We start from the raw sequence: 71,511 nt of genomic DNA, 5'->3' as shown, positions 1-71,511 counted from the left end.
TGGCCACAGGGATGGAATGGAAGGATCGTACCCTAAAGGGACTCAGCCAGACAGCGGAGACCATAGGACCACACGATGTCCCTTCTGGGCAGAAGAAAACCCAGAAACATAGGATCGAATTTACACCCAAAGAGAGACCCTGAGAATTCTAACTCATAGCAAGGGTTACAGAAAAAACAAAAGTGAAGGGATGGGGACAAATTAAGGGGTTGAGGCTAGCATAAACAGAGAACTCTGTATCTGTCACAGATAATCCACCAGGACTATCAGCTTTCTTACTTTAATCTTTCATTCATTTTTCAGCACACACATAGAGACCTCTGTCTCTGACTCATCCACAGAAATGTCAATCTCTAAAGATAATCCACAGAGATAATCTCTTTCCTTCCTCATAGACACTGAAAACTGGGTCTGAGATAGGTAATCCCCAAGGACCTTGAGCTCAGCAGGTTGCTCAACCTTCTGAAATAAGCTGTAACACATAAATATACAAATAAAAAATATTAGATACAGCCTATGGTTACCTCATACCTGAGTCAGGCGTCTGCACACTGGCAAGGACAGAATGGCCAGTCGAGTATACTGCAACACAGCAGGGGCATGACGGTAAAGGAAAAGAAGGAAAAGCAAAGCCTATTTTATTCCCTGGGACCTATCTTATTGGGCATTTATCCTATAACAGGAGTGCGGGCTGGCTTGTGTCCTACGTCTGGACAGGGTGGAGTCGAGACACCCTGGCAGGGTGCCCTTCACTGAGACCCTTTTTAAACCTCCTGTGTCTGTCTGGCTCTGGCTGAGACCAGAATCTGGAGTGGGATCAAGGCCTGAAGAATCTTGGAGGCAATACTCAACCAACCTCCACCTCTCCTGCTGCTAAGTTTCCCAGCCTCCTTCCCAGCGTGCAGCCTGCTAATCACCTTAGTATCTAGAACTGGGTGCACTGGCCCCACTGGGATTAGTTAAAATTCGGGGATGCAAAGCTTTCACTCGAATGCGCAGCCCAGGAGCCTGTGAATCCCTAAGGCTCTGGCTGCAGAAGGAAACTTAAGTGGACATGGGAAAGTGCTGTCGCCTTGTGGACATGTTCTGTAACTACACCTGGACCATCCGTGCTTATGGGCACTGGGCGCACATAAGGCCTGGGGGGCTGTTTATGATAACGGCTGCCCCTAGGATATGTCCTGGGAGCAGCTATTGCAGAAATGCACGTTGACCAAAATGTAATTTCAGGAAGCCAAGTGCCACAGAAATTATCCTCACACCACTTAAGAAAAAAGGAAAACTTCAGCAACAAACCAAGATGACCTGCATTCCTAATGACTGCAGCCCTGTCCATCAGAAGTACAACGGGAAATCAGATCCCATAGTCCAGTGGGCCTCCTCACAGGACTACAAACAATAGCTGTGGGAGAGAGCCTGGAGGAAAGGAAATCCCCTACCCTGTCCGTGGGAATATACACTGTCGACGCTATAAGGACAGCCTCTGAACACCTGCCAAAAAAACCATCAGCAGAAGCTGTGCCGAGGATCTGACATTCCTACACCTGGTTCGAGATTCCGAGAAATCCATCAATCAAAAAAACACCAACATCCCAACATGCACTGCAGCTCTAATTACGAAAGCCAAGGTAGGGATAAAGCAGAATCCTCAACAACAGATGAAAGCTTAAGCTAGATGTGGTACATCTATACGATGGATTGCTATGCAGTCGTAAGAAACCGGCACTGAAGTTAGGAAATGATGCCACTGGTGCCACAGGGATGGACCGAGAAGGATCGTGCGCTAAGGGCACTCAGCCAGACCCAGGAAGACTATGGTATATGATGTCCTTTCTAGACAAAAGAAATACAGAGGAACAAAGGAACAGATTCACAGCCCAAAGAGAGACCCTGAGAATTCAAACTGAAAGTTAGGGTCCCCCAAAAAAGAAAAAAGTTAAGGACGGACCAAAGATTAATTACAAGGTCGGGACTAACCCTGACCCCTAGCCCCAACCCTAACCCTATGTGTTTGTAACACATAAACCTCAAACATTATCAGCTTCCTTCCCACAGAGCTTTCTGCCTTCACCTATACACAGAAATGTGTATCTCTAAGGGATCACGCACAAGGATTCTCTCTCTCGTTCTTTCACATATACACCAAAAATTGCATGTGAGATAAAAAATTCACAAGGACGTGACACTCAGCACATTGTTTTTTTTACCTTCTTCCATAAATTCTCTGGCAAAAGAATCCAAAAGAGAGGAGATACACTCCACGGTTAGGTCAGTCCCGAATCAGGGGTCTGTACATGGCCAACAAGCACAGCGTGGTTCATGGACTATAACATGGCTTTGGCTTGTTCTTAAAGGAAGGGACAGGGAAGGAAAGCAATACCTTGTGTATTCCCTTGGATGTCCCTGGATTGATTGCAACCACATGCCAGGAACCTGAGCAGGCTTGGGTTCCAGGGCTGGACTTGGGTGGGGTGGAGACAGCCCATTAATCCCATTTTAAAATCTGTGCTGCCTGCTTGTCTGTGGCTGGGACAAGACTCCCTAGAGGGACAGAGGCCTTGGGACCTTGGTGGCAACACTCAGCGAGTCTGCAAGTGTGCTGGTGCTGGAGCTCCCAGAGCAAGCCTCCCTCCTAATGGTGCACCCTCCTGGGCAAAGTGTAGCCTCGTGGGGTGCTGTGGCGGGGCTGAGCTTGCTCCTGCAGTCCAGCATATGAAGCACTGGGGGATTAATACTGAGACACACGCCTGTAAATGTTTTACTCAGGCAGACTCCACTCAAATTCACAACACAGGAAGCTGAATTTGTAAGCAACTGTTTTGACTCAGGGACCAGAGGTGGACAGAAATAGTGCTGCCACCTTGTGGACGCTGCCTGTAACTAAATGACACCACACGTGTGTGTGTGTGTGTGTGTGTGCGCGCGCGTGTGTGTGTGCACATGCGCGCTTAGTCGTTCAGTCCTTCCGACTCTTTGTGGCACCATGGACTACATAGCCCAACAGACAAGAATACTGGAGTGGGTTGCCATGCTTTCCTCCGGGGGATCTTCCCAATCTAGGGATCAAATCTAGGTCTCCCGCATTGCATGTGGATTCTTTACCATCTCAACCACCAGGGTACTTATATACCAGCACCTCTAATTCACAAGGCATAGGGGGCTATAAATGATAACAGCTGCCCTCAGGACCCATCCTGCGGTGGGTATTGCAAAGATCAATTCCAAGCACAATGGACTTTCAGGTGACCAACTGGACAGGTAAATTTTCCAAGACAAATTTTAAGGAAAAACAGAAAAAACACATAATAGGAAGCTTGGGACAAAATGTTTAGTCTCCCTAATGACTGAAGGAATGCCAATCAAATGGACACGGAGAAATCAAATCCCACCATTCAGGTTAGCCATCCTCATGAGGCTACAAGCGATAAATGCCGGAGAAGGACCAGGATAAAAGGGAACCCCCTACAGTATGGCTGTGAATGTACATGGGCAACTCCCAGTTATTAAATGGACAATCTCCAAACGCCTGCAAAAAAGCTATCAAGAAACGCTAAGCTGCTAGGACCTGACATTCCCACACCTGGGCCTGCATCCCCAGAAATCCATCATCCAAAAAGAGGCATGCAGTTCACCATGCACCCCAGTAATATTCACAGGAGCCAGGACACAGAAACAGCACAACCCTCACCCACGCACTAAAGCTTCAACAAGATGTGCTACATATACAGGAGGGACTATTACTCAGCCACAGAAAACCGCCACTGAAAGATGGATACTACGCCCCTGGTGGCCACAGGGATAGAAACAGAAGGATCCTGCACCAAAGGGACTCAGCCAGACAGCAGAGACCATAGGACAACACGATGTCCCTTCTGGGCAAGAGAAAACTCAGAAACACAGGATCGAACTTACACCCAAAGAGAGACCCTGAGAATTCTAACTCATACCAAGGGTTCAGAAAAAAAAAATAACACAAGTGAAAGGATGGGGAAGAAATAGGCAGTCGAGGCTAGAGGAATCTGTATCTGGCATAGATGACCCACCAGGACGATCAGCTTTCTTGTCTTCTTCTCTCATTTGCTTTTCTATGTACACACAGAAACCTCTGTCTCTGACCCATCCACGGAAATGTTGATCTCTAAAGATAAGCCACAGAGATTCTCCTTGCTTGCTCATATACACTGAAAACTGGGTCTGAGATAGATAATCACCAAAGACCTTGTGCTCAGCAGGTTGCCCGACCCTCTGCAATAAGCCCTATGACAAAAACAACAACAACAACAAAAAACAACGAACAAACAGAAATATAGATACACTCCATGGTTACGTCATACCTGAATCAGACATCTGTACACTGACAAGAAGAACAGAATGGCCGATTGACTCTCCTGCGACATAACAAGAGCCTGATGTTAAAGGAAAAGAAAGAAGAGCAATGTCTATTTTATTCCCTTGAATGCCTTATTTAGCATTCGCCCTATACCTGGAATCTGCACAGGCTTGTTCTTACCTTTGGATGGAGTACGGTTGAGACAGCCTGGCAGGTTGCCCTTTACTGAGACACTTTTGAAACCTCTAGTGTCTGCTTGGCTCTGGCTGGGACCAGAGTCGGGAGTGGGATCAGGCTGGGAGGATCTTGGAGGCAATAGTCAACTAATCTCTGCCTCTCCTGGTGCTAAGGTTCCCAGCACAAGCCTCCTTCCTGAGAGTACAGCCTCCTAGGCACCTTAGCATCTAGAGCTGGTTGCTTGGCCCTGTTGGGATTTATTAAAATCCGGGGATGTAAAACTTTAGGGGGAGTAAATAGTGGGACACAAGACCTTTGGTGTTTGCTCACACACATTCCACTCCAGTGCACAGCCGAGGAACCTGACATTCGCTAAGGCTCTGGTTGCAGGAGAAACCAAAGGAGGGTATGGGAAAGTGCTGCCGCCTTCTGGACATATCCTGTAACTACGACTGGATCACCAGGGCTTATGGCCCCCTGGAGCACACAAGGCATTGCTAAGTCGCTTCAGTCATGTCTGACTCTGTGCGACCCCATAGACGGCAGCCCACCAGGCTCCGCCGCCCCTGGGATTCTCCAGGCAAGAACACTGGAGTGGGTTGCCATTGCCTTCTCCAATGCATGAAAGTGAAAAGTGAAAGTGAGGTTGCTCAGTCGTGTCCGACTCTTCGCGACCCCATAGACTGCAGCCCACCAGGCTCCTCCGTCCATGGGACTTTCCAGGCAAGAGTACTGGAGTGGGGTGCCATTGCCTTCTCCAACACAAGGCATAGGGGGCTGTCAATGATAACAGCTGCGCTTAGGCTATGTGCTGGGGTGATTATTGCAGGAATAAATTTTAACCAGAATGGAATTTCAGGAAGCCAAGTGCCATGGTAAATTATCCTCTTACCTTTGAAGAAGAACAAAAAAAAAAAAAAAAGAAAGAAAGAAACACTAAATCTAACCCTCAACTACAAACCAAGATGCTCCTCATTCCTAGTGAATGCAGGCATGTCCATCAGAAGAACAACGAGAAACAAATCCCATTAGTCGAGCTGTCATCCTCATAGAAATATAGACAATAACTGCACTATACTGTTGGAGGTAATAGACACTCTTGACACTCAATATTAAGGATAGCTTCAAAAAAAATATCTGCAAAATAAACTATCAAGAGAGACTAGGCCAAGGATCTGACATTCCTATACCTGGCTTTAGATTCCAGGAAATTCATCGTTCATTGTGTCCTATATCCTTCTACTTCCCTGTATATTTATTCTATTAATTTTTGAGAGTTTGACAGCCAACTAAAAATCAATTTGTCTTCTTAAAAATAATTGTAATATATATATAGTGGAACTTTGTTCTGTATTTTCCAAGTCTCCTGTAAATGTATTAACATATTTTCATAATTTCAAAGAGAAAAAAATTGTCTACCCAGACAACACCACAGTGCTACAATAACAAAGCAGTGTGGTACTGCACACACAGTCCTACAGATCAATGGGCAGAATAGTGTGCCAAGGAACAGACGCACACACCCACAGTCAATTACTCTTTTTCTCTAGTTTTTCTTTTCATTTTTAGTCAATTAATCTTTGACAAAGGATGCAAGAATATACAATAGAGAAGACAGTCCACAAATAACAAATGCTGGAGAGGGTGTTAAAAAAGAAGACACACAGCACGCTGTTGGTGGGAGTGTAGATCGATACGGCCACTGTGGGGAACGGTGCGAAAGTTCCCTAAAAACTAAAAGCAGAGCTACTGTTTGATCTAGCCATCCCATTATTGGGCATATATCCAGAAAAGACAAAAATTTGAATTATAAAATACATATGCACCCCAATGTTCTTAGCAGCACCATTTACAATAGCCAGGGCATGGAATACGCTATCATATATAAAATAGACAAGCAACAAGAATTTACTATATAGCACAGGGAACTACAACCAATATCTTATAATAACCTATAGTGGAAAACAATTTTTAAAAAGAGACTATATTTTTCTGGAATTGAGCTGCACAAATTGCTTGTATATTTTTGAGATTAATTCTTTGTCAGTTGCTTCATTTGCTATTATTTTCTCCCATTCTGAAGGCTGTCTTTTCACCTTGCTTATAGTTTCCTTTGTTGTGCAGAAGGTTTTAATTTTAATTAGGTCCCATTTGTTTAATTTTGCTTTTATTTCCAATATTCTGGGAGTTGGGTCATAGAGGATCCTACTGTGATTTATGTCGGAGAGTGTTTTGCCTATGTTCGCCTCTAAGAGTTTTATAATTTCTGGTCTTACGTTTAGATCTTTAATCCATTTTGAGTTTATTTTTGTGTATGGTTTTAGAAAGTGTTCTAGTTTCATTCTTTTATAGGCGGTTGACCAGTTTTCCCAGCACCACTTGTTAAAGAGATTGTCTTTTCTCCATTGTATATTCTTGCCTCCTTTGTCGAAGATAAGGTGTCCATAGGTACATGGATTTATCTCTGGGCTATTTTGTTCCATTGATCTATATTTCTGTCTTTGTGCCAGTACCATACTGTCTTGATGACTGTTGCTTTGTAATAGAGCCTGAAGTCAGGCAGGTTGATTCCTCCAGTTCCATTCTTCTTTCTCAAGATTGCTTTGGCTATTTGAGGTTTTTTGTATTTCCATACAAATTATGAAATTATTTGTTCTAGCTCTGTGAAAAATACCATTGGTAGCTTGATAGGGATTGCATTGAATCTATAGATTGCTTTGGGTAGTATACTCATTTTCACTATATTGATTCTTCCAATCCATGAACACGGTATATTTCTCCATCTATTAGTGTCATCTTTGATTTCTTTTACCAGTGTTATATAGTTTTCTGTATATAGGTCTGTTTCTTTAGGTAGATAAAATAAGTATTTTATTCTTTTTGTTGCAATGGTGAATGGAATTGTTTCCTTAATTTCTCTGTTTTCTCATTATTAGTGTATAGGAATGCAAGGGATTTCTGTGTGTTGATTTTCTATCCTGCAACTTTACAATATTCATTGATTAGCTCTAGTAATTTTCTGGTGGAGTTTTTAGGGTTTTCTATGTAGAGGATCATGTCATCTGCAAACAGTGAGAGTTTTACTTCTTCTTTTCCAATTTAGATTCCTTTTATTTCTTTTTCTGCTCTGATTGCTGTGGCCAAAACTTCCCAAACTATGTTGAATAGTAGTGGTGAAAGTGGGCACCCTTGTCTTGTTCCTGACTTTAGGGGAAATGCTTTCAATTTTTCACTGTTGAGGATAATGTTTGCTGTGGGTTTGTCATATACAGCTTTTATTATGTTGAGGTATGTTCCTTCTATTCCTGCTTTCTGGAAAGTTTTTATCATAAATGTATGTTGAATTTTGTCAAAGACTTTCTCTGCATCTATTGAGATAATCATATAGCTTTTATTTTTCAATTTGTTAATGTGGTGTATGATATTGATTGATTTGTGGATATTGAAGAATCCTTGCATCCCTGGGATAAAGCCCACTTGGTAGAAAAATAAACAACCCATCAAAAAATGGGCCAAAGAACTAAACAGACATTTCTCCAAAGAAGACATATAGATGGCTAACAAACACATGAAAAGATGCTCCACATCACTCATTATTAGAGAAATGCAAATCAAAACCACAATGAGGTACCATTTCACACCAGTCAGAATGGCTGCGATCCAAAAGTCTACAAGCAATAAATGCTGGAGAGGGTGTGGAGAAAAGGGAACCCTCTTACACTGTTGGTGGGAATGCAAACTAGTACAGCCACTATGGAGAACAGTGTGGAGATTCCTTAAAAAACTGGAACTAGAACTGCCATACAACCCAGCAATCCCACTGCTGGGCATACACACTGAGGAAACCAGAATTGAAAGAGACACGTGTAACCCAATGTTCATTGCAGCACTGTTTATAATAGCCAGGACATGGAAGCAACCTAGATGTCCATCAGCAGAGGAATGGATAAGAAAGCTGTGGTACATATACACAATGGAGTATTACTCAGCCATTAAAAAGAATGCATTTGAATCAGTTCTAATGAAGTGGATGAAACTGGAGCCAAAAAATCTGCTTTGTTGACTTCGCTAAAGCCTTTGACTGTGTGGATCACAACAAACTGTGAAAAATTTTTAGAGATGGGAATAATGTACCACTTTAGCTGCTTCCTGAGAAATCTGTGCTCAAGTCAAGAAGCAGCAGTTAGAACTGGACATGGAACAATAGACTGGTTCCAAATTGGGAAAGGAGTATCTCAAGGCTGTATATTGTCACTCTGCTTATTTAATTTATATGCAGAGTACATCATGTGAAATGCTGATCTGGATGAAGCACAAGCTGGAATCAAGATTGCCGGGAGAAATATCAATAACCTCAGATATGCAGATGACACCAACCTTATGGCAGAAAGCAAAGAGGAACTGAAGGGCCTCTTGATGAAAGTGGAAAAGGAGAGTGGAAAAGTTGGCTTAAAGCTCAGCATTCAAAAACCTAAGATGAGGGCACCTGGGTCCATAACTTCATGGCAAATAGATGGGGAAACAATGGAAACCGTGACAGACTTTATTTTCTTGTGTTCCAAAACCACTATGGATGGTGACTGCACCCATGAAATTAAAAGATCCTGGAAAGCAAGCTATAACAAACCTAGACAACAAAGACATCACTTTGCCAACAAAGGTCTGTACAGTCAAAGCTACAGTTTTTCCAGTAGTCATATACAGACATGAGAGGTGGACCACAAAGAAGGCTGAGCACTGAAGAGTTGATGCTTTCAAATCGTGGTGTTGGAGAAGACTCTTGAGAGTCCCTTAGACAGCCAGAAGACAAAACCAGACAATCCTAAAGGAAATCAACCCTGAATATTCACCGGAAAGGCTGATGCTGAAGCTCCAATACTCTGGCCCCCTGATGTGAAGAGCCGACTCACTGCAAAATACCCTCCTGGGAAAGACTGAAGGCAGGAGGAGATGACGGAGAATAATATGGTTGGATGGCATCAACCATATGGGTTGGGCATGAGTATGAGCAAACTCTGGGAGATAGTGAAGGACAGGAAGCCTGGCAGGCTGCAGTCCATGGGGTCGCAAAGAGATGGACATGACTGAACAACAACCAACGCACACACACACACACACACACACACACACCTATAACTGAATCGCTTTGCCATATGTCTGAAACTAACACAATACTATGAATCAACCACACTTCACATTTTAAAAAAATCAATTGGCCACAGATGAATGGGCTTATTTCTGAACTCTCTTTGAGTGATGGAGAGCTCATTTCCTCTAAAATCAACTCCTTTCAGATCAGGTAAACTCTCATCATTTTCCCAAAATGGAGCTGAAGTCTGGCTTCCCTGGACCCTCCCCTGATCGTCTCTATTCTGTCTTTGGAGAACCTCTCCTCCCTTGTACTCTCAAAACCCTGGGGGATTTAATAGATCAGCTGCCCCAGTCCAGAGCTTTCCTCCATGGGAGGTAGACGTATTTATTAGGCAGCTACTGTGTTCCAAACTCATGCATTTTCACCATTTCACACTCATCACCACCCAGAGAGATAAGTGTGATTATTATCCCCATGTTACAGATGAGAAAACTGAGGCTCCAAGAAGTTAAGTGACCTACTTGAGGTCAGACTCCAGACCTCACACCTTTTCCGATATACCAGGTTAAACCTTGTCAGTTTTTATTTCACTTCTGCCAAGGACACAGTTTTGAGTTTGTTCTGCATGCTGAAGGGGAGAGGTCAGTCTCCAGCTCACAGAGCAAAAAAAAAAAGTGTCTACAGAACACACTGCCAGCAATGAATCAGAGCTGAGGTGAGCACTGAGGCCACCAGATGCAGAGGAGTGGAGAGGATTAACACAATTATAATCCTCCTTTCCAGCCCTGTGTGCTTGAGCAAGTCACGCTAGCTCCCTGGGCTTCCATTTCCTCACCTGTGAATCATCTACAGACGATGCAATTGAACTTTCATTCAAACTAGCCAACCAAGTACACACTGAAGACTACCTGTTCCACTCCAAACACTCAGGAATGACAGGAAGCACTGAGATGAACAAAGACCATAGCAGAGGTGCCCAATGGCAAGGGCTGAGGCCCCCACCCACCCACGGGAGGCTGGGACCAGTGCAGGAGCACCTCATACATGAGGCCAAGGACACATGCTCCCAAACCACTGTGCCCTGGTGCACATGAGAGGCTGCCCAGAAGCGATGCATTCACAGCCAGCTCATGGAGTTTCCCCCAACTCCTCAACTGGAAGAATTTGACATCTGAGGAAGCAGAGAAAAAGAACAGTCCGCAAGGGGCTCAACACTGCTGGGCACACACCAGAGAACCACAGCCCCAAAGACACGCACGCCCCAATGCTCACTGCAGCACCGCTGGCAATATTCAGGACAAGGGAGCAGCCCAGATGCCCGTCTACGGAAGAACGGGCAAAAGACGTCCACGTGCATACAGCGGAATAGCACTCAGCCAGAAAAGGGACAAAACTGGGCCATTTGCAGAGACACGGATGGACCCAGAGACAGTCATACAGAGCGAAGTCAGTCAGAAAGAGAAACGCAAATATCACATAGTAACACATAGGTGTGGGATCTAGAAAAATGGTAGAGATGACCTTATTTGCAAAGCAGAAATAGAGACACAGATGTAGAGAACAGACGTATGGACCCCAAGGAGGGGATGGATGGTGGGGTGAAATTGGGAAATTGGGATTGACATATATACACATGTGATACTATACATAGAGTAGATTAAAAAAGTGTTAGTCACTCAGCTGTGTCTGACTCTTTGTGACCCCATGGACTGTAGCCCGCCAGGCTCCTCTGTCCGTGGGATTCTCCAGGCAAGAACACTGGAGCGGGCTGCCGTGCCCTCCTCCAGGGGATCTTCCCGACCCAGGGATCAAACCCAGGGATCCTGTGTCTTCTGTGATTCCTACACTGGCAGACAGATTCTTTACCACTGAGTCACCTGGGAACCCCTTTAAAGCAACCATACTCCAATAAATTAAATAAATAAAAAGGGCTTAACATCAAATATATTTAAATCACTCAACGAGATAAAGATGGAATAAGTGTCGTGAGAGAATAGGAGACTATGAAATATAAACAGGCAGATATAAAAGACTCAGAGTTAGATATTAAAAGTATAATTGATAGAAAAAAAAAAACTCAGTAGATGGGGAATGGATGCGGAGCTGGGGAGGAGCTTAGCGAGGTCTCATCAGGGTTTGGTGGCAGATATGGAACTAGAACCAAAACTGGATTCTGGGCGTGAGTGTCTCTGAGGAGGGCGGATGTTGTTTTCCTCTCTCTCCTTTCTCATTTCTCTTTTCTCTCCTTGAATTGTAAGGCTGATGTAAGGGCTGAACTCCATAGCCCTTTTCCAGTTGAGAGACAGGGCTTCTGTTCCCAGACTGGGCCGGGGAGACAATAGGTTTCTCTTCGGGGTGGAGAGTTAGCAGCCCCCTCCCCTGGAACTTGAGTTAAATCAAACAGAACTCTTAATTTCGGAAGAGAAGTTGGTTAAAAGCCTAGAAAAGCCACTAACAGAATTGCCTCTTTGAAAGGCAAATACTGTACGGTATCACTTACATGTGAAATCTGAAATACAGCACAAAGGAACCCAGCTATGAAGCAGAAACAGGCTCACAGACGTAGAAAGCAGACTCATGGTTGCCGAGGGGTGGAGGAGAGACAGACTGGGACTAGCAGGTGCAAATGACGCGCGTAGGATGAAAGGACAGGGTCCTACTGTACAGCACAGGGAACTATTTCAGTGTCCTGGGATAAACCATAACGGAAAATATTAAAAAAGAATGTATATAAATATAAAACTGAGTCACTTTGCTATACAGCAGAAATTAACACATCATAAATCAAAAAAAAATAAAAATTAAAAAAAAAATTGTCTCCTGTATTGGCCATCAGATGCTGGGTTTGTATCTTAACCTCCCTGAGCCTCGGTGTCCTCATCTGTAAAATGGGTATGAGGGTCACCACTATCATGTAAATTAAATGGGGATGTATCAGACATTCCCCACATCGAGCTTTCTCACACGGAACATCTCCTGGGGCTTCACAGCTCTGTCCTTTGAGCTCAAAGACCGCGCCCCCCCTCCAGACCCTAAGAACAAAGACAGGCACCGAGAGACCCCAGCCTCCAACATAGAAGAGAGGTATTTAAAACTGCAAAGGGACATAAAAGGAGAGGAAAAAATAGGAATCGAAAGAGGGCAGGGAGACTGCCGCACCACTTCCCCACCCACAGGGCCAGAGCACGGAGCTCTGCTTTTGCTCCTGAGATGACGCACATTTTCTGCTCGGTTTGAGGCCTCATAATACAGGCATCTCTGAAATCATTGTCTGACCATGCCAAAGACACGAGAAATGTTGATTTGTCTTCCTTTACACCATACAACATAATCTTTCCCATCTGAAGTTCGAGAAGATTTCTAAGATTATAAAACCCCCCCCAAAAAAAAATAAATAAAATAAAATAAAATAAAATAAAACCCATGCTAGGAAGGATGCAGTCACATGGAAATGGCAAGGAGCATAAATTGGGTAGGAGGGTTTGGGGGAGGGTGGAGTAAGGAGCCTCCAGGCACAGCAACTAGAAAATACAAAAGTCCCTTGTGTCCCAGGAGGGCCCCTGCTCCAAGGAATGGAACAACATATTTGCAAATTGTATGACCAGTAAGGGATTGATATTCAACATAGATAAACAGCTCGTACAATCCACCATCAGAAAAACAAACAACCTGATTTTTAAATGGGCAGAAGAACTGAATAGATAATTTTCCAAAGAGGAAAGGCAGATGGCCAACAGTGAAAAGGTGCTCAACATCACTAATCAGGGAAATGCAAGTTAAAACCACAATGAGATATCACCTCGCACCTGTCAGAATGGCTATCATCAAAAAGAACACAAATCACAAGCGTTGGTGAGGATGTGGAGAAAGGAAACCCTGTGTGCTGTGGATGGAATGTAAATTGGTACAAACAGTATGGAGAACAATATGCAGGTTTCTCAGAAAACTGAAAACAGAACCAGCATATGACGCAGCCCTTCCACTCCTAGGTGGAACTGAAAACCAGATTTAAAAGGATGCGTGCATCCCAGTGTTCACAGCAGCACTGTTTACAATTGCCACCTAAGTATCTATCGTTATTTACAATTGCCACCTGAGCATTCACCAAAAGCAACCTAAGTATCCATCAACGGATGAACAGATAAAGAAGACGGGCTTCAGCCACAACGGGCTTCCCAGGTGGCTGTGGTAAAGAATCCGCCTGCGATGCAGGAGACATGGGTTCAATCCCTGGGTCAGGAAGATCTTCTGGAGGAAGAAATGGCAACCCACTCCAGTATTCTTGCCTGGAAAATTCCATGGACAGAGGAGCCTGGCAGCCTACAGTCTGTCAACTACAAACTGGCACTTGCCAAGAGCGTCTGCCACCTGCCTCTGCGGAGATTGAACTCTGTGCTGCGGCAGCTGCTGGCCTTCAACATTCCTGAGGGGGTTCAGGTGGAGAGTGAGGCGCTCTGGGCTCCAGGGAATCTGGAGGGACAGGTCTTCAGATAGTTAGATATTTCCAGGAACTGATTCCATGACCCCAGTCCTTGCACCTCTTCACATCTAGAAAAGCACTGCACCCCTTCCTTCGTGGCAACATCAGCTCCTCGTGACGAGCAGAAAACCTGTTGTAAAGTAAGCGCTTGATTGCACTGAGCTCCTCGCCACCAAAGCCTTATACCCTGACCTTCCCCCACCGCCTCTGGGGAGCAGTCTCTCCGAGCTGTTGAGGTGCTCTATCCCGGGCTGCAGTTCGTTTTGCCCCACGTAAAACTCTCAAGTTGTGTTTTCTTAGTCGACAAGTCCATGGGGTCACGAAGAGTTGGGCAACCTAGCACGCTCACACACACATATACACACACAGTGGAAGAGCACTAAGCCACGGGGAAGAGGACAAACCTTGCCGTCTGCAGCAACGTGGATGGACTTGATGGGCATTATCAGTGAAACAGTTAACACAGAGAAAGATGGATACTGCGCAATATAACACACGTGAGATCTAAAACCTACAACACACTGGTGAACGTAACAGAAAGCAGCAGCCTCGAGGATATAGAGAGCAAACCAGCAGTGACCAGTGGGGGGAGCGAAGCAGGGAGCGGCGAGACAGGGGAGGGGGAAAGAGGCTCTCAAGCACAAAATGAGCTAAAAGGACACACTGTGCAATACAGGGAATATAGCCAACACTTTAAAAACAGAGGGTAACCTTTAAAAGTTGTGAATCACTATTGTACGACTGTAACATATATTAGTACACACTGACTATACTTCAATTTCAAAAAAGAAGAAAAAATTATATAATTCATGCACCACGGGAGGGTGGGGGAAGACCGAGAATAAGTTGCTTTCTGGCAGAGAAACTAGGAAATACGAAAGAAAAGGTCACTTGTCTCCCAAGGGGTCACAGTTCCAGCATGATCCCTTTGCTGGCCTTGGCATCCCTCCTCAAACACAATGTTCCAGCCATTCTAAACCTCTTTTGGTTCCCAAAAGGATGTTCTCTGCCTTCCACATGCTGTTCCTTGTGCCTGGAACACTCTTTCCTCACCTCTTCCATGGCCAAATTCATTCATCCTACAGGGGACTCAGGTTAGACGTTACTTCCTACATGAAGTCCACCAGGCTGACCTCCTCTCAACCGGGTCAGGAGCCACTTCTGGACTCCCGGGGTGACATGGCCTTCCACCATCACTGCAGCTATGACTCTGAGTCTGTGTACCAGTGACACACATCTCCACAGCAGGCATGTGATAAGTATTGGAGGAGTGAAATATCTGGAGCAAGAGGTGAACTTGGTGTGGTCAGAGGATTGCAGGGAGAGGGGTGGAGGTCCAGGTTGGGGTCAGCATTTGAAAGGACATTCTAGCTCACAGGCCAGCCTGGCCGCCTGGGTAGGTAATGAGCTGCTCGTCACAGAAGGTTACACAAGGAGGTGTCAGACACTGCCTTCCACAGCCCCTCTCCTTCGGCCCCAGGGAGCCTCCGCCAGAGGCCAGCCCCCTTCAGTCTTTGTCCAGTACCCTCTGCCCCCAGCTGCTCCATGGGCCTTGGACTCCCTCCTCTCGTGAAGAAGGCCATAAGGGGTCACAGGGGCTGTTCCCACAGCTTTGGGCAGCCCAGCCATTCCTCAAAAGGCCTCGAGAGCCCTGACTCATGATGAGAAGGTTCCCATGCATGAAAGCCTTAGAATGAGTCCCACCTGGGCCCAGCCAAGCCCATATCCACCACGACAGTGGGCGTTACATGGGAGCCACGTTTGCAGACTGAGCTAGTCCGTGCTCAGTCTTGTGTGTGCCCAACCCCAGAGCTTCCTGCCTCACTTGGAGTGAAGGCAAAATTCCGCACACTCTGCCCCCACCTTCCACCTGACCCACTCTGCTTAACCACACTGGCCTCCTTGCCATGTCCCAGGGCCTTTGCATGAGCTCTTCCCTCCCCTAGAACACTCTTCTCCCACCCTACCCGCCCAGATATCAGCGTGGCTAGGTTCTCCCCTGATGCTCACAGTCCTCTCGGTCCCCAGGGGAGAGTCCCTGCACCTGCCCAAAGTCTGTGAATGAGACCCCTGACCCCATATACCCAATGCCAGTCCAAGCACACCCCTGGCCAGCCTTAAGGTTCAAAGGAAGGAGCTTGATCAAGGGTTCTCTGGCACACAGCATCCAGCTCTTTCACCCCGTATAAACCTATGACTTCAGTCCAAGGACCAGGCTTCCTGGCATGGGTCCCACCTCTTCCCCTATGAGCAGGGTTCAGAGCCCTGCTACAGCTGGTCCACATATACAGTAAGTGCTCAACACGTGTGAGTGGAAAGGAGAAGTGCAAGTCGGGAGATGGAAACGGAAATGTGGGCAGAACAGAGAGAAAAAATCAGGGAGAAGGAAAGACGGAGGGAGCTGACCTCCACTAACTACACCCCCAAGACAACACGCACACAACACCCAGACTGCAGCAGATAACAGCCAGAGGCCAGCAAGGGTGACTGCCCACAGCACACACTCAGCCTCTCACCCAGCAGCTGGAACTCCCCGGGAACCCCCGAGACCCACCACCAGCTATGGGGGGAAAAGGCCCAACAGCAGCCAGGCTCCCCAAACCAAAGACAAGGAATGAACACCCAACAGCCAAGGACAAACATTGACCTCCCAAAGCTGGAGACAACCACTGACCTCAAAAAACCAAGGACAACTGACCTCCCAAAGCCAAGGACAGCTTCTGACCTCCCAAAGCAGAGCAAATAGTGACCTCCCAAAGCCAAGGACAGCTTCTGACCTCCCAAAGCAGAGCAAATAGTGACCTCCCCAAACCAAGGACAGCCACTGACCTCCCAGAGCAGAGCAAACGCTGACCTTCCCAAACCAAGGACAGCCACTGACCTCCCAGAGCAGAGCAAATGACAACTGACCTCCCAAAGCCAAGGACAGCTTCTGACCTACCAAAGCAGAGCAAACGCTGACTTCCCCAAACCAAGGACAGCCACTGACCTCCCAGAGCCAAGAACAAACGCTGACTTCCCCAAACTGATGACAACACTGACTGAACAGCCAGGGAACCACCCCACACAGCAACCAGAGCTTTGTACCAGCACAGTTACCCTGGATCTTTACAACTGCTTCCCCAGGACAGTCAGCCCTCCACAGCAATGCCAGGCTCCCCATTAAGAAGCCCCACACCCTCTACAGCCAAGCCCAGGAACAACTAACCCTAGGGCCATTCAACAGCCAGACCCTCCCTGGCCTCCAAAGCGCTCTCTTCTGAGCCTCAGCCAAGCCACACTGCACAGCCCACCCCCAGCCAGTGGTCGTGTAAGGACCTAAGATAACAGAGCGTTAGCAGAGCTGCTCGTAGCCTAGGACTGGCCTTTGGTCAGTGTCAGGGCCATGGTCCTGAATGACAGGAAAGCCCAGAAGCTGCGGCACGCAGACCGCTGAGCTGTGGGTGGGGGTCAGGGGGGTGGGGGTGACACCCACAGAAGGAGCAAAGAAAGAGGACAGAAAGAGGTCAGAGCCTGGTGATGAGAAAGGGCGAGAAGAGGGAAGAGGTGACCCGCGCTGATCAGGGGGTCACAGCTGAGGCCCTTCCAAAGAGGAGCTCAGCATTGGGGCGTGCAACTCCACACAGCAGCTGTGCTCGCCCCCTGCCCCTTCCCTGGGCTGCCCCTTCCCTCTCCTCCCAGGGCACTGAGGTCAGAGGAAGGAGAACCCAAGAGGAGAGAGGAGGGACCCTCAGGGTTGAGAAGCCCAAAGATGGGAATCAACAGAGACAACAGTGGACAGAGAGATGGGGCAGAAAGAGAAGGGGGACGGCTGTAAGGGACTTAAGACAGAAGCTGAGACGGAGCCGAGGGGACGGAGTGCGGAGGACAGAGAGACAGACATAGGCAGACAGTGCCGGATGCCACCCCAAGAGCATCCCACAGTCCCCAGAATGCCGGAGGGCTCAGCCAGGCCCATGCCTACACACGAGACTTCGCTCCCGGCTGTGTCCCACTGAATCCTGTGAGCCTCTTGTGGCCTCCGAGTGCCTCTGTATTGGAGGGCGTCACCAACACTTCCAGAAAGGTGACACCCAGGTCCCACCTGCAGCTGGCAGCTTCCCCAGCGGGACTGACCCCACACACACACCTGGTGTCTTCCCAGGGACCAGAGGCCGGCTCAGGCCCAGAGGAGGTCACCAGAGGGCAAACAGCCCCACCGGTGAAAGCAAAGAGCGAGGAAGGTCCCCTGGGCCAGACACTTGGGTGGACCCATAGAAGAGGCCTGGGTTGGCCAAAGCCAGAGCCCCCTACATCTGAAGGGCTGGAGGAAGGGGAGGCCTTTCTCTCTTTTTACTTCCCAGGACTCTCCCCTGCTCAAACACCCTCCGTGTCTCCCCACTGCCTTTCAGGGTTTCTAATTCTTCAACCTGGATTTACCTTCCCTTTCTGGCCAAACCAGAGAGATTAAGTAACCTCCCCCAGTAACTTACTCATATTTTAAATACAGTATGAGTTTTGTGGACATCAGTAAAATACTGAAAACCATTCAGGCAGAAGGAACAGGAATTGCAAAGGCCCAGAGGCAAGCATTAACATGAATATGTTTGGGGAACCCTAGAAGAGGTCAGAGCTGCTCACAGCAAAGACTCTTCAAGTGGTTGTGGAGGGAATGGATTGCAGGGCACAGGACTACGGGCCGTGAGACCAGGCGGGGAGTTGTGAGTTCTACTCCAGGCAAAAGATAACTCAAACAGGGCAGCAGGTGAGAGCCAGGTTTCAGAAGCTGAGCCACCGCGGCTTGGGGAACACCGCCATCTCGTGGTATCTTTGTGAAACTGCACCCTCTGTCGTTGGCTCCCACGGTCGTTTAGTGCGAGCACAACAGCATTCTCCAGCCTCACCCACTCAGTGCACATGAGTTTGAGCAATCTCTGGAAAATAGTGAAGGACAGGGGAGCCTGGCCTGCTGCAGTCCATGCGGTCACAAAGAGTCAGACACGACTCAGCAACTGAACAACAGCATTCTCCAGTGTATTTGACACCCAGAGTGATCACTTTAAACACCTCCTCCCCATAAAGTATTTTCAGCAATAATTACATGAAATAATAATGACCATAAAAGAAGTGCAGACAGCGAAAATGTTTTCCCTTGTGATTTAATACTTTATGTAACAATGTAAGTAATCCAGGAATAACAAGTAAACAAATAATAAAACTAAAATACCTGCAAACAGTATAACTTGGGAAGCCACAAAACATTACTATTGATGTAACTTTTCTTGATTTGTTCATTTGAAAAGTTAAAAAACAATTTTTGCATTTTAATGGTGTTAAAGTCAGTAATACAGTTTATGAACTAATATATACATTTACCAAATAAAAGAATATATTGCATGGTTTGCAAGCCTTCATGGCTTTAAATTTTAAAGACAAAAATCTCCAAGTGGGTGCACAAAATGACAAAATGGAGGTAATTCAAATTTGTGTCTTTATCTTTACAGTTGCTGTGCTCTCCTTGTCTGTTGTCAATCTTTGCAGGAAGATACAGTCTGGCAGGGCTTGGAAACCCTCAAACAATTCCAAACGATGACAGATTTACTCTCCAAACAAACACAGAGCTGAAAGTTTGTGTGTCTGGGGTTGACTGTAAAACTGAGAGTTCTCTCAACTACCTTGCAGGTAGAATGCAAAGTTCATGAAAGAATATGCTAACATGAAGCTTACACGTAATCATTACAACTCCATAAGCGGTAAAAATCAGAGTGAGGTCTATACCTAAGTTAATAATCCCAACCTCAATTTCCTGGTTTCGACAATGCACCCACATCACCAAGGTTCCGGGGCCGCCTCCTGGGTGCCCCCTGCCCGGCCCCCCGACCCAGGTCTCGGGCTCAGCCTCCACACAATCCCGAAGCCCCAGGCCCCCCCACCCGCACCCTATAGTTCTACAAAAAAACCTCTGACTTTCTAGAGCTCCACAAACAGAAAGAAAATCTATCTTCCCCGAAGCCGCAGAAAATCTCCTGGCCTCTCCCTGGTTTTGAGGGGGATTCATGGCCGCCCTGGAGCCCTTGGCTCTTTGAGGCCAAGGAAATGAGCCTGGGGCCAACTGCAGCTGAGGATGAGGGGGAGTGAGTCCAGAAAAGACAGGCAGGGACCTGGCTCGGTTTCACCCACCGGGTGGATTCTGAGCTCCAGCACCCCCAAATTTCTGCGTGGGGAAGCTGAGGCAGCGAGGGCCTGGAGACGGGTCTTCTCTGGAGTGGGATCGAGCTGGGACTGAGTCTGCAAACAGGGCATCAGGTTGATAAAGATTCCCAGCTGCGACTGCCTGGGCCCAGGGAAGAGGGGAGGCAGCTGAGTAGGCGGGACAGAATGCTGGAATCACCTGAAGTGAAGTTGCGACCCCGTGGACTGTAGCCCACCAGGCTCCTCCGTCTATGGGAGTCTCTGGGCAAGAATACTGGAGTGGGTTGCCATTTCCTTCTCCAGGAATCACCTGAAGAGACTGTAAAAGCGAGGGTTGGGGCGTGGCTGGGCAGGTGCCAGCAGGGTGTTTAAGTCTCTGCAGTGAACACGGGCAGCGCCTATTTCATGCCGTCCACGAAGGTCAGCAGTGCCCCTGGCCCCTCAGCCCCTGGGTTAACCTCCCACAGACCCCCGACTCACAGGAACATGTTCCCAGGGCAGAGGGGTGGGAAAAACAGCCCCCTAGACCCACACAAAAACAGCTGCTTCAGGCACTTCTCAAGGACCCCTTGCATTGACCCTTTCCTGGTCCTCCCAGCCCCAGCCCAGAAAGACGAGGGATCCCAAACAAGGGAGAAGCTGGAGTTTATTCCAATGATTCCAGGTCTTGCAGCCTGAGGACTCCCAGAGTCTGCCTTTCTGGACCCAGAGGAAGGAGGGTCCCGGCTGTAAGCAACAACCCCTCAGCTCAGGGATCCCCCGTAGATTCCAGTCCAGGACCATCTTGCCCAGCTCTTGCTTCCTCCCCCAGCCAGAGGGGCCAGGTGACCGGGCTGGGAATACTAGACCAGCGTGAGAGAGAAACTGAGCCGGGCCCAGCCTGGAGGTCTTGGGAGAGAGCTGAGGGCACAGGAGGAAAAGCTGGAGGGCGTGGGGGCCTCAGGCCCTGGGCCGGGTAGAGCTCAGGGACACGCAGCCTGAACCCCATTTCCACAAGCGGCGGGCTCCTCGGCCTTGCTCGCCAAGCTGTAGTAGTAGGTGCGCATGCGCTGTTCAACGGTGGCGAAGTCCGGGCGGTCCTCCCACCTGTGCGGGGTAGCGGAGATCCAGGCGGCTGACCACACCCCCAGAACCCAACTTCAGCTTATGGGTGGGCATGCACGAGGCTCAGAAAGCACTGGGGCAGGGGTTACCGGGTCATGGGGGGCGGGGGAAAATCTGCGTGTAGACAACTGCGACTCAGGGGTTGCCCTCTGGCATAAGAGAAAGACTGACATCTGACATGCAGGATGGACAGGAAGCGTATGCGAGTCCTGACTGCTGAAGACTTAGAAATGAGAGCTCACTGACTGTTGGGGTGACAACTTGCCTCCAGGAAGCTGGGACACTGAGTGCTGAAGTACTGAGCATGTGTATTTGGGCAGGGTACTCGGGTGCTAGGTGTGGGCTCACATGGACGCAAGGATGCTGCCTGGGATGGAAAGGAACATTGGAGTGTGGAGGGGGGTGGGTTCATCTAGTGGAGATTCCAGGTATTACTGTGTGAAATATCCATGAATTGTGTTGGAGTGTTAGACAATAGTCTCTTTGGATATTGAGGTGTTGGTGTATAGAGCGTTTCCTGATAGAGGCTGGCTTAATATATATTGGAGTAGGAATGATCTTGGAGAAGGAAATGGCAACCCACTCCCGTGTTCTTGCCTGGAGAATCCCAGGGATGGGGGAGCCTGGTGGGCTGCCGTCTCTGGGGTCGCACAGAGTCGGACACGAGTGAAGCGACTTCGCAGCAGCAGCAGCAGGAATGACCTAATCATTTCTTATTATCACAAATTTGTTGTTCAGTGGCACAGTCCTGTCTGACTCTTTGCAACCCCATGGACTGCAGCACGCCAGGTTTCCCTGTCCTTTACCATCATCCAACATAAATAGGGATCTATTTATTGGATTGGCTGAGAGGAGCTACCCCATGTCGAAGGAGTGGCGGCTGCGCGGGCGCAGGAGGGCTGAGAGGAGCTATTCCATGTTTAAGGTCAGGAGGGGCGGCCATGAGGAGATACCCCTCATCCAAGGTAAGGAGCAGCGGCTGCGCTTTGCTGGAGCAGCCGTGAAGAGATACCCCACGTCCAAGGTGAGAAACCCAAGTAAGACGGTAGGTATTGTGAGAGGGCATCAGAGGGCAGACACACTGAAACCATAATCGCAGAAAACTAGCCGATCTGATCACACGGACCACAGCCTTGTCTAACTCAATGGAACTAAGCCATGCTGTGTGGGGCCACCCAAGACGGACGGGTCATGGTGCAGAGGTCTGACAGAATGTGGTCCACTGGAGAAGGGAATGGCAAACCACTTCAGTATTCTTGCCTTGAGAACCCCATGCTGCTGCTGCTGCTGCTAAGTTGCTTCAGTTGTGTCCGACTCTGTGCGACCCCATAGATGGCAGCCCAACAGGCTCCCCCATCCCTGGGGTTCTCCAGGCAAGAACACTGGAGTGGGTTGCCATTTCCTTCTCCAATGCATGAAAGTGAAAAGTGAAAGTGAAGTCACTCAGTTGTGTCCGACTCTTCGCGACCCCATGGACTGCAGCCTACCAGGCTCCTCCATCCATGGGATTTTCCAGGCAAGAGTACTGGAGTGGGGTGCCATTGCCTTCTCCAGAGAACCCCATGAACAGTATGAAAAGGCAAAATGATAGGATGCTGAAAGAGGAATTCCCCAGGTCAGTAGGTGCCCAATATGCTACTGGAGATCAGTGGAGAAATAACTCCAGAAAGAATGAAGGGATGGGCCAAAGCAAAAACAGTACCCAGTTGTGGATGTGACTGGTGAAAGAAGCAAGACCCAATGCTGTAAAGAGCAATATTGCATAGGAACCTGGAATGTCAGGTCCATGAATCAAGGCAAATTGGAAGTGGTCAAACAGGGGATGGCAAGAGTGAACGTCGACATTCTAGGAATCAGCGAACTAAGATGGACTGGAATGGGTGAATTTAACTCAGATGACCATTATACCTACTACTGTGGGCAGGAATCCCTTAGGAGAAATGGAGTAGCCATCATAGTCAACAAAAGAGTTTGAAATGCAGTCCTTGGATGCAATCTCAAAAATGGCAGAATGATTTCTGTTTGTTTCCAAGGCAAACCATTCAATATCACAGTATTCAAGCCTATGCCCCAACCAGTAATGCTGAAGAAGCTGAAGCTGAAGTAGGTTCTATGAAGACCTACAAGACCTTTTAGAATTAACAGCCAAAAAAGATGTCCTTTTCATTATAGGGGACTGGAATGCAAAAGTAGGAAGTCAGGAAACACCTGAAGTAACAGGCAAATTTGGCCTTGAAGTACAGAATGAAGCAGGGCAAAGGCTAAGAGTTTTGCCAAGAGAACGCATTGGTCATAGCAAACACCTTCTTCCAACAACACAAGAGAAGATTCTACACATGGACATCACCAGATGGTCAACACCAAAATCAGACTGATTATATTCTTTGTAGCCAAAGATGGAGAAGCTCTATACGATCAGCAAAAACAAGACCAGGAGCTGACTGTGGCTCAGATCATGAACTCCTTATTGCCAAATTCAGACTGAAATTGAAGAAAGTAGGGAAAATCACTAGACCATTCAGGTATGACCTAAATCAAATCCCTTATGATTATACAGTGGAAGTAAGAAATAGATTTAAGGGACTAGATCTGATAGACAGAGTAAAGAAATAGAGGAAAGGAACAGAATGGGAAAGACTAGAGATCTCTTCAAGAAAATTAGAGATACCAAGGGAACATTTCATGCAAAGATGGGCTCAATAAAGGACAGAAATGGTATGGACCTAACAGAAGCAGAAGATATTAAGAAGAGGTGGCAAGAATGCACAGAAGAACTGTACAAAAAAAGATCTTCACGACCCAGATAATCACAATGGTGTGATCACTCACCTAGCCAGACATCCTGGAATGTGAAGTCAAGTGGGCCTTGGAAAGCATTGCTACAAACAAAGCTAGTGGAGTTGATGGAATGCCAGTTGAGCTATTTCAAATCCTGAAAGATGATGCTGTGAAAGTGCTGCACTCAATATGCCAGCTAATTTGGAAAATTCAGCAGTGGCCATAGGAATGAAAGGTCAGTTTTCATTCCAATTCCAAAGAATGGCAATGCCAAAGAATGCTCAAACTACTGCACAATTGCACTCATCTCACATGCTAGTAAAGTAATACTCAAAATTCTCCAGGCCAGGCTTCAGCAATACGTGAACCGTGAACTTCCTGATGTTCAAGCTGGTTTTAGAAAAGGCAGAGGAACCAGAGATCAAATTGTCAACATCCGATGGATCATCAAATAAGCAAGAGAGTTCAAAAAAAAAAATCTGTTTTATTGACTATGCCAAAGCCTTTGACTGTGTGGATCACAATAAACTGTGGAAAATTCTGAAAGAGATGGGAATACTAGACCACCTGACCTGCTTCTTGAGAAACCTGTATGCAGGTCAGGAAGCAACAGTTAGAACTGGACATGGAACAACAGACTGGTTCCAAATAGGAAAAGGAGCATGTCAAGGCTGTATATTGTCACCCTGCTTGTTTAACTTCTATGCAGAGTACATCATGAGAAATACTGGGCTGGAGGAAGCACAAGCTGGAATCAAGACTGCCAGGAGAAATATCAATAACCTCAGATATGCAGATGACACCACCCTTATGGCGGAAAGTGAAGAGGAACTAAAAAGCCTCTTGATGAAAGTGAAAGAGGAGAGTGAAAAAGTTGGCTTAAAGCTCAACATTCAGAAAACGAAGATCATGGCATCTGGTCCCATCACTTCATGGCAAATAGATGGGGAAACAGTGGAAACAGTGGCTGACTTTATTTTTGGGGCTCCAAAATCACTGCAGATGGTGACTGCAGCCATGAAATTAAAAGACTCTTACTCCTTGGAAGGAAAGTTATAACCAACCTAGATAGCATATTGAAAAGCAGAGATATTACTTTGCCAACAAAGGTCCATCTAGTCAAGGCTATGGTTTTTCCAGTGGTCATGTATGGATGTGAGTTGGACTGTGAAGAAAGCTGAGTGCCGAAGAATTGATGCTTTTGAACTGTGGTGTTGGAGAAGACTCTTGAGAGTCCCTTGGACTGCAAGAAGATCCAACCAGTCCACCCTAAACGAGATCAGTCCTGGGTGTTCTTTGGAAGGACTGATGTTGAAGCTGAAACTCCAATACTTTGGCCACTTCATGCGAAGAGCTGACTCATTGGAAAAGACCCTGATGCTGCGAGGGATTGGGGGCAGGAGGAGAAGTGGATGAGGTGGCTGGATGGCATCACTGACTCAATGGACATGAGTTCGGGTAGGCTCCAGGAGTTGGTGTTGGATAGGGAGGCCTGGTGTGCTGCGATTCATGGAGTCGCAAAGAGTCAGACACGACTGAGTGACTGAACTGAACTGATTTATTGGACTGCTTGGATGTCTGGGTGTCAGTGTGACAGGTGTTGTCCTGTGGAATAATTGACGTTGGGACAGTAAAGGGATCAAATATTGGAATGCCTAAGCACTGCATGATTAGTGAAGGGTGACAGCTTGTTTGGGTGCACGTTACTTGTGCTTGGAAGTAGAGATACTGATGATGTTAGGGGTTAGGGTGTTCAAGTACTGGACTTCAAGCAGATGGAGGTGAGGGATATTGAATATTTCAGGGCTTCAGTGTTGACCTGAATGGGCAACTATGTGTTGGCTGATGGGGGAAGAGGAATTATATTATACAATGGAACATTACCCCATGCCCTGAGTATTCGTGTCATATTTTGGGTAACAGTACTGACTTGTTTGAATCTTGCAGGATTGCTTGAGTGCTGGCTGAGGGGGACTGAGGTTTTAGATGCTGGAGCCCTGGGTGTCCACAGGTAGGGCATTGGGGTGCTAGAGCATTGTAGGGTCAATGTGTTGAAGAGCTAAATACAGACGCAGGGGAGTAAAGGTACTGTGGGTTGGAAAGGCCATGAACTGTGTGGGTCTTTGGCTGGGAAGAGTGATGCTTGACTGTCAGACACCACAACCTCCTGCCCCAGGCCCAGGGGTCAATTCAGCCAGGTACCCTCCCACCCGCTGGCACTCACTTGTAGGTCCAGCAATCGCTCATGAGCTTGTACATCTCAGGGGGACACTCTGGTGGGCACTCCATCCGTTTGCCCTGCTCGATGAAGGCCATGACCTCCGGGCCCTTCATCTTCTGCTCAAGCCAAAGTCAAGTGCACGGGTGAGTAATCAGGGCTCCCTCCCCTAGTCCCCCTTCCCACCCAGCCAACCACCCGCCTCGGCCCACGCCTGCCTTGTAGGGCTTCTGCCCATAGGAGAAGGCCTCCCACATGGTGACTCCATAGCTCCAGACGTCGCTGCGGCTGGAGAACTTGCGGAAGTTGATGCACTCGGGCGCATACCACTTGAGCGGCCACTTCCCAGCTGAGCGGGCCTGGGAGCCAGGAGATAATGCTGAGGGAGGGCTCGGGGGCCCTCCACCCCCCAAACCCCCTCCACCTGGGCATCCCAGGGCCGGGGGCTCACAGTGTAGTAGCTGTCATCAGCACCCAGGGCCTTGGAGAGCCCGAAGTCGCTGATCTTGGCATAGTGCCGGTTGACCAGCAGGACATTGCGGGCTGCCAGGTCACGATGCACAAAGTTTTTCTCCTCCAGGTACTTCATCCCCATAGACACCTGGTGCAGCAGCTCAGCCACATTGCTGACGGGGATCTCCTCCCTAGGGTGAGGGGGAAGAAGGGAGCAGCTGGGAGAGGACGCCCAGTCCCCAAGGGGGCAAAGCCCAAGTCTGATAAAGCTGAACCTCTGTTCAACAGGAGCTTATTGTGCACCCGCTGTGTGCTAGGCATGGAGCGGGGACACACCCAGTGTGTGAACAAAACAGGCACAAACTTTTGCCCTCATTCAGGCTTTAAATTCTACCCACCGTGATCTCCAACCTTAATACATTTGCCTGCATCCCCTGTGTGCCCTCAGGGAGTCTCCTGGGCATCTCTAAAATAATAAAGTCAAGCTCTTGATTGTTCACAGGTGCACACACACACACACTTCCCTTTCATCTTTTCATGTACTCAAGCCTTGCCCTCAGCTCCTCTTCTTCACACACAATAGTCAACCTATCAGCAAACCCTAGCAGCTCTGCCTTCAGAATTCCTCCAGTATTCCCCAACTTCTCTCCATGTCTGCTTCTGCCGCCTGGACCAGCCCCCATCATCACCAGCCTAGACCTGAACAGCCTACTCTGTCCTCACCCACCACAGCCTGTCCCTCACACACTGGACTCAGGCCCTGCCTCTCCTCCTCTGCTCACAGACCCCACAGCTCCCACCTCACTCAGGGTAAATGTCTGAGTCCTCCCCCTAGCCAACAAGGTCATGCATCATCCCCCTTGTCACACCCCCGCCCATATCACCTCCCCGCTCTCCTGCACTCCTCTGCTTCACCCTCAGGGCCCAAACTCATGGTTCCTCCACCACCGCAGGCACCTCAGGGCCTTTGCACCAGCCGCCCACTCTTCCCCTACAGCTGCACTTGGCTGCCTCCCTCAGTTTGCAGAAACCTCACATTCTCACTTCTCACCTCCCAGCCTGACACAATATACTTTATTATAATTATTATTAAAGCCTCTCTTCCTCAACCAGAATAAGGGCAAAGAACTTTGTCTCTCTCTTCAGTGATAATCCCAAGTGTTGGTAACAGTCCCTGACACAGAGAAATTGCCCAGAAATACCTGTGGAATAACTGAGTACCTGAGCTGGGACCCGTGAAGGCACGTGCTCCAGCAAGAGTGTGGTTTAAAGGTCACATGCCTCCATGAATGTAAAAGATTCTGTCATAAGGGTAAGAGTTTGAGGCATGAGGAAACCAAATGAAACTGCAATTCCTTTGTATTAGAGGTCGGCCAAATGTTTTTTCTCTAAAGGGCCAGAGAGTAAGTATTTCAGCCTTTGCAGGACACATACGGTCTCTGTCACACAGTCCTTTTTTTTTTTTTTTTTTTGGAGACCTCTGAAAATGCAAAACTGGGCTATACAAAACAAACCTGGTGCAGTTTTCTGACCCTGCTTTTCAGTCAAAGACAATCAGCCATCACAGTGGATCTTGAATTGGCGGAGAGAGCTGGGGTGGCAGAAGCAACTGAGCTAATACTTACAGAGCTCCTACAAGGAGTGCTAGGCCCTGTTCTGAGCACTTTATAAATATCAACTCATCTGATTTCAAGGGCCCCTGGAGGGGGCATCGCAGGTTTTCAAACGAAGAAACTGAGAGACAGAAGAATTCAGAGACCTGCCTGGAGTCACAAGAGCGAGTGACACGCTGAAATTCAACCCTGAGGCCAGATCTGTCAGGGGTGTAAGTGTGGGCGGCGGGTGTAAGCGTGTCTAGGAACGTGGGGAAATGAGTGTGGAGCACACCTCTGGGTGGACAGGCTCAGCCCCAGTCCCGAGCGCCCCGCCCGCCCAGGGGCTCACTTCTTCCCGACCAGGAACTTGTGCAGGGGCCCGCCGCCGGCCATCTCCATGACCAGCATGAGGGCCTCGGCCTGGCAGACCCCGATGAGCCGCACGATGTAGGGGTTGTCCAGCTGGTGCATGATCTGCGCCTCACGCATCATGTCGTCCTTGTCCGCCTTCTCCGTGCTCTGCTTCAGCACTTTGATGGCCACGTCGATCTGCTTCCTGCCGCGGCACAGGGAGGGGCACCGCCTGAGCCCGCACGGGCCTGGGCCACTCGCTCCCTCATCCCCACCGGACCTGCCTCTCTTCTCCCCAGACTTGCGTAGTAGCTGCTGGGGTCTGCCGCCTGGACCTCCCCGTCACTCAGAGCTCACAGCCAAGCCCCTCACCAAAAAGAACCCGTTCAGTTTCACCCTCCCCAGGGGCAGCCTATATCCAGTGACCTGCATGTATCCAATGGCTAATCAATGGAGGAGATGAGGGTTGGCCCCTCTGCAGCTCCCCTGCGATCAGCCAAGGACTCCATTGCAACTGCAGCTAGCCCAAACTCTCCCTGCCCCCGGCCAGCTCCTCTCACTCCCTCTCGGGACTGTCCTGAACTCTCCCAGGTAAGCCCCCGTCACAGTCAATCTGAAGCCTCACCCTGGCTCCACCCCACAAGGCCTGGAGAGGCCACGCCCCCTCTGCCCCACCCACAGTGGTTCCCCAGCCAAGGTGGGAGCTTACTTGCGCATACGGTAGACGCCCTGGCGAACTGAGCCGAAGTTGCCGCAGCCAAGTTCGATGTCAGCCATGAGGAGGTTCTCACGCTTCAGGAAGAGCTTCTTGTTTTTGAGCTCCTCGGGGTCGCTGTAGGGGCTCTCGTAGACACTGGTGTCCATGGGCATCGTTCGCGGCTTCTCCGAGGACACCAACCGTGCTGGGCACACACACAGGTGTGCACTCCCAAGTCAGGAGCAGGGAAAGGGGCGGGGTGGGAGGAGGACAGGGCAGCCCTGGCAGCCCCCAGGCGCACGCGCCACAAGGCACAAGTCGCACGGCCCAGAGCATGTGCGTGCACGAGTGCACTTGTGTGTGCTCCTGGTCACACCAACTGTGAAGCCACATCTAATGTGCACACGTAACGTGTGTGCACTGGCTAGCGTGTGCACACATGTGCACCCACAAACTCTCTCACCCATGTCTTGGTGTGTGATAGGGGTCCTAAAGTGTGTCTACACAAGCAACCATTAGTGTGCCAGCGGCAGTGTGCACATCTGTGTGTGTGTGTGCACTGACACGTGTGCACACATGTCGTGCCCGCCCTTGTCTGCGTATGAATCACACAGCCATGCGTCCAAGGACTCCAGGTGAATCTCTGTGTGCACAGGTCTGCATCCACGCGTGAAACACACGAGCGTCTGTGGCAGCCATGTTAGGTGTGTGGGCTGTGGAGCCTGTCTGCCTCGGGTCACAGCCCAGCTCCCCCCTGGCCCGCTGTGGGACTGACAGTCCCTGGCCTCCTCTCTCTTCTGTAAAATGAGGATGATGGCCATCACTGCCTCTCGTGGTTTGTTAGAGGGTTCTGCAAAGCTTGTGCACTCAGTGTGCTAGAGCATGGCTGGCACACAGTAGGTGCTGAATGGATGTGTTTCTATACCCAAGGCTGCCTGGGCACGGCCAGGTGTACCCCCCTGTGCACCAGCATGCCCCCCTGGGCACATGCACGCAGGCGCACGTGATGTCTATGCCCACGTGGACACCTGCAGGCACGCTCTGTGCCCAGGGCAACCCAGCCCACTGCCCAAGGTCAGGCCTGGCCTAGGCCCCTCCCCTGACACACCCCAGGGCCTAGCCAGGATCCCGATCTCAGCCTGACACGAACCCCCACACACCCTCACCTCTGCCGGCTCACCTGGTTCAGGGGTGTATCCATCTGAGTTGAGAGTGTCGATCCGTCTCTGAGGCGAAAGGTCATGGGGTCAGCAGGGCCTGAGCCGAGGGCACCCAGCCCCTCTCATGGGCCCACATCCTCTGAGGACTCCCAGGAACAGCGCTGGGGGGCCCTCTTCTGTACCAGGGCAGCCCCACTCTTCCCTGCCACGCCCCATCCTGGGAACAGGACCCATTGCGCACTGTGCTCCATCCCCAAGGCCCCAACTCTGGGAGGCCCCTGACTCACCTGGGTGAACGTGGACGGGTGGGCGGGGAGTGTAGGAGCAGCGGCCCCTGGGGGAGCCGAAGGGACAGTGAGGAGGTGGAGCTGTGGTTCCCCGGCCCCCGCCCCCCACTGCCGCCCCACTCACCTGGGCTGGCGCTGCTGTTGGGACAGGCCTCCTTCAGGCAGTAGATGAGTCCATCAGCCTTCATCTTCAGGTACTCCACCAGCTATGGGGGGTGGGGTCAGGGCTGGGACTCCCCTCTTCCCCAGGAACCTGAGCACCCCCAAACAGCCTCTCCCCTACAACAGGCCGGGTGAGTGGCTTACCTGCCAGAGTGTGTCAAATTTGGTCCCCTCGGGAATGCAGTATTTGCCCGCCTTGTCCTGGCTGATGAGGTAGTGGTACACAGTTTTCCCATAGATCAGAGACAGCGCGTACGTGCCTGGCTCTTTCCGGGGTCTCAGCCTGGCAGGAGGAGGAGGGGGTGTCACCCTGACAACCAGCCAGGCCCCTGGTGGTTCCCTCCTAATGGCACTCAGTCCCCACACATACACCGTACAGGCTCTGCACCCCAGAGCCTCATGGAGAAGTGGCAGGGGTTGTGGGAACCAAGGTCAGGCCCCACTTGACCTCCAGACCTACTGGTAAGAGACTCTGGATGGGACTGGGGGAGGGGCACCGGGGCGACCAGAGAAGAGGAGAACTGTGCTCACAGTCGTCCAGGCACAGGCAGGGGGCCATCCACAGGGGAACACTGGACCTCCCGTGGTGGATTTTCAGCCCTACATAGCCTACTACCCAGCCACCCCAGCTGGCCACTTGGCCATTCAGGGGGCAACACTTGGCTATACACTGGGGACGCCTGGTTCTCCGTGGCTCAACACCTTGCCACCCATGGCCACAAGTGGGTGGGGGAAGACAGCTGGCCACTCATGGTGGGATATTTTTCCATCTGTAGCGGACACAGAGTCACTCATGGGGGACACACAGCCTTAAGACCATTCTCCTGGGGAGGCAAAGCTAGTTCTATACATTGAGCGATAAAGGTAAGCACAGGTCCGTGACTAGGTCATAGGGCTGCTGCTGCTGCTGTTGCTAAGTCACTTCAGTCGTGTCCGACTCTGTGCGACCCCATAGACGGAACCCCATGTCCCTGGGATTCTCCAGGCAAGAATACTGGAGTGGGTTGCCATTTCCTTCTCCAGTGCATGAAAGTGAAAAGTGAAAGTGAAGTCGTTCAGTCATGCCCGACTCTTAGCGACCCCATGGACTGCAGCCTACCAGGCTCCTCCATCCATGAGATTTTCCAGGCAAGAGTACTGGAGTGGGTTGCTATTGCCTCCTCCAGAACATAGAGCACCTTCATACAAATCAGAACAAGTCACCTCATCATCACAACAGACTCATCATAACAGATGGCCTTTAACAGAAGGAGACCCTTGATTGTACTCTTCTGGAAGTTTGCCAAAATAAATGTTAAAATCTTCCTTGTCTATGAATGGGAATGGAGCCCGTCAAAGATGGGGTCTTCATGCAGTAAGAACCTGTCCGACCACACACATGCGGATGTGCATGGACGCACACAGACGCACAGGCCAGTTTAGGGCACCCTGCACCCTCCCATCCCGTGGTAAAACTAGTCAGCATCCTGGCACAAGGTTAAGTGTAGGTTTCCAGCAGAGGAGGGAGGGCAGCCGTTCGTGGGGTCTCTGGCACTGTGGAAGTTGCGACAACTGACGAATAATCTAGAGGATTGAGCTGAGTTATACAAGAGGTGGCCAGCAGCACGCAACAGGAAACAGTCACGGGATAACCCATGTGGGTACCCTCAGACTGCACACTCCCAGGGCTTGGGTCCTGCCCATGGATAGCCATTCAGTGGACAAATATTTACTAAGTGTTGAGCTCATGCCAGGCACCGTTCTAAGGGCAGGAGTCCAGTGGTGAACAAGACAGATGCGAGTTCACCTTGAAACCCTTTCTTAGGCCAAAGAGACAGAGAAATATCCCTTAAATCTCCATGGCAAAACCTGAGTGAAGAATGGAGGGGTGACTGTAAATATCCCATCCATTCACAGATAGCAAGTTCCCAAAAGAACAATTCAATGAAGGCTGACATGGTTCCCAGGCCAGCTCACAACATTCGGGGACACCTGGAGAGATAGGAAACACGTATGTTGGGGGGCAGCAGGGGGCACCAAAGTCAAGGAAGAGAACCCTACAACAAACTGAGAAATGCAAGTGTCCCACAGAAAGAAAGGAGCTTCCATAACTAGACTGGCAGGCTGGCCCGGAGGTAATGGCCTCTAACTTCTACTGCTCTCCGTTTGAGAAGTGAAAATACGTCATAAGTCCAAACTCTTAAGATTTTTGAACTGACAACAAACTCAATGCCCAGCCACTGACCTGCAAACGTGTGTGGAATATTGGGGAAAAAAAAAATACAGCCACAATATTGGGCATTTCTTCCCATCAACAGATGGACTCTAGTTCTGTATGTTTTGAATCAGGGTTTGACCACATGACTTGCTGTGGCCAATAAAATATTAGTAAACAGGACACAGGAAGAGGCTTGAAAAGTGGTTGAGCACTGGGGCTTGTCTGCCCTTTCTTGCTTTTCCTGTTAACCCTGCAACCACCACAGGAATGAGTCCATGCTAGCCTGTTGGAGGAGCCACACAAAGGAGAACCAAGGCACCCCAGCCTGCCAACTGCCAGACTTGTGAGTGAGGCCGTCCCACACCTTCCAGCCCCAGCCAACCCTCCAGTTGTGACCACACAAACAAGTGCAAAAGAAACCAGCTGAAGAACCGCCCAGCTGAACTAAGCCCAAAGAGCCAACCCACTGAATCAAGGATGAATAAACAACTGGTGTTTTAAGCTACAGCACTTTAGGTTGGTTTGTTACACAGCAAAGGCTGACTGATACACTGTCTTTGGGATGAGACATGAGCGTTCACAAAAGAGCAGCCACCAGTCCCATATAAGCAAAGACACTGGCGTGTTCACCAAATACATTTCAATACCACAAATTCTACTTTGTTTACCAAAAATCCACCAGTTGGTGGCAGTTCTCTGTCCTTGAAGTTCAAACCTGAACTTAAAAACTAGAGGTACAGGCTAACACATCAACTTCTAGCTCCACCTTTAAAATGAAATATAGAGGGCTGCCCTGGTGACGCAGTGGTAAAGAATCCGCCTGCCAATACAGGAGACTTGGGTTTGCTCCCTGAGTTGGGAAGACCCCACACACCACGGAGCAACTAAGCCAGTGTGCCACAACTATTGAGCCTGTGCTCTAGAGTCTGGGAGCTGCAACTGCCGAGCCCACATGCCGCAGCTGCTGAAGCCCAGGCTCCCTAGAGCCTGCGCTCTGCAACTAGAGAAGCCACTGCAATGAGAAGGCCACGCGCCACCGTGGAGAGCAGCCCCCGCTCTTTGCAACTAGAGAAAATCCCGTGCAGCCACGAGGACCCAGCACGGCCAAAAACAGATAAATATTTACAAAATAATACATGGGGCCTGATAATGGTGATACAAATAAGCTGCCATTTATGAGTATACTTGCTCAATTCTTCAATATTTGTCCTTTCATCTTCACCACGTTCTCCACAAGATACCCACCTTGTGCTGTAATTACCCACATTTTGCACATGAGGAAGCTGAGTTTCAAGGAGATTACAGCTCTTGCCTCAACTCCACAGTTGGATTGAGATGGAGCCAGGATGTAAACCCATTTCTGACCCTACAATTGATTGCTACATGGGACTGACCCCCCCGGACTTGTAACAGATTCTCTGTGCACCTCCAGACAGTTGCTTCTCCTCTGTGTACCTCAGTTTCCTCACATGTAAAATGAAAGAACAGAGCTAACTCAGACGTTCTTATCCTGAAAAGGGCTCCAAAAATGAGGTTCAGGATTAACCATGATCTCGTATAAGTGTGAGCCACTCAGTCGTATCTGACTCTTTGTGACCCCATGGACTGTAGCCCGCCAGGCTCCTCTGTCCACAGGATTCTTCAGGCAAGAATACTGGAGTGAGTTGCCATGCCCTTCTCCAGGGGATATTCCCAACCCAGGGATCGAACCTGCATCTCCTCATTGCAGGCAGATTCTTCACTGTTTGAGCCACCAGGGAACCCATGATCTCATGTAACTGCAAAAACTCTGGGGGTAAACATGTGTTGGGGATTATGAGTAGCGTTCAGCTTCAGTACAATTCCCAAAGGGGCCTGTGGTCCATTAAGAAACACTTAATGATATAGTCTTGAAGGCCCTTTCCAGGGTTCAGGTGTCTTTTTCAGCTGAATCAGTCAGGACCACAAATGCTGCAAGCAGGCAGAAAGGAAGTGAGCTTTGGCAGCAAAGAGCATTCGGTATAATTCCATCCATTTGCCAGCACCTCTGAACAGTGGTCGGTGATAAATATGGCCCTGGTCTTGATTCCTGGCCACAGGGGCCTGTGACTTTCCATCACACCTGCACCCTCTTGCAGAACTAGACCAGTCCTGGGCTTATCCCTGCATCATGATGAACCAGGGGTGTTCCTTCATGAGATTTTGTGCCTACAGCTTTGACCTTCAGTCCCTAACTATCCACATATTGAGAAAGCAGTTACTGATGACAGGAACCACGAGAAGAGCCTACGACAGCTTCTGTCCAGAGCCTGCCTTGCCTAGTTGTCCAGGAGTCTGGCTCTCTGTAGCGGCTCTTGGTCTCAACATTGCCCTCCCTGAGTCATGTCCCTCATAATGTCACTGCCCCAGCTGTTTCTGAACCCCAGCATCAGCCTCAGTCTATGCTGTATCCAGATCCGAGCTCCCTCAGCCTCACTCTTAGAAAACAGCCTTAAGTTGTTCAGAAGCCATCTTTGCAGCTGAGTATTATCTATAACATGCATTTAAGAATTCCCTCAGAAGTTTTGCAAACTCCACTTCAATTTACAGCCTAGCATTGTTATGCAGGGTGAAAAAAAATATTGTATTATTTGACAATGATATATATTTTTATTATTATTACAAGAATCTTGTAGAGGGATCCCTGCAGGTAATCTGGTGCACATGCCCAGGCCTCACAGGGGAGGGGAAATCAAGGGGAAAAGGTCAGTTCCTCCAAGTGGGATGGCCCTGGGAGAGGAACAGCCCTGGGGGAGGTGGGTGAGAGCAAGGATTCAGCCAGGCAGGATCTCAGGCCAAGAAGAGACCATGAGAAGGGAGGCCCTCAAGAATCACATCTTAGGGGAGGATGCTGCACTTCCTGAGGCCACAGGAAAGAGACAGGCACCAACTTTCTCTATGTCTCGGGACCAGAGTGACCTCAGCTGACATCTGGATAACTCCTGCGTGAGAGAGGAGCCCAGGTCCTGACCGGAAAGCAGCAGCCCCAGCAGAGGGCTGTAAACAGCCTTAGACCGACTCTTTCATAATCACTAACTCACAGGCAGCCACAGGGTTCAGCCATGGCTCAGGCTCAGGCAGAGACACTGCCTTTACCCACATATACTAACATTCAGTGCACTTTTAGTATATGCCAGATACTTGACTTTTGCTTGATGTTGTTCAGTCACCAAGTTATGTCCGACTCTTCACAGCCCCAAGGACTACAGCACACCAGGCTTCCCTGTTTCACCATCTCCCAGAGTTTGCCCAAGTTCATGTCCATTGCATCAGTTATGCCATCCTGCCATCTCCTCTTCTGTCGCCCTCTTCTGTTTAAGACTGCTTAACACATATTAATTGGTGTATTCCCCTAACAGACCCTTGGATGACTATCGTCATCCACAGAGCAGTTTCAATGCTCCCTCAGGGCTCCGACCTCACTCAGGGTCAAAGTCAAAGTCACCTCCCTGGCCTCACCCTCTCCCACTCCATGCGTGCATGGGTGCTAAGTCGCTTCAGCTGTGTCCAACTCTGTGTGACCCCATGGACTGTAGCCTGCCAGGCTCCTCTGTCCATGGGATTCTCCAGGCAAGAATACCAGAGTGGATTGCCGTTTCCTTCTCCAGGGGATCTTCCCAACCGAGGGATCGAACCCACGTGTCCTATGTCTCCCACATCGGCAGGCAGATTCTTCAGCACTAGTGCCACTGGGGAAGCGCTCCCACTCCAGGTGTCACTTACTCAGCTCCAAGCACACTGGCCTCACTGCTTCTGGAACATGCCAAGAACCTCCTCCTGATCTGAGTACTTGCCAGAAACACCTCCCAGAGAGCTGACAGCCCACTTATCACCTCCTTCGGTTCTTTACGCAAAAGTCACCTTCTCTGGCCACCTAAGCTCAGCTTGCAACCCCCTGTCCATCTCGCCCTGCCCAGCTCCACACAAGGCACTCGCCACCACCTGACATACTCTATGTTTTAGTGATTCCTCGTTTTTTGTCTGCCTGCTCCGTAAGGACACTGGGTTTGTGTCTGTCTTGTGGTGACTGCAGCCATGAAATTAAAAGACGCTTACTCCTTGAAAGGAGAGTTATGAGCAACCTAGATAGCATATTCAAAAGCAGAGACATTACTTTGCCAACAAAGGTCCGTCTAGCCAAGACTATGGTTTTTCCAGTGGTCATGTATGGATGTGAGAGCTGGACTGTGAAGAAGGCAGAGCGCCGAAGAATTGATGCTTTTGAACTGTGGTGTTGGAGAAGACTCTTGAGAGTCCCTTGGACTGCAAGGAGATCCAACCAGTCCATCCTAAAGGAGATCAGTCCTGGGTATTCTTTGTAAAGAATGATGCTAAAGCTGAAACTCCAGTACTTTGGCCACCTCATGCAATGAGTTGACTCATTGGAAAAGACTGATGCTGGGAAGGATTGGGGGCAGGAGGAGAAGGGGACGATAGAGGATGAGATGGCTGGATGGCATCACCGACTCAATGGACGTGAGTTTGAGTGAACTCCGGGAGTTGGTGATGGACCGGGAGGCCTGGCGTGTTGCGGTTCACGGGATCGCAAAGAGTCGGCCACGACTGAGCGAGTGAACTGAATTGTGCACTGCCACGCCCTCAATGCCTGGAACAGTGCCTGGCACATAGTAGGCGTTCAGTAAATATTTGGTGAATGCAGAAGAGATAATGCAAGTAAGCAGTTCTGATACCTGCCCAGCGAACCCAGCTGCTAAGTAGCAGACGCTGGCTTTCAACCCAGGCCGCCCAACTCTGGAGTCACTCACACTTGTGACCACAGGCACAACCCCTCATTACCCACCTGCACACTGAGATCCACCCCAGCCTCACCCCCCAAAACCCCAGCCCCAAGCCCCACATACAGGAACTTGCCGTCGGTCTGGGAGCCGGAGTAGAGTTTGCGCTCGGCCTCCTCACGCGTCAGGCTGCTATGGTACCAGGGCATCCGTTCGTGAGCTGTCGTGGCAATGAGCTTCTCCACCTGGGGTGCCTGGCTGATGATGGCTTGCTCCAAGGCCTCGCCCTGGGGAAGGGAGGGTGAAGAAGACGTGTAAGTGTCGTTAAGTGCGCTCCACAGGACCCCTCTTCCATCTCCTGTACACTCCCAACTCAGGCACGCCTAGGACTAGGACGTAAGTCTTTTAGGCTGATGAGGACAGCCACCCCTCCTCTCATCTCCATGGTCCCGCTCCCATCCATCCAGGCCCCGCCTTCTAGTAGGCCCCACTGTCATCTCCCACTTGAAGGCCTGACTCTGGTAATCGGGCAGTGCAGGCTGTCGAAGACCACAAGCCACTGCCCCTGCCGGCCAGCTCACCCCAGACCTCAACTTTCCCCGACTTACGCTTTGCCTCGGATAAGCACCATAGCGTCGCTCAGGTCCCTGCCTCCGAGGTCTCCTCCCCACCCCTCTAGCATCTAAGACGGGGGCAGCAAAGCCCAGCAAAGCCCAGCAAAGCCCAGGCTGGCGAAGACTGCCGCTCTCAGCAAAGGCCCACGGCTCCCTCGGCCCCAGGGCCCGCCCTCCTCGGCCCCACCTTCTCGAGGCCCGCCCCTCCGGCTCCGGCTCCGCCTCAAGCCCCTCCCCCATCCCCGCCCACCAAGACCCGCCCCCTCCTGAAACAGCTGCTCTCTGGCCAAGCTCGCCCAGGGCCCACCTCTCGGACCCGGCGCTCTCACCTCCAGCTTCCAAGTCTGGCGCACGTAGTCGCGCACCATGGCATCGCGAAGGTTGTCGAAGACCCCGGGCTGCGGCTCGAGCCCCGACGGCCGGTTGCACGGCTTGCGCAAGTTGCAGGGCAGCCCGTCGGGGTCGCGTGAGTAGAACTCGCAGAGCTCAGCCGGGCCGCAGTGCGCCTTTCCGCCCGCGATGGCGTAGGTGCCGTTGAGCTGGCGCTCGATGGGGAAGTGGTGGAAGCGCACTTCGTGCACGAGCGACAGCACGTAGCCGCCCAGCGAGCGCAGGCACTGCCGCAGCAGGAAGAGCCCGTCGGCCATGCCTGCCAGCTTCAGGTGCTCCTCGGCCTCGGCGCGCGAGATGCTGCCGTAGAAGAAGGGCAGGTGCGCCGCGGGGTCCGGCATCGCCGCCGCCGCCCTGTGCAGGGTGCGTGGCCTTGCGCCTCTCCAGACCCTGTGGGTTCAAAACGGGATTGAGGGCACGTCAGGGCCTTGGTTTCCCTTCCTGAACCCATCCATTGGACCCAGAGATAGGAGGAGAGACCCCTCATTAAAGGGCATCCGTGAACTGTGCAGCACAGCTGTGTGTGCCAGTTGTGCAGAGCCTGATGTGCGCCGGAGTCAAATTGGAAAGGAGCCTTACCCTGCTGGACTCAGACTGAGGAGTCCCAAACCAGCCTTTGACTTTTCAGACCTAGTACGGAGCACCAAGGCACCCCTCACTGGCCTGCACACACACGCACCGGGCACATGTCTCCCAAACTCGTGTTGGATTCTTACTGTGTTTCAGGCTGGAGATATTGGTGAATAAGACAGACATGGTCTCTGCCCTCCCGGAGATGACAGTCTGAGGGAGAGAGGATGCAATAAACAAAGAAGAGACAAAAATAATAATTACAGATTGAGGTCAGTGTTTTAAAGGAAATAGAGTGAGACCAAGAAAGAAGCCGCTGTAGCTGGGATGGTCACCATCTCTGAGGAGGTAGCATGTGAGCTGAAATCTGAAGGATAAAGAGGACCCACTTCTCAAAAAGCATCAGGCAGAGGGAACAGCAAGTACAAAGGCCCTGCAGCTGGAACAGCCTTTGCTCACCAAAGGAGCTTGACTCCATTAGCCTTCCACAGTCTGAGAAATGTCCCTTTGCCCTGCCCCCTCTGCCTTCATGAACTGAGTTTGTAGAAAGCAGAAACTAGTGTGAAGCTATGGCTTTTCCAGTAGTCATGTACGGATGTGAGAGGTGTACTATAAAGAAGGCTGAGAGCCGAAGAATTGATGCTTTCGAACTGTAGTGTTGGAGAAGATTCTTGAGAGCCCCTTGGACTGCAAGGAGATCAAACCAGTCAATGCTAAAGGAGATCAACCCTAGAGATTCACTGGAAGGACTGATGCTGAAGCTGAAGCTGTGGTACTTTGTTCACCTGATGCAAAGAGCCAACTCACTGGAAAAGACTCTGATACTGGGAAAGATTGAGGGCAGGAGGAGAAGCTGGCAACAGAGGGTGAGATGGTTGGATGGCATCACTGACTCAATGGACATGAGTTTGAGCAAACTCCAGGAGATAGTGAAGGACAGGGAAGCCTGGTGTGCTGCAGGCCATGGGGTGGCAAAGAGTCGAACGGAGCCATTGAACAACACATAAACTAGTTCAAATAAAAATATATTAGGATTTAATACCAATGTGAACTTTGATATGGCCATTAAACAAAATAAAGTGTGTGACTGAAAAGTATGACCTTTTGTGGTGAGGAGGAATTAAGGACATTTAAATAAATAGATATCTGGAGAGGCAGATAACCTAAAATTGCTCACCTTCAACTTTCCACAGTGATGGTGATGTCTGATATCTTGAGAAACACTGGGTCACACAGGTGTCTGAGTCACTCAAAATTCAGACAATGTATCAACTTGTTCATTTCATTGTATTTGGGCCTCTCAATTTTACAAAGCATCATAAGGGACATCCCTGGTGGGTGAGTGGTTAAGAATCCATCTTGCAGTGCAGATGACACAGGTTCAATCCGTGGTTGGGTAACTAAACTTTCACACGCCATGGAGCAGCCTAGCCCCTGCGCCACAGCTACTGGGCCCACACACTCTGGAACCCAAGGGCACAACTGGAGAGGATGCACCGCAGTGAAAGAGCCCTCATTACACGACGGAGATGCTGAGTGCCTGTCACAACTAGGGCCGATGCAGCCAAATTTAAAATAAATTTTAAAATATATTTTTTTAAAGGCACCATAAAATATTGAACTCCAGTCAATGACCTGTGTGCAGAAATATTTAGGTGTGATGGGTAGTGTAGTGATGACTGTAATTTATTTTGAAAGGAAGGCATCCAAAAACAAAAGTTTATGTATGGATAAATAGATTGATATAGTTGAGTCTTGCCATCTGCGATATTTCTATAAGGTATCGAATGAGGAAGTACTAAGCCGTTTCTTCTAGAAGAAATTCAGGGTTAAGTTCCTTTAAGTCTCTGGCCGCAAAGTTTTCATCAACAGATCAGTATATAACCTTCTTTTATTTATTTCTGTTTAAAGACACCTTACATAATTATATTGACTCAATAGCACTGAACTCTTGGCCAACAGCCCTATAACTATAAGCTTATTCAACACGTACTTTTTCTGGGAGGCATAGCTCAGCCTTCCTGTACTTAGGAACACTAAACAGCGGCTCAGTGCTGTCCTGGGGGACCACTGACACAGTGAAATTACGGACAAACAGCACAAAAATGTGGTACCAAACAGACTGTGAGAAAGAGGCTTGTTTACAACATGAGCTGAAACCAGAAGGCAAAGCACTGCCTTGCTCAGCCTCGGCAGGAACCAGCATGTGGGTTGACTCAAATTTCACACCGCTCTGCACATGCCCTCCAACAACCGTGAAAGTGCAACGAGCATGAGCTTAGAGGTTACAAATAAATTTTAGCAAGCAGGCAAGTTGGCAGATACAGAATCCAATAATATGAGGATCAAGTGTATGCGACGAAGCAAATATAGCAAAATTCCACTGCAGAATCTAAGAGGTAGATAATTTGTACAACGAACTGTTCTCATTTTCTGTATGTTTTTTAAGTTTTTATATAATGTTGAAAAAATTATACCCATAACAGTTTCTGGTTTTCTCTACTAAGATGGGTCCAGTTAAGGCCACCCAGGCATAGTTTTGCATTCAAGGAAGGGTCCTTGGACACCCTTCTTAGTTCAGCAATTATAAGCATGGGGTGGAAAGAAAGCTTTTGTGGATTGAGAAAGGCTGCCTTTCCCTGGTGTTCAGGAACATGCAAAGACAGGCACTGGGACTGCGTGAGAATCACTCGAGGCCTGAATCAGGGCAGCTGGAGGAGGGTCCAGAACCAGCTTTCTAACCAGAAGGCTTCTGACCCTGAGGTTGCGAGGGCCAGAGTTGGGGGGGCAGGCCCTGGATGTCCCAATAGTTACAGGCAGGTGATTAACTGGGGACCAGGAGATGCAGTCACCATCCCATTAATTGTTTTTGTTGAGTTGCTAAGTCGTGTCCGACTCTTTTTGGCCCCATGGCCTGTAGCCTGCCAGGCTCCTCTGTCCGTGGAATTCTCCAGGCAAGAATACTGGAGTGGATAACGATTTCCTTCTCCAGGGGGATCTTCCCGACCCAGGGATCAAACCTGTGTCTCCTGCATTGGCAGGAAGATTCTTTACCACTGAGCCACCAGGAAAGCCCCCATCATCCCTTAAGAGTGTTTAAAGAGTCGGAGGACTTCTTCCCTGGTGGTCCAGTGGCTAAGATTCCGAGCTCCCAAAGCAGGGCTGTGGGGAGAGGGAGGCGAGATCGATCCCTGGTCGAGGTATTATATCCCACATGCCTCAACTAAAGATCTTGCAGCAACTAAGACCCGGCACAGCCAAATAAATAAATAATAAAAATTTTAAAATTAAAAGCATCAGTTCAAAATTAATAACCAACAAGGACATGGAGCTTTACAGCACAGGGAACTCTACCCAATATCATGTGGCAGCCTGGATGGGAGGGGCGTTTAGGGGAGAATGGATATATTTATATGTACGGCTAAGTCCCTTCACTGTTCACCTGAAACTACCACAACATTGTTAATCAGCTACACCACAATACAGAATAAAAAGTTTAACATTTGAAAAAAATAGAGTCAGGATGGCTTCTGGGTATTCATCCTGGAAAAATGGAAACTTAGGCTCACACAAAGACCTGCACAGCAGTGTTTACAGCAGCTCTGTTCACGACTGCCAACACATAGGAAGAACTCTAAGGCTTCCCTGGTGGCTCACATAGTCAAGATTCTGCCTGCAGTAAGGGAGACCTAGGTTCGATCCCTGGATCAACGTTTTCCAGCAGTTGAAGAAAGTGGGAGTACATCCCACGTGGGATCCTACTCTATCATGAAATGGAAGGACGTGGTGATGCACACACATGAATGAACCTGAAAGGCATCATGCTGAGAGCAAAGGGCCAGGCTCAAAAGGCTACAAACCATCTGGTTCCATTCAGAACTGCAGAGCAGGTGCAGGCTGCTGAGGCTGCAGACCTGCTGGGAAGTGGGGGTGTCGGGATAAGGACTGATTACAAAGAGGTATGAGGAAATTCAGAAGAATAGCCTGTATCTTAAGATAGTTTCTCAGCTGTATGCCTTTGTCAAATCTTACAGAGCTTTTCACTAAAAGGGATAAACTTTACTGTATGTAAATGATTATTTATGTAAAGAGAGGACAGGCAGCAGGAAACTATAGACACGATTGCGTGTGTGCTCAGTTGCGTCTGACTCTCAGACTCCATGGACAGTAGTCTGCCAGGCTTCTCTGTCCATGGGATTCTCCAGGCAAGAATACTGGAGTGGGTTGCCCTTTCCTCCTCCAGGAGATCCTCCAGACCCAGGCATTGAACCTGCATCTACACGTCTCCTGCACTGGCAGGCGGATTCCTTACCAATGCGCCACCTGGAAAGCCCACATATAGACATACCAGGCACTAAAAATATTAATTAAAAAGGGAGAAGAGCAGGCTGTCTACACTCCTGACATTATCTGCTCCCCCCACCTCCACCTGGCTGCCCTCCAGCTGCCAAGATATCACCACCTGATGGGCACCAGGCACCCTCTTCGAGGCTGGATCCCCTGAATGATGGACACTGTGACTGCCCCCCCTCCTCCTGCTTGAGCATCGGGGCTCTTGAGTCCTTCACCAACCCCCCAGCTTGCCTCCTTCCTCTCTGATGGTTCCTGTTCTCTCTCCTTCCCCATCCTCTGTTCCCATATCGGGCCATTCTGTCTCTGCCTACCCACGCAGCTGCTCCCACCTGTCTAGTCCAGAGCTCTTCTCCTGTGGTCTGTTTCTGCTGCTATCACCTCCTTTGATCTCCACCAGCTGTTTTCTATTAATAAAACCTGAGATCCAGATCTAACTCACATAGTGCCTGTGGTTGGCTGAACCCCACAGTCTGTTTCCCACACGAGCTGAAGCTCTGGGGTCTGCAAGTTGCTTTTAGGTAGTTCTCCCCCGGGGCCTCCCTGGCTCAAGAAGCTACTGTGTGGGACTTCCCTGGTGGCCCAGTGGTTAGGACTTCACCTTCTGATGCAGGGGGTGTGGGTTCAGTCCCTAGTAAAGGGACTTAAGATCCCACATCCCTCAGGGACCAAAAACCCAAAACATAAAACAGAAGCAATGTTGTAACAAATTCAATAAAGACTTTAAAAACGACCCACATGAAAAAAAAAAAAAAACCAACTTTTAAAAAATAAAAAGGACCTACTGTGGCTCCCTCCTGCCTACATCATTGACTCTATTAATAACTGAATTCCTCGGCCCTTCCTTTGCTCCAGCCAGGCTGTGCTATCAGTCTTTCTTCAAATTCACTTCCATGCTTGAATCCATGCACTGCCCTCCACTGGGTACCTCCTCCCCACTCCTCTCTGCTCCCCGAGTCCAGCCAGCCCAGCCTGGCAGACTCACAGCCCTGCTCCTCAAGGGGATCAGAACCTGAGACAAGGCAGCAGAGTGGAGGTTTCTCCAGGGACAGCGGGGAGGGGTGGGGGTAGTGAAGCTGGCCTCTGGGGCCGGAAGCTGCGGCAGGAAACTGTCGACAACACGGTTTGAGAAGCTCCGCCCCGCAGCGGCCGCAGGTGCAGCCTGGGTAGCCAGAGGCAGGTTGGTGCGGAGGCGGGACTGGGGAGAGGCCGGCCCTGGGGACCCCGTCCAGGGCCAGAAGTTGTGATGGCCCACCTTGGACCCGAGTCCAAGGTGTCCCAGAGGCCGGAGCCTTCCCGTGCATCCTCAATTTTATCCCCACTTCCCTGTCTCTTTGTCAGTAACAGAGACAGCAGTAACTGCAGCAGCTTCCAGAAGGGCCTGGCTGGTCTGCAGCCTCCTGGAGGACCAGATGCTTCTGTCCTGAGCCAAGTCCCCACAGACTGCATGACTCTCCCAGGAGATGTGCCCACCATACTCTCCCACCACGCTCCTGCCCAGGCTGACTCCCTCCAACCTCCCCTTGAGCTTGCAAGCTCCTCGTGAGCTCAGAGATGCTCGTCTGGCCTTCCCAGAGTTTGCAGCTCCATCAGGAGACCACCAGGCTCATTCTCACAGCCCAGGCCCTGTGGGGAGGGGAGGAAACCGTGATCCTTGGCTAAACAGCTCTGTCTGAAATTCCACCCTTCAAGCCTCCTTTCTGGGGAAAGGTAGGGTTAAACTCTATCTGTTCCAGGCACAGGATGCCCAAATATATTTCAAAGGAAGAAAGGTCAAGGGACCAACTGCATTTTGAAAAGTTGTGGGGAGCATATTTGCATACTAAAGGCCCTGAGAAGACCTGCCAGGAAGGACCCTTCTTAGCTTTGTTTAATCCCCACACCTGATGAGAAAAGCCCACTCATTGGAAAAGACCTTGATGCTGGGAAAGAAATATTGAAGGCAAAAGGAGAAGAGGGCGGCAGAGGATGAGATGGTTGCATAGCATCAATGACTCAATGGACATGAATTTGAGCAAACTCCAGGAGATGGTAGAGGACAGGGAAGCCTGGTGTGTTGTAGTCCATGGGGTTGCAAAGAATCAGACATGACTTAGAGACTGAACAAGGACAACAATCCCCACACCCAAGTAGCAGAGCCTGGAAGCACTACTGTCGCACAGAACAGGGTCTGAGCGTCCAAAGCCCCAGTTAAATGTCTACCCTGAGACACCAGAGGGAAGACTGAGGGCATCAGGCTGCCGACAGAATGAGATGATCCAACTGGATTTGGCAGGGAGGCAGGGGGCAGTGGCAGCAGTCAGGTCTGGAGGCCCTGTGTGCCACCCACACCCCAGCATCAACAGCATTCCCACGCACAGTGCTGCTGGAATGGAGGCACAGCTCCAGCTGCCCGGGCCTCCTCCCATGGACCCCAGTCCTCTGCCCAAGATGCCAAGTCCCCCCTGAAGCTACATTTCCTGCTCCCCAGTCCACAGGCCAACAACAGAGGCAGCACAGACACTTGTCAACTAACAAAACGCCAACTTGGTCGCCTTCCAAGTCCCCATGACAGTGGTGAGCCCCGGGCCGTGGATGGCGACAGGCTCCTTCTCTCTTTTTCTGACACCATGGCATGCGATCTGATCACGGGATCACAGATCTATGGGTAGCAGCAGTGTGGATCTGTGTGGGGAGGCACACTCGCCAAGACCCACCTGGAAGACAGGGCCAGCGACGGTGCCCAGTGCTGGGGGGCTGTGAGGACCCCATGAGGCAAGGCATGCCCAGCGCTGAGCACGGGCCCAGCCCACTCGTCCTATAGCCTCCTTTCCTGCTTGCAGCCCTCCAGGACTCCCGCCTCACTCAGGCTGAAAGCCCAGGTCCTTACAGCAGCCCCGCAGGCCATGCACAATCCGCCCTGCCACCTTCTTGTTCTCACTCAGTCCCCACCAGCCACACCAGCTTCCTTATGTTACTTGTTGAGAAAACTGGAACAAACTGGGCCTGGTCCAACCTCAGAGCCTTTGCACTGGCTGTTCCCTCTGCCTGAACACCATTCCCTCAACATCTGTCACTTCATTCGGGCCTCAACCTCCAAGAGGCCCTCCCTGACCTCTCTCTAAAACCACCTCCCCTTCTCGGTCACTGACCCAGTGCCATTGCTCTTCACCACTGAAATTGGGATGATCTACCAGCTTGTTGACACAAGGCCTGTGTCCCCTGCCAGCATGTAAGCCTGAGGAAAGTGGAGACTGTCTTGTCCTCCTGCCTGTGCCAACCAGGCACAGAGTAGGTGCCCAATAAACTTTGGTGGTGGGCAGAGGCTACCCTCTGATCCCAGGTACCTGAGAGGGTATGCAGCCTGCTGGGGTGGGCGGGGACACCTCTGCAGGTTCTTGGAACTCGGCAGTCTGATGAGGGAGGAGAGGTGACGGGGGCTTCCCTAGGAGAGAAGAGGGAACGGCGGGCCTAGAGGCTTCCTTCACTAACAGATGGTGGAAGAGGAGAGGACCCATTGGAGGAGACTTTGCACAGGCTGTTCCCTCTGCCTGAACAGCTTGCATGCTCAGCCACTAAGTCGTGTCCGAGTCTTTGCGACCCCATGGACTGCAGCCCGCCAGGCTCCTCTGTCCCTGGGATTCTCCAGGCAAGAGCACTGGAGTGGGCTGCCATTTGCTCCTTCAGGGGATCTTCCCAACCCAGGGATCAAAGCCACGTCTCTTGGGTCTCCTGCACTGGCAAGTGAATTCTTTACCACCGAATCACCTGGGAAGCCACCCACGTTTCTCCTAGCCACGGGCCTCAGGTCCCCTCAGCTGTCCCTTCCATGCAGAGATGTTCCCCTCCCTTCCCCCGCTGAGTCACCTACTCTGTCCTCCCAGGGCCCCATCCTCCCGCATCATAGCCCTGATGGCCATGTATGATCAGTGTCTCCGTCTGCCCCACAATCTCTGACCAGCCTGAGCTCCCCAAGGCAGAGCCTACACCCGTCTGGTTTTCACCGTAGCTCCCACTGCCTCCCAACGAATATTTGCCAAATCAGCAACAATAACAGTAGCCTGTGTGCTGAAGACTTTATGACACCTCTTCTAAGCATGATCTGTTTAATCTAATCCTCACTTATCCCCATTCCTCAGCTAAAAAAATCTGAGGCTTGGGGAGGGTAATGTCATGTTCAGAGGCACATGGCCTAAGAGTGGCAGCCAGGATTTGAGCCCAGCAGCCAGTCCTAGCCACTGCAGTGCAGGGCCGTAAGGAAAGCGGCACCCGCCGCTCTGAGCTGGGTCTCCCGGGCTCCCACGCGTGCCTGGCCCAGCTGTTGCTGCACTCTGAGCTGCCTGTGACCGTCAGGGTGCAGAGCGCTGGGCTGCCGCAGGGTCGGAGGCAGGTCCTCAGACCTCAAACAGACTCTGTCTGTTGACTGACTAATAATGCCCCAAGACCAGCTCCCCACCACCACCACCACTCCCCACCAGCTCCAACCTCTGCCGCCAGGGTTCTCAGGGCTGTGGTAACCAGAGCAAGGAGCTAGCCCTCTCTGGGTGTCAGGCTCTGGGACTGTAAAAGGGAGATGGGAAAAAGCTTAGGGGATGGAAAAGGTGGGAGGAGTCGGGACAACAGAGCCTGACTGCGAGATCTCATGCTATCCGTGCACTGCGGCGTGCTTAGCAGTATTCCTGGCCTCTGTCTTACTAGATGCCAGTAACACCCACCGAGTCGGGACCAAAAATGTCTCCAGATGGTATTGAATGTTCCCAGTGGGGATGGGGGAGGCAAAATTGGCTCCAGTTAAGAAGCACTTCCTTGGGACTTCCCTGGTGGTCCAGGAGTTAAGAATCCACCTGCCAGTTCAGGAGACACACGTTCAATCCCTGGTCCAGGAAGATCCCACATGCCGTGGAGCAACGAAGCCCATGGGCCACAACTACTAAGCCCGTGGGCTGCATCTACTGAAGCTCCCATGCCCTGGAGCCATGCTCCACGACAGGAGATGCCTCCACGGCAAGAAACCCCCATAAGCCCCACACCACAGCTAGAGTGTAGCCCCCAACTGGCACAACTAGAGAAAGCCTGAGAACAGCGGTGAAGATCTAGTGCAGCCAAATAGAGAAATGAATATATTTTTAAAAAATAGTGTTTAAAAAAAAAGAAGCACTTCCTTGACCCTATGTTCTGGGTGGGGTGGGGAGCAGCCAGCATGGAAAAGGCTGGTTGCTGCAGCCCCTTAGGAGACCCTCCAGGAGCCACGAGACCACCCTGAGCTAGTGATAAGAATAGACTAACATTATGCGTATACAGCACCGCCAGTACGCCAGGTACTCGAGGGCAATTCAGTCGCCTAATCCTGACGGGAACACTGCGTGTGGAGAATTCGTGGGTTTGGGACGCGAAGGAGGGACAGAGAAGGAACTAGCCGAAGGCCGCACGGCACACACACAGTATGGGTGGCAGAGTCGGGCCCTGAATTGGCTTCCTGGCTCCAGAGTGCACACAAAAAGCCCTCCGTCTGGGCCACCTGCCTGCCCAGCATGCCTGCCCATCCCTGACAAGGCTGGAGGCCAGGCGGCGACAGGAAAAACCACTGGCAGGAGAAGAGCCCCCGTGGGTGACACCCAAGGACTTACTGTCATAGGACGCAGGCCCTAGTCTCTCAGCAAAGCTTTATTAAGCACCTACGGTGTCCTGGCTGCCCTGGCTGAGACAACAGTAACAAAGTTCAGGGACTTTCCTGGTGGTCCAGTGGTTAAGAATTCGCCTTGCAGTGCAGCAGACACAGGTTCAATCCCTGGTCTGGGAAATAAGACCCCCACATAAGCGCCCACGCTGTCATTGCTGAGCCCGCTTGCTCTAGAGCCCAAGAGCCACAACTAGTCTGTGCTCCACAATGAGCGATCCCACCTGAAGCAACACAATTTCGAGCTCCTGCTGCAACTAACACCTGAGGCAGCCAAGTAAATAAACAAATATTTAAAAAAAGAAAGTAACAAAGCTCATCTTGTGCTGTTCACCACATGAACCCCTGTTCCTTCCTGCCAAGACCCTTCCCTGCTTGGGACAGCTTTCCCAACCTCTCACCCAACAGTCAGGAGCCAAAGAGCCAAGCACATACTAGGCGCCAAAATTTGCTTCTGCATTTAAAAGATGGGCAAACTGAGGTTCAGAGAGGCCAGGCAATTTGCCAAGGACACACATCAGTTGAGCAGGATTCAAGCTGTTTACTCATTCACCTCTGTCTCCCCTTTAACCTGAGCTCCCTACCAGTGGTTGGAGCCTGCCCTGGGCCCCCTCACAGAAACCATCCAGCATTTGGATGTTCCAGTTTACAGCCCCGTTGATGGTCCCTCTTATTCCTGAGCCTGGGGACAGAGCACATGTTTGCTTTCTCTGGACATTTCTCTGCTTCCTGGAACTAAGGTTGTCTCACTGATGGGGCCCTGCAGGAGGCTAGGGACTGAGCTGGCATCTGTGGGGCCCCTGGATACACACGTCCACGGCCACTCAGCTGGCGCTCTGGAGAGAGACCTCTTTCCCTCAGGATGGTCACAGGCCACGTCTGCTTCCTTCTCCCGTGGGACACCACCCACGAGAGCCCCACAGCCCTTCTGGTACTCCAGTTCCTCCTGACTCTCTCCTCCTTCCTCCACCAGACCCAGGCCACCCCTAGAGATGGCGGCTAGCTGCTGCTTCACCCAGAACGACTTACCTGGGGATGTGCTGACGGACGCCAAGGCCTGGGCCAGCTGCAAGGTGTCGGGTCCCAAAGGCACCAGACAACTGGTTCTAGATGAAGAACTGGGGTCCGAGAAACCACTTTGGGCTTCTCTGCAGCCCGAGCCCCCAGCCCGGGCCCCCACCAGCTAACCACCCCCTCATACACCCCGGCCAGGTGTAAAGAGGTCATACCCCACTAGGGTTTCTCACTCAGGTCGGGGGGTGCGGAACCTGAGTCCCCCTCTCCCAGCTGCCCCGGAAGGCCCTGCAGTCAGTGGTCGTGCTGGACTCAGAAGGCCAGAGGACCACTCACCTAGATGCCCCAGAAGATCAGCACGCCCAAGCGGGGCAGGGACAGGCCCGGAAGGCCTGGTGTGCTCTTGGAAGCCCCTTTCTGTGAAACTCGGCCTATTTCCTTGATGCGCAAATAGGAAATGGGGCCGTGTTTGAAGTTTACGTCAAAGTCACAAAGTGCTGTGTTCAAGGAAAATCGTGAGGCCACGTGCTCCAGGGAGGGCAGAGGGCGCTTCCCGGGCCAAGCAGGGCCCACCCAGCAGTGGGAGGAATCAGGCGAGCCACAGGTGGGCTTACACTAGTAAGATGCGTCCAACAGCATCCCCCAAACCTGGGGAGGGGAAGAGAGGGAGGCTGTGTGCTGGAGAAGCGGAGGGGTAGTGGCAATGGGAAGGGGATCCCCCAGACTCGCTGGAAACTAGAAATCCCTTACTTTCCCCTCCCAAGGGGGTATGGACCTGGGGCCCGACCATGGCTGAACTGCTAATATGAGTTATTTATTCCACAAGCAGGTGAAAGCTGGAGAGAGGAGAAACCTAAGAAGTAGGTCCAGACTGCAAAGGTTCAGAGCACTTCCTTTGTGCTATCCATCAGGCCAAACAACGACGGCCCTGTCCCTGCCCTCAGATGGCTCACAGGCTCAAGGAGGGGGCAGCTGAGTCACCAGAGAGGCCAGAGCTGGGAGGGCAGAAACTAGACAGTGTGTGTGTGCAGGGGAGCCCGAGGCAGCCCAGTGCTGGGGACAGACTCTAAGAGGGATTGGCTGTGTTGTCAAGGCTGGGTGATGGTGTGTCCCCCCAGCAGCCTCCGGATCCCAGCCTGGCCCCGCGCCCCGCGCCTGGCCGCTGACCACCTCCTGCGCTGCTCACAGCCTCTTCTCATCCTTTCTTCCCATGTTAGCCCGCCCTCTGACCACGTGATCACCCTCACATCTGCTCCCTCGGCCCACACAGCTGTCGGGCGGCAAGGCCGAGTCCATCCTGGTATCCACTCTGCCCCATCTGCCCTTGGTGCCCCGAGACCTCAGGGGCTTGCTCACCCACAGCTCTCTGCCTTCTTGGACGGTGGGGACCTCTTCAGTGGCCCCTCACCCCGGGGCCTCAGGGACCTGTGTGGGGCTGTCCTAGGCCCGCTGTTGACCCCAGGAACCCTTCTTTTGTGCCCGAGCCCTGCCAGAGGGGGGCTGGGCTCAGCTCTCCAACAGGCCTGGCGCTTCCTCCACGCTTTACCCCAGGTCTCCTTTCCTGGGGCCCTCTCCACAATCTCTACTACCTCCCAGTTCCCTAAACCCCGCTCTCTCCACTCAGGAAATCTTTTCTCTAAGCTCCAGCTTCCCCTACATATGGGTATGCACTCAGTACTCAGTCATGTCAGACTCTTTGTAACCCCATGGACTGTACCTGCCAGGATCCTCTGTCCATGGGATTCTCCAGGCAAGAACACAGCTCTAGGTTGCCATTTCCTCCTCCAAGGGCTCTCCCCAACCCAGGGATCGAACCCATGTCTCTTGCGTCTTCTGCATTCCGGGCTGATTCTTTACCACTGAGCTACCTGGGAAGCACCCCACCCATAGATTTCCCCTAAAACTGTTTGTGTTAGAAGCCTCCCCTTTCCCCAGGGACAGATGCAGATGTCAGGATGCAGAAAGACATCTTTGTTTCCATCCTGCATGCTCTCTTCCCGGGGTAGTGAGGAGAGAACACCCCAGAGAACTAGAGAGGAGCGAAATCACAGCATCAGAACCATATGATCTACAATAAAAATAGTAACTCTTACTGAGCACTTACTATGTGCCACACCACTGAATGAATCCATTTTCCAGATAAGGTAGGTGAAATCCAGAGAGGTTAAACCACCAACTCCAAGTGGCCAGACATGAAAGAGCAGGGCAATCTGGCCCCACAGCCTAGGCGATGATGGACACAGGAGGAGGGAAGCTTGGCTGTAAAGCAGCTCCTGTGGGGCTGGCCCGCCTAAGAGCTGGAAGGTGTGCAGCCTCCCCATGGGGCACCCGAAGGGAGGCAGCATTTGGGACTTCCAGATTCCAGGGTCTTAAGGCCTGAGAAAGGGGCTCCCAGCCTCAGAAAGGCACTGGCTTAGCCACCCACTCACCCCCTTCCGTCCCAGAGACCACGTCCTGAGGGGCCCAGGCCAGCTGGGTGCTCAAACAGTTCTGAGATGGGCCTGCAGATAAGACCATGTGTTTTGCCAGAGTGGAGGGTGGTGGATGTGTCTTCTGAATGCACAGAGGAAAGAGTGAACAGATGGAAATGTGGGCTGGGAAAGTTGCGGTGCGTTTGCCCTGCGTGGGTTTGGGTAAATATGCACTTGAGACAAGTGAGGAGCTCGGAAGAAGCTGATCACTCACTTTCACACTCCCCGGGGCCGTTGGCCAGCCGTGTCCCCACCTGAACTCTTTTTCCTGACCTCTTCTCCCGTGCCTGACTCCTCCTCCAGGTCTCTGATTAAGGGCAGCTTCCTCCAGGAAGCCTTCCCTCCTCCTCAGACTGAGTGATATGAGACTGTGCTGGTTTCACTTGCCCCTGAGCCAGCCAAATTTAGTTCCACAGCTAAAAGGACAGCAGGCCACTGCGGGGGTGGAGGGGACATCCGGCAGGGGGGTCGGAGGCTTCAGGCTGCCAGAGAAGCCTCACAGCTCAGCCCAGTGGTCCTCCCGGAGCCCCTCCTGAACGCCCTCCCTCCTGGGTGTCTTCAGCCGTGCAGCACCTTCCTTTCCTCTGGGTGGTCAGACAACATGACTTTTATCTACTTGCTCGTGTCTGGTTCTTCCACTTACAGCTGAGGGACCTGGAGCAAGTTCTTTGACCTCTTGGTGCCTTCGTTTCCTCGTTCAGGAATAGGGATGATAATGGTACCCACCTCATGAGCATTAGAGCAAACGCCACATTATCACCGTCATCCCCACCACCATCAGCACCTACATACATGTCTCTATAGTGTGCTAGTGACTGCATGTCCAAGGGCAAAAACGGGATTTCCTTGCACCCTCCAGGGACTCTTGAGTATAGCATCCTTCCAAGAGAAATTTAGGATTCTAAGAGTGAAAGTGACACGCCCCCCCCCCCCAATAAAATCACTCCAGTCTGGCTTAAGTCAGAAAGTGTTAGTTGTTCAGTTGTGTCCAGCTTTTCAAGATCCCATGAACTATAGCCCACCAGGTTCCTCTGTCCTGGCTCCTCTGTCCTTGCCATGACCTTCTCCAGGGGATCTTCCTGATCCAGGGATCGAACCCAGGTCTCCAGCATTGCAGGCAGATTCTTTACCATTTGAACTACCCAGGAACAGAAGAGAATCAATTTGGTACAGCAGCCATGTGCTTTGCCCTCCTCTGAGGGTCAGCAAATAGACGCCTCCTTCTTATTAAACATCCAAACCACAATGACAGTGTCATCTCTTTAGATAGGTCTTTGGGGGCTCCCTATTTATTCAACACTGAGCACCTACCCTCTGGCACACTCTGTTCGAGGCACCATGGAGCTGCTGTGAACAACACAGGTAGAAATCCCCTCCCTTGGAGGGACAGCTAGAGAGTTTGGGATGGACATGTACACACTGCTATATTTAAAATGAGTAACTAACAAGGACCCGCTGTATAGCACAGGGAACTCTGCTCAGTGATACGTGGCAGTCTGGATGGGAGGGGATTTGGAGGAGAATACGTGTATGTGTATGGTTGAGTCCCTGCTCTGTTCACTGGAAACTATCACATTAAACGCCAGAGTCCAACTCCAGCAGCCAGGGATTCAACCTGAAGAGATGAACGGTGTCGGCGACTGAGGCAGCCTCTCAATTTTCTATGGACTGCCTGTTTATTCCAAGTTTAAGATTCTCTTTTATACTTTTACAAAAACATTAGGCCAGAGGTTTGACATTTTCAGTTCCCCCTCTCCTGGATTTATTATCTCCATAAATCATTGTTGCTCCTCAGAGTTCCTGCTTTAGTGATTCTCTGGGAATCAGCCTTACCATCTATTATCCACCTCCTCTAATGTGTCCTATAGTTAACTTGTGATTACATTGTAACTCATGCTACATTCCTCAGTTTACTACTTATCTTCCTAAGTCCTGTTTGCCCCTAACATCCTGAGCTCACTATCTCTTAAAAAGGCTTCTAGCTACAGTGTCTCTAAAAATTCCTAACTTCTATAACCTATAGTAAAATATGCTAACTTTACAACATTCCTTAAATCTTTAACTTCTGTTTTAATTATTTCTAAGCCCTAAATTCAGTAAACTCCTTTGCCATAAACACTTTCCTCACAAATAGGCTTCAGATAGCAATCCCTCCCATGGCCTCAAGCTACGGCCTATGTGCTCATCCTGGAACACTCTTTTGTAAAAGTCCTTGAACAAATGTCAATGGTTAACTTTATGAATTATTTTCTGAGCACACCTGAAGAAAGCTTTGTGCCTTCTCATGCTCCTCTCAAGACCAATAAGCACCTTAATATTCCTTTTCAGTCAACTCAGTCGAGGAGAGGAAAAGACAAGCCAGAATTACAAGGCCTAACTCCTTCATCCCAGGATCCATGCCTGCGGAATGAGGAGAGGGGGCTGGAGACTGTGCCTCCATTTTGTCAGTAATGCCTAACGTGGCTCCCGACAATTAACTGGTTATAAACAATAAAAAATAAAGCTTTTAAAAATAAAATAAATTTAAAAATTAAAAAAAAGAAAACCCCTTCCCTCATGAGGCTGACATTCTAGTGGAGGAGATAGAGAAGTAACAAAATAATCAAGTATTATACAGAATAAGATCAATCAGAAAAAGAGTAAAATCAGAAAAGGGTAGGAAAGGTACACAAGTGCGTGGTTTTGAACAGAGAAGCTAGGGCAGGCCTCACCAAGGCGATAATCTCTGAGTCGAGACTTGAAGAAAGAGGTGCAGGAGGGAGCCATGGAGATATTGGGGGAAGAGCATTCCAGGCAGAGGGAACAGCAAGCACAAAGGCCCTGGGGCACTGGGGACTGGACCTCTGCAAGGTGAAGAATGTCTTGTTCCTGGTTACATCCCCAGCAACTGGAATGGCAGCTGGCATATAACAGAGTTGAACAAATAAAGCATGGTGGATGAAAAGCCTAGGTATGGACCTCAGGAACAACTTGCTCAAGGCTCATATGATGTTCTCAGGGTTATCACCTCCTCTCCCTGTTGGCTCAGACAACTTTCTCTCTGTGGTCCAAGATAGCAAATCAGCCTCAAACCCCACTCAGGAGCAAACATCTATTTCTCAGTATTCCCAGCAAAAGCCCCTTTTGAGCAAAAGCTCAACGGCTGAGTGGATCACACGTTCCTCCCCTAGTCAACCCCTGAAACCAGTGGATTGAATGAGAAGTGGTCACAAAGCCCATCCACACCTCACTGAGGTCGGGGGAAGAACCCAAAGGGAAGTTGGAGGCTTCAACTGAAGGATGCTAGACAGGTGAAGAGTCAAAGTTCTGCAGAATAATCATCACAGCTCATGCTCTAAAGCCCGCGAGCCACAACTAATGATGCCTATGACCCTCAGCCCGCGCTCCACAAGAGAAGCTACTGCGGAGAGCAGCCCCCACTGGCCACAACTAGAGACAAGCATTCTTGCACAATGAAGACCCAACGCAGTCAAAAACAAACACAAGTTTTATAAATCGTAACAGCTAAGATTTCTTTTTTTCTTTGGATTGAGCACAGCTGTGTGTTGACCCAACTACAGTGCATTTAATGCTCATGACACCCGCACAAAGCAGGTTAGCCCCATTTTACAGATAGAAAAACTGAGGCCAAGCGGAAACTGAAGCTTGAGATCTCACAGCTAGTAAAGTGGCAGAGCCTGAGGTCTTCCCAGAGCTTCTCCAAGGCTCTGTTCTGAAATCCCCGGTGCTGTCTGCTGACAACCCCCCATCATGCCAGGGCCAACCACTGAGCTGGAGGTGGAAGCCCTGAGCAGACTGAGAACACAAAGGGAGCAGGCTCTCTGGCACAGAAAGAGGGAGAGAGATGGCGCAAGGCAGGCTCCAGCGGGCCCGCAGGCATGGGGAGGCCACTGGTGAGGGCTAGAGGCACGTGACCCCAACTCATTTCTCAAACGGAAGTGCAGATGGGGGAGGAGGCCAGCGGGAGGGCGGGCTGCCTCTCCGGGATGGGGTCCCGAGAGGTCAGGATGAGGGTGGGATGAGAGCGGGGCGCAACCTGTCAGGAGCTCAGGAAGAATCTGATATTTATGGGGTGCCTGTATACCCAAGCCCGACAGCCACATCTTCCAAGCTCAGGAGGGCACTGGCAGCCTGCTATCAGGAAGCCAGTCCACCTGCTCTCCCCACATCCCCAGCACCCAGCCTCACACAGCAACCGGCACATGGAGGAGGTAATTAAATATGTGCTGCTAAATGAACTACCCAACAGCCCCGTAAAGGAGATAAATTCCTACCCCATTGCCGAGATGAGGAAACCGAGGCTCAGAGAAGGTCAAAGCAGGGCCAGTATGGGGGTCCAGCTGGGCCCCGCTTCCCAGGGGAGCATGTTTGGGAAATGCTGGAGCAGTGAGGTCTGGGGGCAGATGGACATCAGGTGGAAGTGGCTGGCCAGGCACCCAGAGACCTGTGGGGTAACCAGGGCCCCGTTCTCACTAAACTTTAGCTCTTCACCTCCCTGGCCTCAGTTTTCTTGTCTGTGAAATGGGAACAATCACACTCAGCCGTGATGAAAGGGCTAGCTCACTGACACAAAGACCAGGACCACGCCATCTCCAGCATGAGCTCTGGGGACAAGTATATTTTTATTTATTTGTATATTGTCGGGGGTAGTTTGAATGGAGGAGTGTGGCCTTCCATGAAAACTCCCTGCGAGCAGGCCTGGTGCCCTTGAGGGTTGGGAGGGGTGGGCATGGGCAGAAGAATTGGGTGCAAACAGGATGAGAGAATAAGGTTGGGGAAGGGTACAAGGTAGAATAGGGTGGAGCGCAGGGGAAGAGTAAAGAAATGGGGTGATGGAGGAGTGTGTTGTTGATGATGCTGCCGATGCCAACTAGGGACAGCCCCTTCCCCACCCCTCTGCTGCGTTCACCCAGACCCCCCGATTCTTCCTGTCTCCCTTTCCTTATTCCTTCCCCTCCTTACTCCCACACTCCTCCATTCAAACTACCCCCGACAATATACAAATAAATAAAAAACTCCTCCATCACCTCATTTCTTTACTCTTCCCCTGCACCCCAATCTTCCTTTCTCCTCCCCACCCACCCCCTCTGTTTTTCTCCCCTCCCCCCACATCATTCGTCCCTAACCCTCCTTTTCCCCAACAGTGCCCCTGCGCTCCACCCTATTCTACCTTGTACCCTTCCCCAACCTTATTCTCCCATCCTGTTTGCACCCAATTCTTCTGCCCATGCCCACCCCTCCCAACCCTCAAGGGCACCAGGCCTGCTGGCAGGGAGTTTTCATGGAGGGCCCTCAGGAAGTGCCTTCCCCTCACCTCCTTCCCTGCCTCCTCCCTCCCTAGTGGTGACACTTTTGGGGGGCTGGGGTGATGCTGCCCAGGCCAGCAGAGGATGGGCCCAGGGCTCCCCTCCAGCTAAACCCAGGAAACATCAAACCTGCTAGCCACCACCGCAGGGTCTGTGCCACCACCGTGCACTTTCCTGGCGGCCCTAAACACAGCGCTGCACACTCCTCACCGCCTCAATTCCGCAGGGCCCCCAAGACCAGTCCTACAGGCCCTCAAGACTTAAGCATCAGAGACAGTGTGTATGGCCATGTATCTGCTTTTTAGGACTGCCACAGTCAGTCACCACCAAACCTCACAAATTTATCATCACATTCTGGAGGCCACAAGTCTAAACCCAAGGTGTCACCATGGGCTTCCCTGGCGGCTCAGTGGTAAAGCATCTGCCTGACCTCGGTTTCCCTGGTCTGGGAAGAACCCACATGTCTCAGGGCAAGTAAGCTCCTGTGGCACAACTACTCACATCCACTCTCAGAGCACGGGAGCTGCAACAAGAGAAGCCAGGCAACAAGAAGCCTGCAGCCGCAGCGAGAGAGCAGCCCCCACGCACCACTAGAAAAAAGCCCGCGCGGCAACAGAGACCTAGCACAGCCAGGCAGTCAGTTTTTTAAGAAAAAAGGGTCACAGTGAGTCTGGAGGCTTTAGCACAGAGGTCCCCCAACCATTTTGGTACCACGGACTGATGTCGTGGAAGACAGTTTTTTCATGGACCAGTTTACGGGGATGGTTTGGGGATGATTCAAGCGCATTATATTAATGGTGCACTTTGTTTCTAATCTAAAGCTGCCGCTGGTCTGACAGGAGGTACTGGTCCACGTTTGGAGGCTGGGGACCCCTGTTCTAGAGCAGACATACTACCTTACCTCTTCCAGCTTCTGGTGCCTGTCAGCAGTCCTTGGCTTCCCCAGCTGTGACCACATCACTCCAGCCTCTGCCTGTGTCTCCTCCACCTGTCTGTCTTTCCTCTTGTCTCTTATGACACTTGTCCTTGGATTTAGGACCCACCCAGGCAAACCAGATTATCTCATTTTAAGATCCTTAATTACAAATATAGAAAAGAATGTATATACATGTATAACTGAGTCACTTTGCTGTACAGCAAAAATTAATACAAGATTGTAAGTCAATTATAGTTCAATAAAAAATAAATTAGTAAGGCCCTTAACTTAATTATATCCATAAATATCCATTTCTCAAAGAAAGGAATACTCATAGGGGTCCAGGCATTTGGATGTGGACATATCTTTTTAGGGATCACCATTCAAACATATTCAGGCTATATCCAAGCTAGAATTATGTTAACTTGAAAGGGAGACAGAGCAGCTGTGGAAATCTCATTTCATTTCCTTTGTTCACAAATGTTGAGCGGCTGCCAGTGGGGTTGGGGCTGGTGAGAGACAAACTCTGGAACAATTTTTACTTAATTGTCATTCCATGCTTGCTGCTGACGCTAACTTGGTTGGTAACCACTGAGCCTTCTAATGAATTTCTAAAGAATAATGAAGCTACCCCCAAGCATTTACTGTGCCTTGGTTACCCTAACACTGATGATAATGCTAAGATACCCAGAAAAAAGAGAGGGGCTTTCAAGGGGGCAAGAAGCCCAAGCACAGACAGCTTGGCACACACAGTGGGTATTGCACCGTACTGAATTCAGTCTTTCTTTTATCTTCTGAAGAAACATCTTCTGTCCCTAAGAGCAAAGGGGGAAATGATTTACTATCTATAAACTGGTTAACAGATGTAAAGTGCTGGGCCTAGTATCCGATTGACAGAGATGTGATCATTATTACTCATTTTAGGCAGTGTGGACTTTTATGTTGACTCTGACACTTGCCTGTCCCAGCTTTGCAGTGTAAACAAGGCAAACCTTAGGCTGTCCATTGTGTAGAAGAGGAAAGGCCCACAGAGGGGAGATGAGCTGAGGTCTCCTAGAGTAGCCAAGATTTATCTAGTTACATCACAGTGCCTCTCTGTGGAAAGGGGGCCTAAGGCAGAGCTAGGATAAGTCAGGTCGTTGAATGAAGTGCCAAAAGTGGGATCTGAGGCCAGGTTAATATTTTTAGAAATGCTCAGGGGGACACCAGCCAAGTGAAGTCAGAAAACCAGACTGAGATTTTAGCCAAGAAATGCCTTGCGTGAGGGGCAGAAACCAGGGACTTTTTGGAACAGGGGTGAAAGAACAGATCTGAAGAAAACCCAGCAAACCTACCATGAGCCAGTTTCACTCAGGGACTGTCTTTGGAAGGGTCCCCTCTTACAGTCACTGGTCGAACTCCAAGTTCTCAAAGTGTGCGTGGATCAGATTCAAAGGGAGGGTTCCATGTGTGGCGCTTCCTTTTAACCTTTTTTTAAAGAGGACAGAAGATCCCCGTTACCAAAGGGAGGTCCTGCGGAACTGGACTGAGATGTAGGTTAGAGAGTCTAGAGAGTTCTCCCATAGCTGAAGTCAGTGGGGTTTATGCAGAGGTATTAACCTGGACCTAAGGACACAATGACTCCTTGAGCTGGTCCATCCTCCAGGCCACGGCCTGGGCAGCCCCAGTAGGATCCAGACAGAAGAAAGTGGCTGATATTTCACTGGAGAGACACAGGTGCCAAGAATATCCCCACTCAGACCCAACCTGGCCTTGACCCTCCCCCACTCCCCATAGCTAAAAGCTTTGGGGGCTCCTCAGTTTTGGAGGGAAAACGAGGAAAACCAGAGCTGGGAAGACCATCTACCAGGCCTGCTTTTTCAGGACCACCTCTGTTCCCTTGGGGCTGCTTCACCCACTCTGCCTCCCCAAAAAAGGGAGAGCAGAATCCTTCCTATTCATTCCTCCTCAGCAGGTCCCAAGGGTCCTTCTGGAGACTCAGGAGATGACAGGGGCTAGGCTACTCAACGGTTACAGCACAAACTCTGGATCCAGATTAGAGGCCAGGATACCCCCTTAGCTATATGACCTCTAGCTAATGAATTTATCTGTCTGGGTTTTCCTTTTCTCTAAATAACAGGAGGACGATCATGCTTAAAAAGTAAACAAGACTGACAAACCTCTGGCCAGCTAACCGAGAAGAAAAGAGAAAACTCAAATAAACAAAATAAGAGACAAAAACGGAGACCTGAAGCTGAAACTCCAGTACTTTGGCCACCTGATGTGAAGAGCTGACTCATTGGAAAAGACTCTGATGCTGGGAGGGATTGGGGGCAGGAGGAGAAGGGGACGACAGAGGATGAGATGGCTGGATGGCATCACTGACTCGATGGACGTGAGTCTGAGTGAACTTCGGGAGTTGGTGATGGACAGGGAGGCCTGGCGTGCTGCAATTCATGGGGTCGCAAAGAGTCGGACACGACTGAGCGACTGAACTGAACTGAACAACTGATGTTTCAGAAACACAAACAACCATAGGGAGTACTGCGAACAATTACATGCCCAAAACTCAACAACCTAGAAGAAATGGACAGGGACAAGTTTCTAGAAACACAGAGCCCACCAAAACTGAATCAAGAAGAAACTGGTAATGTGAACAGACTGATCACTAAGTGAAAAAGAATCTGTAAGTAGGGAAGTCCCTGGTGGTGCAGTGGTTAGGACTTGGCACATTCACTGCTGTGGACTGCGTTCAATCTCTGAACAGGAAACTTATATCCTGCAAGCCATGCACTGTGGACAAAAAAAAAAAATCTGTAATTTTAAAACTTCCTACAGACGAAAGTCCAGGACCAGATGGTTTCATAGGCAAATTCTACCAAACATACAAAGATGAACTTACACTGATCCTTCTCAAACTCTTCCCAGAAAAAAGAAGAGGGGGAAACATTCTCCAAAGACATCATATGAAGCCACCATCACATTGATACCAAAATCAGATAAAGACACCACCAAAAAAAAATTATAGGCCACTAAATTTGATGGATATAGATGCAAAAATTTTCAACAAAATATTAGCAAATAATGAGTACAACAGCTCATAAAAAAGATCATACACCATAACCAAGTGTGATCTATCCCAAGTTCAAAAGGATGGTTCAATATATGTGAATAAATGTGATACACTACATAAACAAAAGCCAAAAACCATATGATCATTTCAATAGATGCATAAAAAGCATTTGACCAAATTCAACATCCATTCATAAAAACTCTTACCAAAGTGAGTACAGAGGGAACATATATCAATATAATAAAAGCTATTTATGACAAACTCATTACCAGTAAAATACTGAATGGCTCACAGCTGAAAGCCCTCCCACTAAAATCTAGAATAAGACAAGGATGCCCTCACCTCTTCCATTCAACACAGTATTGGAAGTCCTTCCTAGCCACAGCAATCAGACAAGAAAAAGTAACAAAAAAATATTCAAATTGGAAAGGAAAAGGTAAAACTGTCATTATATGCAGATGACGTGATACTATATACAGAAAATCCTAAACAAGCCACACAAAAACTAGTAAAACTGAACAATGAATTGGGCAAGATAGCAGGATTTAAGATTAACATACAGAAATCAGTCACATTTCTTTACACCAACAATGAAATATCAGAAACGGAATATTTTTAAAAATACATTTTAAAATCATACCCTAACAAATAAAATATTTAGGAATAAACCTGACCAAGGAGGTGAAAGACTTATACATGGAGAATTATAAAACATTAATAGAGGAAACTAAAGATGACTCAGCAAATTTGGAACACTCAGCAGTGGCCACAGAACTGGAAAAGGTCAGTTTTCATTCCAATCCCAAAGAAAGGCAATGACAAAGAGTGTTCAAACTACTGCACAATTGCACCCATCTCACACGCTAGTAAAGTAATGCTCAAAATCCTCCAAGCCAGGTTTCAACAGTATGTGAACCGTGAACTTCCAGATGTTCAAGCTGGATTTAGAAAAGGCAGAGGAACCAGAGATCAAACTGTCAACATCCGTTGGATCATCAAAAAAGCAAGAGAGTGCCAGAAAAACATCTATTTCTGCTTTATTGACTATGCCAAAGCCTTTGACTGTGTGGATCACAACAAACTGCAGAAAATTCTGAAAGAGATGGGAATACCAGACCACCTAACCTGCCTCTTGAGAAATCTGTATGCAGGTCAGGAAGCAACAGTTAGAACTGGACATGGAACAACAGACTGGTTCCACATAGGAAAAGGAGTACGTCAAAGCTGTATATTGTCACCCTGCTTATTTAACTTCTATGCAGAGTACATCATGAGAAATGCTGGGTTGGATGAAGCACAAGCTGAAAAAAATTGCTGAGAGAAATATCAATAATCTCAGATATGCAGATGATACCACACTTATGGCAGAAAATGAAGAACTAAAGAGCCTCGTGATGAAAGTGAAAGAGGAGAGTGAAAAAGTTGGCTTAAAACTCAACATTCAGAAAACTAACATCATGGCATCTGGTCCCATCACTTCATGGCAAATAGATTGGGAAACAGTGACAGACTTTATTATTTTGGGCTCCAGAATCACTGCAGATGGTGACTGCAGCCATGATATTAAAAGACGCGTGCTCCTTGGAAGAAAAGTTATGGCCACCCTAGACAACATATTTAAAAACAGAGACATTACTTTGCCAACAAAGGTCCATCTAGTCAAAGCTATGGTTTTTCCAGTAGTCATGTATAGATATGAAAGTTGGACTATAAAGAAAGCTGAGCACTGAAGAATTGATGCTTTTGAACTGTGGTGTTGGAGAAGACTCTTGAGAGTCCCTTGGACTGCAAGGAGATCCAACCAGTCCATTCTAAAGGAGATCAGTCCTGGGTATTCATTGGAAGGACTGATGCTGAAGCTGAAACTCCAATACTTTGGCCACCTGATGCGAAGAGCTGACTCATTTGAAAAGACCCTGATGCTGGGAGGGATTGAGGGTGGGAGGAGAAGGGGACGACAGAGGATGAGACGGTTGGATGGTATCACCAACTCAATGGACATGAGTTTGAGTGAACTCTGGGAGTTGGTGATGGACAGGGAGGTCTGGCGTTCTGCAGTCCATGGAGTCGCAAAGAGTCAGATATGACTGACCAACTGAACTGAACTGAACAGAGAAATGGAAAGAAATCTCATGTTCTTGGATTGGAAGAATTAATAATGATTGCTAAAATGGTCATACTACCCAAAGTAGCCTACAGATTTAATGCAATACCTATCAAATTATGCAAGACATTTTTCAGAGAGCTAGAACAAGTTATCTTAAAATTCATATAGAGTCATATAAGAGCCAGAATTGCCAAAGCAATCCTGAAGAAAAACAACAAAACAGGAGGCATAACTCTCTCAGACTTCAGACAACACTGCTGCTGCTGCTAAGTCACTTCAGTCATGTCTGACTCTGTGCAACCACATAGACCACAGCCCACCAGGCTCTCCCATCCCTGGGATTCTCCAGGCAAGAACACTAGAGTGGCTTGCCATTTCCTTCTCCAATGCATGAAAGTGAAAAGCGAAAGTGAAGTCACTCAGTCATGTCCGACTCTTCACGACCCCATGGACTGCAGCCTACCAGGCTCTTCCGTCCATTGGATTTTCCAGGCAAGAGTACTGGAGTGGGGTGCCATCGCCTTCTCCGTCAGACAACACCACAAAGTTACAATAATCAAAACAGCATGGTATTGGCACAACAGACATGAATCAATGCAACAATCTAGAGAACCCAGAAATAAACCTATTCACCTATGGTCAATTAACCTTCAAAAGGCAGTGAGAATATACAATGGGGGAAAAGTCTTTTCAGCAAGTAGTGTTGGGAAAGTTGGACAGCCACATATAAATCAAAGAAGTTATAACACTCCCACATACCATACACAAAAAGAAACTCAAAATGGCTTAAAGACTTAAATATAAGGTGCATACTGGGTTGCTGCAGTTGTATCCAACTCTTTGCAACCCACCAGGCTCCTCTGTCCATGGGATTCTCCAGGCAAGAATACTGGAGTGAGTTGCCATGCCCTCCTCCAGGGGATCCTGCTAAGGATTGAACTCATGTCCCTTACATCTCCTGCATTGGCAGGAGGATTCTTTACCACTAGCGTCTCCTGGGAATCCCAAAATATAAGATATGACATTATAAAACTCCTAGAAGAGATCATAGGCAAAACACTCTCTGACATAAATCGTACCGATGTTTTCTTAGGTCTCCCAAGACAATAGATATAAAAACAAACAAATGAAACCTAATTAAACTTAAAAGCTTCTGCACAGCAAAGGAAACCATAAATAAAATGAAAAGACAACCTACAGAATGGGAGAAAATATGTGCAAGCAATGTGACTGATAAAGGCTTAATTTCCAAAATATATAAGCAGCTCATATAACTCAGCAACAAAAACCCAAACAACCGAATTGAACATTGGGCAGAAGATCTAAGTAGACATTTCTGCAAAAAAAAGAAATACATGTGGTCAACAGGCAGTTGCAACCCATTCCAGTATTCTTGCCTGGAAAATTCCATGGACAGAGGAGCCTGGCAGGCTATAGTCCATGGGGTTGAAAAGAGTGGGACATGACTGAGTGACTAACACTTTCACTTTCAACAGGCACACAAGAAGATGCTCAGCATGGCTAATTTGATAACTGCAAATCAAAACTATAATGAGGTACCACGTCATACTGGTCAGAACGGCTGTCATTAAAATGTCTACAAATAACATGCTCCTCATAGACGTCTTGGCCCAGGTCCCCCCCTCCCTTGATTGGGAACTTTGCTTAGGCCACAGCCCTTTCTTGAAACTCTGACCTCAGATCTCGCTCCTGTCTTGTCCTTTCCAGAATGACCAAGACCCAACCCCAAGAGTGTGCCTGTGGCTGGGCTCCTCCATCGCCCCATACACATTCCCAGACATAAGAAGGTGTGCGTCCCCTTCAAGTGGCATGGAAAGGCATGGACGGCACCTGGAGCACGTGCCCTGAGGGACCCCTGTGGTCACACATGCAGCTGCAGGGCAACCTCCTCCAGCCTCAGGAACCCCCTTCCAGGAGACAGGAAGGTATCATCCTTCTCTTCGGACCCTGCCTGCCAATGTAGGGGCAAGAACTGCCTGAGCTATAACGGCCACTTTCTTGCTTTTGCAACACCAACCTAAGTTTCCTCTTCCCTCCTTTTTCCTCTGGACCCCAAGCCTCAGACCCTTGGCCCCTTTAGTAATGGAGACACAGAGGCATAAATTGACTACCAGAGAGCTTCAGCTGGCTGTTTGCAGGTCTTCAGAAATCTGTGATAGCCATGTCTGATTCAAATATCTCTGATTGCCTCGTGTATTTTAATATCACCTGGATATTAGTTGTTCAGTTCATATCTGTTCAATGAATGGCTGCAAAAAACTAACCAATGTTTTAATAAATAAATAAATCCATTATTCTGTCAGGTTAGTCTCTGGGGAAACGTGCTAAGCCTGCTGTGTTAGCCATTAATGCTGTTACCATTATGAGCAATCTGTGGTCAAAACTGTTTTCTTGGTCCATTCGAAACTGAGAGGAAAAGGTACATTTTTTAGGGTGCACCTCACAGCCAGAAATCCAAATGCCTTTCCACGTGTCTGGATGGAGAATCGCCTCATGTCGCAGCTTTAGGTGCTGGGGGCTGGGCTCACCGCCTGGCTTAGATACCGGAATTTAACTTCAACCGTTTGTGTTTTACTGCATGTTTTCTGGTCTTCTCGTCTTGAGACTTTTGCCACCAAGTCCTTCCATTCATTATAAAAATATTGTATGTGATGTCTGCCGGGGAATGTCTAAAACAAAACACACAGAAGCTGTACTCCACAACTAAATGTGTAGCAGTTCGTAACGTCTATTCCTCGGGAGGCATCAGAGGCTGACATTTCTGAGCGGGGCGGAGCCTGAGTACTACCCATCAGGAAGGTGTGCCACGTGTGACCTTCATTTTGCCTCTGGGAATTACGGAGCCTCTGGAAATGTCCTCCCCCATCCTCAGCTTTCTCATAACCAACCCAGGCTCTTCACAGCTTTGATTCTTGTCTTTGGAGCGGAGCCGCAGCCTTCACTACTTCTTTTGACACTTCTGAAAGACCCAGGAGGGAAATGGTGAATCTGATGGATAGGCCCCCGTCAGAACCATGAAATGGGTCAAGTTTATTCCCAGGAGCTCTTTAAATCTTCTCTCTCTAACATTTGCCATATTCGGGGCTCCTCTTTCACTTCAAGGGACCCACTGCTGCCTCAGAGGAGAAAGCTGGGTGTGAGGTGGTGGTGGTTGGCCTGAAAGGGTTATTGGTCCTGGGAGCCTTGGCATTTTAAAGGACACTTTTAGGGAAAGCCATGCCATTGTTGTAGGGAAATGTAAACACTGCAGTGATGGGCGGGTGGGGTCACCGCACACCATGGCCCCCTTTCCCTGTGGACAGTGAGTATCCAACACAGTGGTGGGCAGGACCTGAGTAGCCCTAGGAAGCTGCTCTTTCTCGTGTGTGTCCGAAGGGATGCAGACTGAGGCAGATAACTTCGAGGTACCGTTACTACAAATGCATAACGTTGTAAACCGTTTGTTGTGCCTGCTCCTGGTCAGAGCCACTGTGCTTGAGCTCTCGCATCAGGGGGATAACTGAGGGATTTAACAGCTAGCACAGGAGGACACTGACTAGTCAAGACAGCCACAGTTGGAACAGAGTCCTGGAGGGTTCCCTGCTGTGCCAGACATTAATCCTTCCTTTGCTGGGTCATGGGGAAGGCTGGGAAGTCTGGGGAGGTCCTGGGGAAGGGGCTGTTTACCAACCAGTAGAGGCATCTTTCAATATTCTACCAACCAGCACTGCTGCCAGGAGCGTGGGCGAGCGTCTCCTCTCCTCCCCTCCGGAGCCTCCCTCCCCACACTCCCGGAGCTGGGCCTTTCCATTCCTTTCTACCCCCACGTTCCTGTTTTCTGACCTTTCCATTAGAGGCTGTCCCGTCTCCTCTTTCAGTGGCCCTCAGTATAAGAAGCGGTGTGGCCTGATCTCTGGTGGCCTTCAGAGGCCAGGACGGCCCAGACCAGGAAACCCCAAACCCAGCTGTGCATCAGAACCAAAGGCAGGGTGTCCTGGAAGCACGCCAACCAGTGCTGACACACAGCCAGGCTCAGAGGCCCCACCCTCCTCCGGGATCCGGGGTCAGAGGACGCTCTGGGCCGACGCTGGCACAAACACCTGCGGGCTCCTGGGAGGAAGGCGGGTGCTAAGAGCCACTCACAGTGACTGTCTCTTCCTGACGTACGTGACCAGTGCCAGCAGCAGCAGCGCCGTGGCCGTGACAATTCCCACCACTGAGACAGCAGCGACGATGGTGTTCTTCTGGAGGAACTGCAGCAGCTGTGAGCACGGCATGCCCCTGCTTGGAACATCTAAGTGAGAAGACACACAGCTGAGTCAACAGAGAGCGGCCATCCATACACACCCGTAGCACAGCCTGTTGGTTCTGCTTGGAGCCCAGATGAAAACCTCAGCTGCTGGCTCCAGGAGTCCTCTTGGGGAAGAAATGGGCTATGTTTAGGGAAAGACATTCATGACCTCTTTGGTGGTGAAGGTGAGATGCTGAGGGTATGAGTTAGCGAGGAGCCAAGCGACCGGTTTGGAGGAGGTGAGGAGAGAAAAAGGTGAGAGTGAAGATGGAGGGAGGAGGTAGGATCACCATAGGAGGTGAAAGTCCTGCCGCGATGGCTTTTAAGAAAGACAGAGTAAAAACCGTTAAAAAGGAGTGAAATAATGCTGCTCCCAGCAGCACGATTGGACCTAGAGATGATCATACTGAGTGAAATAAGTCAGACGGAGAAAGACAAATACCATACGCTACCACTTACATGTGGAATCTAAAAAAAACGATACAAGTGGACTGATTGACAAAACAGAAACAGACTGACATAGAAGACAAACTTTTATGGTTACCAAAAGGGGAGGTGGCAGGGATAAACCAGGAGTTTGGGATTAGCAGATATAGTACTATTATATATGAGCTATCGAAACAACAAGGCCCTACTGTATAGCACAGGGAACTATATTCAGTGTCCTATAGTAAACTGTAATGAAAAAGCATCTGAAAAAGAATATGTGTGCATGTGTGTGTGCGTATATATATATATGCTTATATCCTGACTCACTTTGCTGTACGCCAGAAACTGATACAACGTTGTAAATCAACTACACTTCAATAAACAAAAAAAGAAAAACAGAGTCAAGTCTTCAGTCCAAGGCTTTCACTGGGCAAAGATACGGTCTCTTCTCTGCTGCCCACCATTCCCAGCTTCAGGAAACTCTGCCACGCACACTATCTGCCTTGTGTGTGGGGGGGTTTGCGGGAATTTCATGACATAAGGCAAACATGATGCCAAGCTCTTTCGACTCTTGAGGACTTGCAGAAAACTTGAGGGTAGATTTGGAATGTCCCTGCATGTGGGCTGGGGACTACAAGGCAATCTTAGCTAGAGCTCAAAGGAAGGTGTCCTCAGCTGACACTGGGGACTCAGAGCTTCGGTTACCTCATTTGTAACGTGACCCAAAACAGACACAGGAGCCAGGGAAATGGGGCACGGAGGTACAATGATAGAAATCAGATGTGGAGAGCTGCTGAGGGGAGCTTAGTGATGCAGGCAGGAGGATGCTGGCCAAGGGCCTTCTTGGGATACAGGGAGACAATCGGGGCACCTCCAACTCCCCACCTTCATCAGCTATATGTCAAGAGGCAGCAGCGGTGAGCAGCTCTAAGGGCTCTGCTTGGATGATTCAGCATTTAATCCCTGAGAGTTAGGAAGTGACAACCAGCTATGATTTTGATAGTGGGTGGCTATGTGGAGGGAGCATCCTGGGCTTGGTACCAGCACACTGCCATGATGGGTAAGTTTCTATCCATTCTGAATGGGCCCAGCTCAGGCTATCCAAGGTGAAGATCAAGGACTAGGTTAACCTTTGGCATGTAATCCCTCCTGCTTGTTAGAAAGCATCAATGCTCAGTAGCGTCAGGGACTGCAAACACGATACCGATATCATGAGTGACCCTGGCTGTGTAGAAACAATGTCAAAGTAGCGTCTTTGTGAAAGTGAAAGTGGAAATGTTGCTCACTCAGCCATGACCGACTCTTTCGGCCCCATGGACTATAGCCCACCAGCTCCTCTGTCCATGGGATTCTCAAGGCAAGAATACTGGAGTGGGTTGCCATGCCCTTCTCCAGGGGATCTTCCCGACCCAGGGATGGAAGCCAGGTCTCCTGCACTGCAGGACTCTTCGCCATCTCAGCCACCATGAAAGACCATCTTTTTGAAAGGGTAGGGGCAAATTCTTGGAGTTAGGGACTTCCCTAGCAGCCTAGTGATTAAAACTCTGTGCTTCCACTGCAGGGGGCGCTGATTCAATCCTTGGTCAGGGAACTAAGATCTCGAATACCTCGTGGCATGGTCAAAAGACAGATTTTTTTTTTTTTAATTTCCTGGAGTTAATTCAATTCATAATTTTAAGTTCTGTCTGTATGTTTTTGTGAGTACATTAAAGGTGTCCTGACATTTAGTCTGTTCCATTAAAATACCATGTAAGGCAAACAGACGCCTTCTGAAGACATCCATACTGAGGCATCTTTTTTAGCTCATGCTGTGCAGATTATTATTAATACCTGGACTGACTGCTTCTTGAAGTGTCCCTTTACGGATGGTTGTTGACTGCGTATCACTCACATCCCTGTTGACTAGAGAGGATTCTTGATCCCTCTGCTCCTCTGTAATGTGATCTACAAAACACAAACACAAAACGTGTTCATCTAAAAACAGCCAGCGGCCTGTGACTAATTTTGTTTTCATGATGGAAGTAAATGCCTCCAGAGTCAAAGTGAGGCGTCAGGAGAAAGGTCCAAATGTACATCAGTGTCTGGGTTTTTTTTATTTATTTATTTATTTTTGGTTGCACTTGGTTTTAGTTGCTGCGTGTGGGCTTTCTCTAACTGAGGCACACAGGCTCCAGAGCGTGTGTTGTTTATTTTTTCAACCTAACACATTCCTGGATAGACCCAGGCCATGGTTCTCACCCTGGGGTACGCATCAGAATCACCAGGAGGCCCTGTGAGAACACAGACTGCTGGGCTCCACCCTAGAGTTTCTGATTCAGTAAGTTTGGGTGCTGGTACTA

General features: G+C 49.7%; 1 protein-coding gene and 2 long non-coding RNA genes across 3 annotated transcripts; all 3 read right to left on the bottom strand.

Annotated features, from left to right (window-relative positions):
- Positions 1 to 19,201: 19,201 nt before the first annotated feature.
- On the bottom strand, positions 19,202 to 20,680 carry LOC120883563. The gene is made up of 2 exons (XR_005725809.1): positions 20,561 to 20,680; positions 19,202 to 20,449 (listed from the first exon to the last, which is right to left on the bottom strand). It is a non-coding gene; the product is annotated as an uncharacterized LOC120883563 (long non-coding RNA).
- A 198-nt stretch (positions 20,681 to 20,878) lies between these two features.
- On the bottom strand, positions 20,879 to 51,041 carry LOC120883562 (tyrosine-protein kinase ZAP-70). The gene is made up of 13 exons (XM_040267615.1): positions 50,937 to 51,041; positions 38,950 to 39,400; positions 38,133 to 38,293; positions 31,200 to 31,338; positions 31,018 to 31,099; positions 30,873 to 30,940; positions 30,627 to 30,672; positions 29,459 to 29,651; positions 28,748 to 28,954; positions 26,802 to 26,994; positions 26,569 to 26,709; positions 26,357 to 26,469; positions 20,879 to 21,336 (listed from the first exon to the last, which is right to left on the bottom strand). Exons 2-13 carry the CDS (start codon positions 39,349 to 39,351, stop codon positions 21,213 to 21,215), a joined length of 1,869 nt encoding a protein of 622 aa, XP_040123549.1. The 5' UTR covers positions 39,352 to 39,400; positions 50,937 to 51,041; the 3' UTR covers positions 20,879 to 21,212.
- A 16,018-nt stretch (positions 51,042 to 67,059) lies between these two features.
- On the bottom strand, positions 67,060 to 68,716 carry LOC120883561. The gene is made up of 2 exons (XR_005725808.1): positions 68,596 to 68,716; positions 67,060 to 67,142 (listed from the first exon to the last, which is right to left on the bottom strand). It is a non-coding gene; the product is annotated as an uncharacterized LOC120883561 (long non-coding RNA).
- Between the last annotated feature and the right edge of the window lie 2,795 nt (positions 68,717 to 71,511).

This window comes from Oryx dammah, unplaced genomic scaffold (genome assembly GCF_014754425.2).
Source record: "Oryx dammah isolate SB20612 unplaced genomic scaffold, SCBI_Odam_1.1 HiC_scaffold_25, whole genome shotgun sequence".
NCBI lineage: Eukaryota > Metazoa > Chordata > Mammalia > Artiodactyla > Bovidae > Oryx > Oryx dammah.
Note: the sequence above shows the minus strand (reverse complement) of the source record. Positions and strands in the feature narration are given on the sequence as shown.

Coding starts and splice junctions, on each gene's coding strand:
- LOC120883562 (XM_040267615.1), bottom strand. CDS start 39,351: ATGCCGGACCCCGCGGCGCACCTGCCCTTCTTCTACGGCAGCATCTCG. Junction 38,294..38,949: donor GCCAGACTTGGAAGCTGGAG/GTGAGAGCGCCG, acceptor TCCCTTCCCCAG/GGCGAGGCCTTGGAGCAAGC. Junction 30,673..30,872: donor TGAGTCAGGGGCCTCCCAGA/GTTGGGGCCTTG, acceptor CTTTCGCCTCAG/AGACGGATCGACACTCTCAA.